The 72,089-nt window shown below is 38.1% G+C and overlaps 1 protein-coding gene across 2 annotated transcripts; it reads left to right on the forward strand.

Annotated features, from left to right (window-relative positions):
- Positions 1-236: 236 nt before the first annotated feature.
- On the forward strand, positions 237-40,067 carry HTR7 (5-hydroxytryptamine receptor 7). Of its 2 annotated transcripts, XM_075758279.1 has the most exons (3): positions 237-1,639; positions 26,515-27,261; positions 35,973-40,067. In XM_075758279.1, exons 1-3 carry the CDS (start codon positions 1,113-1,115, stop codon positions 36,007-36,009), a joined length of 1,311 nt encoding a protein of 436 aa, XP_075614394.1. In that variant the 5' UTR covers positions 237-1,112; the 3' UTR covers positions 36,010-40,067. The 2 variants fall into 2 exon arrangements, with proteins under 2 accessions (XP_075614394.1, XP_075614395.1); XM_075758280.1 differs by lacking the exon at positions 35,973-40,067 and having other exon boundaries at positions 240-1,639; positions 26,515-29,501.
- The last annotated feature ends 32,022 nt before the right edge of the window (positions 40,068-72,089 follow it).

Raw genomic sequence — 72,089 nt, forward strand, 5'->3', positions numbered from 1 at the left:
CAAGAGGTGTAATCTGCTGGCATCCCATGGGTAACTGACAACTCAAACCATTAGTTTTCACCCCACTTGAAGGCAAGAATATGACTTAAAGAATGGAGAAAGCTAGTGAATCCCAGAAATGGGCGAGTATCCAAGAGTTCAAGGAATCGGCAGGAAAAGCAGGTAATTCAAAGCAATGCGATTTTGTTGTTGTTTTTAACTTTACTGAAAGGATTACACGTGGAACAGTGAATAAAATGAAAATAATGCTATAAAATATTAATACAAGAGAAAATACAGATAATGGTATTCACATTAAGTTAGTAAGAAGGGGAATCTGTAAGCTTGAAGATATAAAGAAATAATTCAGAGATAACCATGTTGCTGGGGTTAGATCTTACAAAAGAGTGGCCACAATTAACTCTGCGAGCAGCAGCCGGGGTCCTGCCGGACCCAAACCTTTCACGTTTCGGCAGCGGAGGCAGAGGCCGATCCGGATGCAGGGCTGCAGCGGAGCAAGCCCGCCCACAGGCTGTCACCCCGGCTCCGGCCGGAGCAGCTCAGCTGGCGGTCGCTTCTGCTCGAGGCGCGTCGGCCCGCCTACAGCTTCTCCAGTGCGACATATATATATATTTTCATACGTACATATATATGTATAAAGAGAGAGGGGTTTCTGAAACGCCCCCCGCTTGGGGCGGCCGCGGAGGAGAAGCCGCCGCCCGAGGCTGCAGCGGAGACGGGCTCTGGCGAAGGGGCGCTCCCCCCACCTGCCGCTCAGAGGGAAGGAGGGAGCGGGGGCGGAGCGGCTCCCACCCCGTCCCCCCGCCGCCGTCGGAGCAAAGCAGCCGCGGGTGGGAGCGGGCGGTGGGCGAGGGTGGGCGGGCAGCGGCCGCCACCGCCGCCCCTCTCCCCGCGGGATGGGGGCGATGGCTCCGCGCCCACCCCCCGGCCGCCCGGGGAACGCCGTGGGCGAGCCCGGCTGCTCCGGGGGAAGTTGAAGGCTGGGCCCCGCGGCGGGCCGCTCTGCCGGCTGCGAGGGGGCGGGAGGCGCGGGGTGCCCGAGGAGGAGCCCGAGCACCAGCCGAGCACTCCGGGCAGCGGGCAGAGGGGCTTCATGGGCAGCTCACGCCAACATGGTCCTCGCCCTCAACGGCAGTCACCTCTACGGTAACCTCCGGCTCTTGGTCCTGGAGGACCCGCGGGCGCTGAGCGGCGGTAGGATGATCGCCGGTTCCTGGCCCCCGCGCAGCCTGGCGAAGCTCGGCCCGTCGCTCCCCCCGTCGGCGCTGCCCACGACGAGCCCCCTCCCCGCCAACGACTCCCAGTGCGGGGAGCAGATACTCAGCTACGGCAACGTGGAGAAAGTTGTCATCGGGGCCGTCCTCTCCCTCATCACCCTGCTGACCATCGCCGGCAACTGCCTGGTGGTCATCTCCGTCTGCTTCGTGAAGAAGCTGCGGCAGCCCTCCAACTATCTCATCGTCTCGCTGGCCCTGGCCGACCTCTCGGTGGCCCTGGCCGTCATGCCCTTCGTCAGCGTGACCGACCTCATCGGCGGCGAGTGGATCTTCGGGCGCCTCTTCTGTAACGTCTTCATCGCCATGGATGTCATGTGCTGCACGGCCTCCATCATGACTCTCTGTGTGATAAGTATCGACAGGTGAGACACCCGGCGATCCGCGGCCCGCCCTGCCCTCTCGCCGCTCCCCGCGCACCGGGGCGGGGGGGGGGGGGGACGGGACGGGACGGGCGACGACGGGACACCGGCACCGCGCCGCTGCCCGCCGCCCCGGGGACCGAGGATGTCCGCCGGCGCTGGGGACCTGCCGGGAGCGGTTCCACCACGGGTCTGCTCTACCTCCTCCGGGTCCCTCGGAAGTGAGCTGTAAGCGAGCCCAGAGCGCGGAGGGAGGCGAGAGCAAGCCTTGCAGCCTCTCCCGTTCGAAGGAGCCCGCCGGAGCGGTGCATGCTGCCTCCCGCTATCCCAGCCCAGGTGCCTAGTTATCCCTCTGGGTTACTTCCCTGCTATCATTACAGAGTCAAAGCGTCAGAACAAAACTGGAGCTAAACTGTATATGTTTACTGTGGCTCTTCACAAATAACGGCGCATTTACAGCCGCTTTAAAATTTGCATCGTATTTCTTTAAACTGCTTTATACCGCGGCTAGATTTGAGCTGATTCTTCCGAAGCTGGTGACAGTGTAACCTCCCTGAGTTCAGTCGAGTTTTACCAGATCAGAGAAGTCTCAGGAATTATAGCTGATTAGGGTTGGATCATTATTCTAGTACAATCCCAGATTGCAGCCCCATTTCAACTGACAGAACCATTTGTGACTAATAACCTTTTGTTTGAAGGAAAAATTGCTTTCATATATTTGCCTTTTTTGTCTTTAATCTGCCCTCTTAAAAAAACCCCAGCTATGCTCATTGACATATAGCTTCTTCCAAAAGATACAGGCACTGGGGCGATAAGGAGGTGTATACAGACTGCAAAAGACCATCTCAGGCATTAATTTCTGATGTTAAGATCTCACATTTGGCCATGTCTAAACTGTCCTCTGCAGAGGGATGCTAACAGATTGCTTTATTCCATGCAGGTCCCATTCTAAAATAAGTTGCAGCCTGTAACTTCCCTCTTCCACAGTGTAAATCCTAGGCTGAGGATTTTAGCATCTAGAGGGAGACTGTTTTCATTACAACTCAACACAATTAGCAGAAATTGATGATCAACTAAACTAGACTGTAGAATTAGAATTAGTCGGATATCCAACAGCAGCCTTCACTGTCTACTTCAGAAAGCTTTGGGAAAGAACTCTGCATTAGGTTTCTGCAAAGAAACCGTCTTTCTAAAGAGTTTTCCACAATAACCGCAGGTTGTTTCATGCCAAGGAGCATCACAGTTTATATTAATTTCAAAACTATAATTTCTGTATAAGCATTCCCTGCTCCAATGGTCTGTACTTTGTGACTTCTGTAATGTCTAGCAGATATCTGAATGCTGCAAAGCATCTTGTAGCAATGAAATCCACATACAGACTTTGACAGAGTATCACAGGGTGGGTTCTTTTTTTCTGTTGTTGCCTTGAAATTTGCTGTCTTTTAGCTTAATTCCAGTATTGTAAGAAAATACAAATAGGCCCACCTACCTTCCCACCATTATTCTCTCTTTTTCTATCCTACCTGTTTTTAAGATAGGTGATTTCATTTTTCCACTCTCTCCACATAAAGTACTTCCATTCTTTGATTGTTCTTGATGTCCATGTATGAGCTCTTCACCTCCATTTCTAATAAGCTTTTAAAGACAGGTTGACAAAATTAAGCTTTCTTAGCCAAGAAAGTACGTGTAACTGATTCACATAGTAGCACTGGAGTAATTTAATTTTTCTCTTTTCATTTCTTAGCTTAACATTTGAGGTCACTGCTGTATGCTGAACAGGGGCTTTGACTGAACTGGTCACAGTGATGATTTGGTCTCTTGCTCTCTTCTTCCCTCCACTCCTCTCTCTCCCCACAAAATACCAACAAGAGATATAGCTGTGTATTTAGAACAGTATATAACCTGTTATGAATGATTTTCATTAAGTGCTGGTTTAAGCCAGAAATATTCTCCTCTCATCTTTGCATTCCTACTTCTATCACTGAATGTTTATTGAACCTGACCTCTTCATAATTCATTATATTTTTGTCTACTCTCTACTTGAAATCAAAATTCTGTGAATCGTGGTGCTTTAACCTCTGTCACCCAAACCTATTATATGGTTAAGATAGGTGATATCATAAATGAAAGGGGACAAGCCAGCAATTCATTAGCAAAATGTCTCTACCACTTGGCAATAAAGAATTGAAAAATCTCCATAATTTATAATTCTATTTAAAAATAAATAATCTTATACTGTTGTAACACTGCTCAGTCAGGCCAAACATTAGCTTGGGTTGTTAACTAATCTTTGAACAGTGAATACGTACAAAATATGCAAACCAGGGAGAAACAGTGAAAATTAAATGTGAATGATGAAATGTTGCCAGGGTAGCATTGATTTTAATGGTGCTATCTTACTTACATAGTTAGGAAAGCCTTGAATTATCAGTGAGGGAGATGTATCTCTGAAAAAAAATCAGTACCTCCAGATAAAGCATTGTGTGTAGTACAGGAGCTTGCAAAGCATGATGTATATAGTGCATTAGAGGGTCAGACCATTTTTCACAAGGATCATTTTTCCATGGGTATGATGGAAACACTTGCATGTTCTCTATTATCTAGGAGGAGAAGATCTCTGGTGATACAGTCCGGATTCTCTCAGTGCAAAGAATACAAATAGAAGATTGACCAGGAAATCGAGAAGCCAGGGAGGAGTGAATGAAATCCACCATCCTCCAACTTGGCCACTATCCTCGGTGCCATTTAGATACACCTAGACCTTGTAGCGCAATTAAGTGATCCTGGGGTCACGCAGGAGAAGGGTTAAGATAAGGCAAAAAGGAACATTTCTGAAGAATAATTATGAATTGCACTGCCACCCGGCTCTTCAGGACAGTTTAGGAAGCCTTTGTTGTGATCCAGTGAAGTCTCTCCTGAAGGGAAAGATGAGGCTGCTGCAAGCAGTGCAGAGACAGCAAATAAGTTGGATATTCTAAAATTTTCATTGTTAAACCTCTAGGTTCTTCCTGAGCAGATATGAGACTCAGGTGAAGGTAAATAGGTGAAAGAATGTTACTATTGAATTAATCTTTAAAAAACAATAAAAGGAGTTTGTCACAAAGTGTTAGACAAAGTTTGTAAGGAGAGGTAATATCTTTTATTAGACAAACAAATATAGATGGTAAAAAAGAGGCTTTGAGGCCCTTCCAAACAGGATAAAATAAGTAAATTGAAGAGGCTTTTTGATTTGTTTCCCTTGCACAAATATGTGCTACTTGACTTATGTCACTGAGCACCCTGAAATGCCAGCAGCTGCCAGGCCTATTGCATACAGAGATATTTTGCTGCCCAGCTCTGTGGCGGATGAGTTTTTCAGCTGAATGTATCAGTTGGAAAGCTCTGAAAGATGCAGATTAGCATGGAGTCTACAAATGGGCTGGTTTCATTCTGTTGGGAAAAAAAAATAATTTTTTTTTCCTAGTCAGACACATCAAGCACTGCTCATACTTTTAAAGTTGCTTCTACTCTAAGTTGTATAAACGTTAAGACTGCAGAGTACATGTTGTTATGCTATCATGGGGATCTCTAACTTTGTACAGGGCGCATGAGAAAGAAGCCAGTCTGATAAGGTCATTTTATTATCCACAAAGAACTAAATTTGTGGAGATCATGAGATAATGTCCCTAACGATACCACGATTTGGACTATTATGCTTTTTGTCAGATCATATCTTTCCTTTTATTTCACAACATGAAAACCTCCACAGATCTTTATCGGGCTGACCTGAGATGAGCGTGTTATTTTTGAGGTATCTCTATGTTATTTAAACCCCCGCTTTGGACGAAAGCTATATGCTTACAAGCAGGTCCGACAGAACTAAACTAGATGTGACGGAGAGACAAGAGTATTTCTCACTTTTCAAATTTCATAAGGATTAAACAGGCAAGACAGCTTGACACCCGGACAATCAGTATTACCTTTGCTGTACTCACCATCCATGATACGAGGGGTGGCTCTGGAGAAAGGTAGGAGTTACAGAGATGTTGGCAGGAGAATTGTGCCTCAGTGAATAGTAGCCTCCTTTAAGGATTTCTTATTAGTGTGTTTGGTTTTTTATTTTCTCTTAAGGCTCCACTTTTCTGGTTCTGAATTAAATAAATTATACCCCATTTAGATTCCTTTACATTTAAGAATGAGCGAGCATTGGGAGTGAATTATGAGGGACGAATGCGAACCACGTCTCAGTGGGTGAATGAACATATAAAGGGAATTAATTGAATTTAAACTGGTGGTGTTTGCATGCTGATTCATCATGTTCTTCTGACCCAAGATAGCTACAGAAATCCTGTTTTGGAGAGTATCCACTGGATAACTGCATAAGTAGCAATTTTTAATTCAATTTAAAAATAGCTCTTTGGCTTAGAAAGTGATACAGTAACATGACTACTCAGATACAGTTGACGAATTATAACACTTTCCCCACACCCACACAAGTAATGAAACACTTTTTGGGGAACTTTTCCAGTCTGTATCTTAGCCAACAATTCATGAGTATTCCAGACTTCCATTAAATCAATGAGGATTTAGAATTTGTATGCAAATGATACCAAAGTGGGCCTTTTTGTTGTTCTGAGGATTTTATACACAAGGATTGGTTCTCTCTCCCTCCCTGTTTGTATCTTTTGCCATACTCCAAGTAGGTGTGAGTACTTATGCTTCACCTTAAAATATCTCAATCCCTAAAAGCTCACCCACTGCAAGTGTCCTCAGTGCATATCTGGGAACTGAGGAGCTCAGTGCCTCAAAGGAAGAACTTGGGACTAAATTTAAATAAATAAAGACTTAAGCTCTTTAAACAGAATCGAGGTGTCTAAATTCTACCTATATCCAAAACTGATAATGTGACCTGAAAATCTTGTCAGTGATTTCCTAAGCCTAACGGCACCTAAGAGCTCTGCCTGGCTTCCCGCTTGGTATGAGACTCTCCTTTTACCTTCAGGCCACGGGTGGAAAAGGCTGTGGTCTGTTCTGTCAGCCCTGCTCAGTTCCTTCAGAAAACACATGTAGAATATATCTGTAGAGATAGGTACCAAAAAATCCTGTATGTAATGTATTTTGGATTTAGAATAAATATAGGCACCCACATGCAGTGCCTCCCATGGGATTTTGTTCAGTTTATAGTATCAAAGGCTTGAGAAAAGCAGAAACCTTCTATTCACACAGAAATAAATGAGGGATCAAGAAAAACCTAGAAGGAACTATAGGAAAAGTATGTGATGGAATTACTACAATTGAAGTCTATATTGCAGAAAAAAGTTTTGAGATCGGTATGGCAGCTAATTCCTAACTACCACCATCATCACAAGAGCCATTCTTTCAATTGTTCAACCTGATAAACCTGTAAATGACCTGTCTAGCTGACAAAAAATACAGACAGCATTGATACACTTAAGTGGTTTGTTTTAATTCCTTTCCATGTAGTTTTTCTAATTTAACTTAAAGGTTTGTTTTAATTCCTTTCCGTGTAGTTTTTCTAATTTAACTTAAAGGTTTGTTTTAATTCCTTTCCATGTAGTTTTTCTAATTTAACTTAAAGACCATTCCTCAAGTCATTGTAGTTTCTTTTTGCAGAGAATTACTTACTGAACACTTCTTCAATCTCCATTTTATTATTTACATTGAAAAGAGGTACAATATTAATTTTTGCTCCCAAATCCCGAGATGAAGTTGGATGCATTAAGTGGTAGAGGGCAGTGCAATGTCTATTGCTCATTGAGAGCCAGCTCCAAAATAATAAATGAAGCTGGGGTGTTTTGCTGTACTAATGCAACCACACTTCTTTAGGTACCTTTCTGTGGCACATTCAGGTATCTTTTCCCATGTCATGTAGGCAGCCTGCAAGAGATACAGTTACTTACTCTGTAACCAGTTCTTGGCCAGAGGAGTTGTTAAGTTATGTCTTTGCAGAGACATTGTGCTTCATGACTAGCTTGCCAGATGCACAATAAGTAAGATGGGACGTAGTAAATAAAAGATATTTTATCAAACAATGGGCCACTTTGTAAAGACTTAACAACGCAGGAATAAAGGGGGTTCTTTTACCACCAAAATGAGTGGAAGTTTTGTTCTGCAGCAGGAATGGGCATAAGATCTGAAGTTTGGTAGCTGTATCTTGTGGCTGCACAGAAGAGGCTGGCAAACTTTGGGGAGCTAGAAGACGTTATCGAAAAATTCTGTAGATTATCTTATTGCTGTTATATACTGGGCACGTTTAAGTAGTGTTACTGAAAGGGAGTCATGAAGTGTGGAGGTGCAAGACAATCTAGAGGTAGCAGTGAGAAGATGACTCCAATTGATAATGGTCCAAGGTATGCATGAATGGGGAATTATAGTTCAATCACTACTAGGAGATTTGCAATTACGCCACATTTACATGAATGCCTTTTCTTGAAATTGGCTTGTTGCATTTTTCTCCCACATTTGAAACTATCTTCTGTTTGCTCCTACTAGGATTTAACACTGGATGAGTTTTCAGAAGCGATTTTGGGGTCACTAATTCTTGGGGGTTCACCCAGACATTTCAAAAGAGCCTGACAGAAGTAAGGGAACATTAATTCACATTTTTGCCAAGCAGAGTATTCTGGAGACATTTAAAAAGTGATTGTTTTCCCTGTCAAGGTCACAAAAATAGTTTCCATAAGTGATGTTGGATTTGCTTCCAGATTCACAGGAAAAATATAATTCTAGAAACACTCCTTTTGGTTTTTGAAGGGAGCTTTCAGAAATATCTCCTAATATAAATCACAAAAATGCAAATCCATATCATACTGGCATGATGGTGTAATATAACCTGTGTACACTGGTATCAAACTGTATTTTCCTAGAGTGTTTTTCTTGAACTGAATGAGTGTCATAGAACGAAACATCAAAACATTTGCAGTCATGATACAGTGTTTGAAGGTAGACTACTATATTGCTAGTAACATGCTCTCTCAACCTTATAAAGGAACAGAAAGTGATCAAGGAATGTTCTTTGACTTGCCTGGAATGATTTTCTCTGAAACTTATTTATAAAAATACCTGTAAGTCACATAAAGAGAACATCTTATTTATTTACAAGAAATCCAGTATTATTTTTACTATTGTTTTTGAGTTTGAAACATTTCATCAGAAATGTTTATGGCAACTTTTGAAACAGACATCCCATTTCATCTACAGTTGATATTGTACACATGGCATTGTTCTTCAGCTACAAACACCTCCTCTTTTTTTTTTTTTCTCTCAGTATATCACACAAAGATCTGGTCCTTCCACTGTGGACTAGGAAATCTGAAGAAAGAGCTGGCCATCGTAGGTCTTGCATCAACATAAAAGAGCTTGAGAAACAGTTGAGTCTGCCAAGGTGCAGTTGTCATACAACAAAGTTTGGGGAGCAAAATTACAGGTTCTGATATCTGATTTTACAAAGCACGAGCATCATAAAGCGATGCTCACTGCAGTTTTGTCCTAATGGTCACTGCTATTTCTAAGGTGAGGATAATTTCTTTTGGCTGGAAAGTTTTAGTTTTTCATATTGCACTAGACAGCCAACTATTTCTAAAGGACTGATTCATAGTATACCTATTCCTATGTATACTGAAGATAGAAAAAACAGATAAAATTTTTCAAGCAAACTCTTATTATAAAGATTAAGTTTTCCTTTCTAAAAGACTCCAGTAATTAAATATGTCATGGGGAAAACTTGTTTGAACTAATATATCAAAATTAAAGAGTAGAACAGCTTTGATTTTCTTCTTGTACCTTGCTGTTTACTCAGGAGGCTTTATAAAGAACATCTAGATTATCTGGTACATATAGGTGGTTCTGTACATATTAGCATGTATGCAAATAAGGTCGTGATTCACCTCTGACAGTAACCAATTTTTTTGGGTAATGTACAGACAAGAATGAAATTTCTAATATTGCCAGCTGTTCTAATAACATGTGGAACTGAGCTGTGTGGGGAAGTCAAGTCAGGACTGAGTATATTCTTTCTGGCCTCTGCTATCAAATTGCGAGCTAGCGTGAGAGACCTCCAAGGGCGGTTAATATCATCGGGTATGCTTATTTCACTGCAAAATGGTCATGGTTGTTTAAAAAAACCCACAAAACACAAAAGCAAGGAGGGACATTACAAAAATAACTTTTTTGTTAAAGTAAGGAGAAACCAGGGTGAAGTCTATTCTTAGAGGTACATTGTGTTTTGATGAAAAAGCTGGCAGCAAAGTTTTTTCCTGAGATATATCAAGGAAATGGGTGTTTTTTTGGTGCTGTCAAGATCTTGAAACCAAGTTTTTTAGCTTGTGGAAGTGTAAGTTAAAAATACTACCACAAGGGAAGTTGGTTATCCATTTTTTTTTTACAGGTTTTTATGTTCCTTTAAGGACACTGTGGCAAGTGGAGGTAGGGTCGTCTGAAATGAACACTTTTCTCACACTGGGAGCTATTTGTCCTGCAGGGTGTAGCAGGCTGAGGAGAAAGCAGCAGCTTGCCATGTATTAAGAGTGGTGGAAAAGTTGCTCAGGGATCAAGGGAGACTGAGCGGAGTTTGTTGTATCTCAGACATTCACCAAGTTGGGTAAAATCAGAACTGGAAGCAAAGGCTTGCCTGCAAGGGCACCATTTTTGTGGGAGAGTTGTGTACAAACCTTTTAACTTCTAACTCACCATGTGATGAGTTTTCTGTATTTAAACAGATTGAATTTCTAGTTTTCATTTAAGTAAACTTTGGCTATTTTGAGTTGAAAACTCTCCAGCCTTTTGGGGAGAGCTTGTTATTGGAGATGTAAGCAGACACATCATGAGGTCTCCTCCCAATAGCCTCTCATGCAGCTGTGCCACTTTCACTCCCACTGAAAAATACTCATCAGTAACCTTGCTGGCATTGGAATCATCATTTCTCATCAGCTATACAAGTACCTGCAGGCAGAGATGTGGCCTATTGCTGCTGCAAGTTAAATTGAGCCACAGATACAGAGCTTTCTTTAAGTACATTATCTATAAATTGTTTGCTTGTCATGAGAAATGTGCTAGAAACTAGGGACAATGTATTTCAACATCTGGTTTGCAGATCTCCAGAGAGGGACACAAAAGGTAATTCCAAAAAAACCAAGTCAGTTGTCAGTAGTGTCAGTTTACTAGTTGGAGGACCGTTGCCACACTAGAAAAGGTAGGGATTTGCGAATCGAAGGAAAGTACAGTGGCCCAGAAGACTCACACTAATAACGGGTATTTAGAAACTGGCAATAGGCGTAAAAATTAGAAGGTGGAAATGGAAGGCATGAGCACAGATAACAGAAGTATATGCTATTATCTAACCTTATTGTAGAATTTGCAACATAACTGTCATCATGAATACAAACCAGGAAAACATGTTGTGATTATCATGAAATATTTCAGATACACAGTACCATTTGCCAGAATAATTTTCTGTAAACTTTTCTCCATGTGGGTTGCTAGATTTTGTTTATTTGTTGTAGAAGTCAACATTTAACAAATAGTTGAAATGCTAAATCCCTGAACAAAGTCAGTGTGTGTTGTCTGGCCACAAATTACTTGGAAATGTTTATACCCATGACCCAAAACAGCTGCTGACAAGATGCAATACTTTTCTTTAATAGTCTAATAAGATGTTTTGATGCTAAAAATAATATAGCTTTGGCTCTAAAGACTTAATTTTTGCATTATTATGTACTGCAGTCTCCTTTTTACTTTAAGAGTCTGCATTCGGAGACCCACTTCTTAGCACAAGCAGTTTTAGCAACAACACTGATTGTAGTCTCTCAAGAGCCTATTGTCCCATATTAAAAAGCTATTTTTGCTAAATGAGTTTGGTCATTAGCAGAACACAAGCTTATTTTTTTTTAAAAATAACTGAAATGAAAATAGCATAGGGGACTGTTTGCCTATGAATTAAACAACACAAGGAGGAGCCGAACATTTCCAGAGCCTATTACTTAACATGAAGCTTCTGTACTGCTGCCTAAGTGTTGAAATGAAGGGAGCACCTTATCAAATGTCCCAAACACCTGCAGTTTGCAGTGAGCTCCCTGAGATGTCCATAGGCTAGCTGTGGTGATTCATCCCACACTGATGCCACAGTTCTGCTCCTAAATTCAAATGCGTGTTTGAATTTGTTAGCCTGGCAACGAGAACTGATATTATTGGAAGCTGTAGGCACAGCAATAAACCTTAGGTATTTTAGTCTTTATCCACACAAAGTTGATGCCACCACGTCTCAGAAGAACCTTAGAGTTGCCAACTTGCTGCTGAGAAAAGCAAAGCAAAGACATACCCACTGTGAGACGAGAAGGGCTTCCTTCTGTTAATCACACTTATTTCACTGCTTTTCGTGTGGTGTAGCATCTGTAAAACAAACAGAGAAGTCTGGGATCCTTGATAATCTCCAAATTCTGCTATCTTTAAAGACTTTGGAGGAGAAGATAGTTTATCATCAGCTGTATCTATTTCTGTTTTAGCATAAAGGTGTAACTCTAAATTCTGAGGAACATGAAAAGGTATTGTAAAACAATTGTGACACACACACAGAGCTGAACAAATGGTCATTTGTGGATGACCAGTAGTTGAATCTGGCCTCAAATTTTGTCATTCTGTACAGGAAGCACAGGGGAAGAGGGTCCTTTCTTGACAGGAGCAAAGCAGAAGGTTTGTTCTGTAGATTTAAATTTACTATGATTTCATGCCTGTGAAGTTGATGGTAGCAGTCTGCGTTGTGTTGAAATTTGTTCTATATTTTAAATATATTTAGTGTTGCAGATTTTGCAAGGTTTTAAAGGAGAAAAGTTATGAAAGATATTGCTGAAGAAAAAGGATACACTGTAGTGGAAGCCTGTTTGTGGGCAGATCCTTGTTCAACAAGACAAAGAGGACAAATTATCCTGGCTAATCTCCTTTTTTTCTGGTTTCCTGCCTAGAGATCTCTAAGCTTACTTGGAGCCACCTTTGCAAAAGTAGACCTGGTGACATCTGAAGTGGGGCGTATGAACTTCTGGATTTGGATTAGTTTTTACTGAAGCAGCAAGCTGGGAAAAGCCAGCTACGTGGAACCACAGCCTAGCAGGTCTGAGCAAGACCCAGGAGGTTTAAAGTTCATTACAGTGGAGGACTGGTTAGCTGGAAAGAAGTAGTGTCCATGTGGCCGTAACCTTCTTCATTCCCAAACCCGATGGTGAAAATGAATAAATATTATGATAAATGAAATACTGTGGTTGTGAAGGGCTGAACATGCAGTTTTGCCCAGCGCAATTTGGGTTTTGCTGCAGTTATTTTTCATCTCTAGATGTTTCTCCCCTTCAGCCTTCTCCTTCAGTTAAAGGGCACGTGGGGCTGTGTATTTAAGGATTCTGAGTGGTTGCAAGGGAAGAAATATTTGTGAAGTAATACTACATTCCTACAAATTTTCCATTTCCAGTTTATAGACGAGAGCTTGACCAATTTATTTATTGAAATTAAATTCCAAAATACCACTGAATGAGACATTTTCAGAGGAAAATGACAGCAGGCATGAGGATTACATGTGAAAGGAGAACTTGGGATCTGGTATATAAGCATACTGTAAATAAATATGTTAGTTAAAATCAGCGCTAAGGAAATAAATTACATACGGTTGAGAGATGTGGCAGCTACAGTAGACCTCACATTCATTGACATGAAACATGATGAGACACAATAACCTCATTCTGTACCACATACTGAGCAGACAATATACTGCTACAATATCAATTAATGACAAATAAATAGCTGTTTGTATAAGTTACAGGAAAGGAATCATCTTCTTATAGTCTGGTAAGTCCCCATTCCAGAAGTTTCTGTTGGAAAGGATTGTGAATAGCAGTTTTCTAAAAAGTTCTAGAATTGCAGATACACAATTTGATCTAACCTCCTGCCTTCCTTCCTTGATACCTTCCCCTCATGTGCTCTCTCCAACCCACTGTCTCCCTTTCCAGAGCAGGTTATGATTTCTTCCTATTCATAGTAGGAAGTGAAACATGCTTTTACTGCAGCAGAGGAGAAGCAACTCCAGAGTCTGCATCTTTAAAAAACAACTGGTATTATAAGGGATCAGAATGGAATGTTCTGTTAGCAAAATATTGTATAAAATTGAGATGATTTTGCTAGAGGATTTGGTTTTTTTTAAGTAACACTATTAGGGTTATTTTCCAGTGATATCCTCTTTTGATATTTCAGAACAAGCTGGTTCAGTTAATTTGCTTGCATGTGAAAAGCAGGGTTCAGTGCACCATTGTGTTTCTAACCAGTTAATTCAGGATTAAAAAAAAAAAACCTGGATTTTTTTGTTCATAAATTTCAGAATGAAGGCCAATTTTAAAGCTTTGCTGAAACACAGCATGGCTTTTTTCATTCTTCACACAGCACTGCTAGGTACCTGTCAGTATGTGACTCTGGGTAGAGGTAACTACTTCTTCTAGTGCTTTGACTAGAGTTGTACTTAGTTGCTTGTACTCTGGAAATTATCACAAACTCCCTACCTCATGTTTGCACCATTTGGTTGATTGTTGGTTTTTGTTTAATTGACTCAGCCTTACAAAAATTCTTTGCTTTGGTTGCTGCTATTCTCAAGTAAAATATCCCTGATCTAAGTCAGCCAGAATATATTGGTGTTTGAGGAGATAGTGTCCTTTTTCATCTTGGAATGAAACAGAATTACTTAGATGCTTTGGCTGCTTTGGTACCTTGGTTACAATCCTAAAGTTGCCATTTCTCACTTTTATTCTGTTAGTGGGTTTTCTTCTTACTTTCAGACCTGTTTGCATTGACAGTTCCTTTGTGAGAGGATGACATTAGTGAAAAGTGTATTTTACACTGAACTACAATGACAATATTTTAAATATATTTTTCAGGAAAGGAGTGAAATTAAAACCCTTGATGCCTATTTTCTAGGAACAGTAGGTACCTCTGGCTGAAATTTCCACAGGGAATATTATAGACCCAGACTCTATATAAGATGCTTTGCACATCCCAAAGTTTTAGAAATAAGACTTCTAATTAAACCTGCTTTAGACTTAGATTTTCCTGTGTATCTAACACAGTTTATTGATATACTGGATTTTTTTTTTCCCTATGGAGCTTGGGCAAAAAAGTTAAACTTGAGCTGAACATATACAATTTTTACATACCTGACCGAACAGAACATAGCAAAATCTTTATGTGATTTGTGATAAATTCAGATCTGCCTTCAGGCCCATACAGCCATGGACAAAGACAAAAATGTCCAAGTAGATTAGTTTTGTATTGAGATTCACCCATAATACCTAGATAGGTGTTTGTTAAGGCACAAAATTACTGTGATGGAGAAGCAAAGAGGAGAATTTGGACCAGGTCCTCCCAGTATTCTTCCTGTCTCTTCAGAGAGAGGAAGAGAAAGAAGGGGTAGGAGTGAAGAAGTTTTCTAAAGGGGGTTGTTCCTTAAGTGCTTTGTCTGGAGATATTATATTTAAATTGTTTGTATTCAAGGAAGGAAGAGAGGGGACATAAATATCAGCACATTTAAATAGCTATTCCCTGAAGATACTTTGTTTTAATATAGTGGTATTATCAGTTCAATGGGCTGTGATTTTTCATTTCATTCATCACTTATGCTGTGGAAGTTTCTGAAATGCTTCATTTAATTGTACTAAAGACATCAGTCATGATTTTCTAGTTAAAGTTGTAGGAGGCTTTCATTTTGAAACACTATTATAGCTTTCAAAATAATTCCTTTTAAGATGATGTTTAGTGTCAATCCAAGCGTGACTCATGTAGTGAAGTTGGAGAAAATCACCTTAGCCATTTCTACTTTATGGGAGTCTGACGAGGGTTTTCTTATTAAAAAAGACAGTTTTTCGTAGCTCTAAAGTGAAGCTCCCACACATTCTAGTTGAAGGTATCTGTTAGCTTACCTCAAGCAACACAAAAAAAACTGGTTATACAACTAAAAAACCAACTTTGGCTTGTGATGACTCAGTGATCAGAGTCTGTAGACTTATGTTGTGGTTCTAGGCAGGCCACTTAAGCTGCATCTAAAGTGACAGCCTAGTATGCTCAGCAGAAACCCTGATATTCAGGTTCCTTGATCACCTAGAGCAGAGTTCTCTGCAGCTCCATGTGTTTAGGCTTTCTCCTGCAAAAAGCAAGGGGCACAGGACACCTGGGTCTTCTGCTGGTAGAGTGCCAGGGAATGGCCAAAGCACTCAGCTGGGTGCAGGGACTTGGGAGTTCTGCATTTTTGTGTTCTTGGACTGGACATCCTTGTACTGTTTTGGCAATCTCCTCCTCCTGAGGACCATCTGAAGGCCTGGTGTCCCATATCCAATCTGAGTCTCCACCACTTGTCCTGAGAAACTCTCCAGGCTGCCTCATCTGCATCCACACAGGCACCCTCCCATCTGCCTCTGCAGACACTTCAGTACCTTCTCTGAAGGTCCTCCTAGAGTTGACTCTAGGTTCAACTTGTTTGTAACACATACATCTTGGGACGCACCTTGCTGCCAGATACAAAGGGGTCATCTGTTGAGTGTGTGTGCATGTGCCTGCACGCACATGGGAGGAGAAGATAGTAGATTGATACACTGGTCAAATTATAGACACCGATCCTGTGAGATATCACCCTGCCTCGTTGCTCACCTAAGGGATGTTTGTCCTGGTGTCTGGCAGAGTACAGAACTGAGAGAAAACACATTGCAATTTTTATTACAGCCTATTTGAATGCTTGCACAGAACAGGATGGTCCCAAGACTGAGGCATGTCTGGTGGTTGTCTCCTGGCACATCTCCTCTGGCCTGGCTGAAGCCAGCAGGCTGGCCTGGACTCATGAGTGTTTGGCTCTGCCACAGGACAACACCAGTCAGGATATGGGAGGGCAAGAGATCTGAGCTCTGTTAATAAGTTGTGACTTTGAGAATTAAAACTCTTTCTGAAGGCAATTGGGGGGGTGTGTGTGGGGGGGGATTAATATGTTAGAAGTACCACAGACTCTGGCAAAAACCTGAAATCTTCATTGGCTTTGACTACCTCTGGCTGTGAGGTATGAGAGGGGTAAGATGGGGGGAACCTGACAGAGAAAAATGAGAATTTTTGTTTGCAAAACATATTCTTTTGCATTCCTCTGTTTTCTTTTGCTCAGAAACTGCCTCTATTGAACAGGGTAGGGATTTCATCTCAGCTGGTGCTTCAGGAAACCACATCGTTGCTTGAAGTTACCCTCCCCCACAGGAAAGGCAAAGCAGCAGATAACCTTTTTCCTCTCAGCCAGTATGAACTGCATGGAGTGCTTCTGCCTATCAGCTGGCCAGCTTGGGTTATCCTGACGACATCCAACTGTCCTGTTTTTCTATACTGGTTAGCCCATAGGATTGAATTAAGTTCAGGGACTAGAAACTTATTTTCAGTTTTATAGGAGGCTCAGGTCAATAAGCAGATGAATCATCTAAGGCTTTAGATCCTCTAAACCCGTAGGCATTCAGCAAAAGATCACGGTTAATGCTTGTCTTCTGACAGAGTGTCACTGCCAGAAGGACAGCGAGGTTGATTGTGCAGGAGATAGAAATGCTTGGGAGTAAGGATCAGAACATGAGATTAACTCCTCAAGAACGAAGGCCATCATAAACATGGCTTCCAGTGCTAAAGCATTCCTCCCCAATTTCTTTATTATAAAGAAGAAAGAACAGAGCTATGTTATTTCTCCTCCAGTGCCTTACCAGCATCCAATGGTTCAGTCCTTCATCCAATTCATTCACTTGCTGCTTCAGATTCTCTAGAGTGATAAAAGGAGGACAAGCATAAGTAACTCCTAGTACATCTCTGTCTCCTTTTCTATCTTCAGTCCCATGTAACACCATTAAGCAATATTTCAAGTCAAGCCTCGTAGTTCTTCAGTGGCTTTTGAACTATATGCGTTCATGCTGAAGCTCTCCTCTGCTGCTCCTCTAGCTCTCTGCCAGTGCCACCTCCCTCCAGTCATGGCAAATCATTTACTTGTCATCCTCAGATTCATTTTCCCTTTTCAGATTCAACCAGTTCTCCTCTACCATGCAAAAGGCCATATGAGATGAAACCTCTTCCCTAGCTTTCTTCCAACCTTAGCTTTTTTACTGCACGCCCAATCTGAAATGAACATTGCAACGCAACCAGACAGAAATAAATGAGAATGGGATTTCTCTTTAATTCTTTTCTAGAATGAAACTTTTCCTATCTTAGTCTTCTCAGATAGTATCAGAAGGCTAAAATATCTTCTTTGCCCTCTCAAGAAGGGGCCAGGCATCTTGTAATAACTTAATAAAATGAGATATTGCATTATACACATAAAGATGAAAAAATAGTCACATAAGGCATCAGTCTACAGGCAATTAGATACTCAGATAGGTACAACAGCTGACAATGCAAATGCACTGCATTTGTTTCTATGAGTCTGAAGTATTTTTGAATAATAAAAAGGCACTCAATATGGAATCAACTGAAATGTGAATTTTAAACAAAATAGGTTTTTTCTGATATAAATCACCTTATTGAATATGGCAACAAATAGCCATTTTGGAAGATGTTTTGCTTTTCTTTTTTCTCCTTGATTGATAAAATGACTTGACAACTGACGTAAATTATACCATAGGGTATGAAGCTGTAAGAGTGTATGAGGGCCTGGCCTTCTGGACTTGTGAAGCACTTTGGGTGTATACTATGATGAAGTCCATGAAGTGAGACATTGTTTGAGAAGCCCTTCTCTAGGGAATATTCCTGGAATGTTAGTAATATATACTGTAAATTGTACTTTATCCTTTATATTAATACAATTTTTTACTTTTGAAAAGAAACAGAAATTTAGGAAGAGCCTTTTAACTCTCTTCTCCCACAAAAAAAAAAAAAAAAAAAATCAATGTTAAATAAAGGGAACTTGTAAATCTATGGGAGGGTGAAAGGGCAGAAGTGGGTAGTGTGTGCCCTGACACAGTTATACTTTTTCTTTTAGAAAAGCATGAAATTATTTTATATTTTATCCCTTGAACATTGTTGAACAGTGTAAAGAAAAATGGATTCTTCCTATGTGTGATTTGCCCAGATTTAGAGAGCTTTTGAAGTGTTACAGATTATCTATCAAGTAGTGGAGTGAGAAGCACTTTTGAGCTCTGTGTATAACTAATTCTATTGCACTCAATAAGCAAACCACACTTACATACAGGAAACCAGAGATGATGAAACCCGTAAAGTAGGAGTTCAGACATTTTGAAAAAGTTATAAAATAGGAAGTCTTCCATTAGAGCATGCAACTTAATTCTAAATGTTTCTTTGCCAAAACCTTTTCAGTTTTCAAATGCATCTAGATTCTAGGAGGCTGGTGAAGGATGAAGGGCTGAAATCCATTTCCCTTCTTATGTCTCCTACCTTTATGACATTGGTGAAGACACAAGACAGGAAAATACACGTCATGTTTTCTTGCAAGACAGTTAATAAGAGCACTTAGTCTATAATATAAAATATTTATTTGGGTAATTGCAAAATATTGGCTAGGAAATACATATTATTTTAACATTCAGGCAGTATTGCAAGATAAACATCAGCAACTACGTGTTGGGACCTTTTCTTCCAAACACTAAACTAAACAGTGTAAACACTAAACAGTGGAAAACCAAAAGCTACTGAACTTTTTTGTCAGGAAGCTAAGAACAAGGTGGTGACTGGTGAAAAATACTTTGAGAGTCTTGCAGGGGGAAAATGAGAGGCAAAGGGCAAGGACAGGTAAAAGAGATTCGCCAAGGTTTCAAAGGAGACAGGAATATGGTTTCAGAAATTATGGCTACGATAACAGAAGTTGAACAGAAAGACATTGCACATCTCTTTCTGGCAATATGGTTGTTATGTATTTCTTGGAACAAAAGCAGAATACATCCCCCCCCATCTATGGGATGGATGTCTTAGATCAGTAGGCAAAAATGAAGAGAAAAATATAGAGCTAAGAAAGAAATAGAAATAGGCAGGGCAAGAAACTGAAGTAAAAATAGAATGAGTGAAATAAAAGAATGAAAAATGAGCTAAGATAAACAAGAAAAATATGAAGCTGTAAAGTTATGAGAGGAAGAAAGTCCGTGAAACTACAGAGAAACTGAAAGAAATGTATGAGCGGAGAACATAATCTTCTACTATGCAAATTACATTCCTTTAGAATGAACAGATATTTAATTTTGATTGACTTTATCCTCCCCCACTGCCAGGAAAGCCTACACTTCTTGAGTTCCATCAAAAAGAAAACCCTACAGTGATTTTTGAGAAAAAGAAAAATCAAGTCAGAACATTTACTATGCACAATAAAAGTATAGTACTCTATTCAATATGTACCTGCTCTAACAGTAGGAATGAATGTTTTCCTCTTATAAAGAGAATTTGAGGAAATACTTTTAATTAAGAGTAAGAAAGGGAATAATGAGAAGTGTTAAGCTTGCTAAAAACAAAATAAATATTTCATTCTCATTCTTCCAAGTATCAAAATTAAAGTATCACTGTTTCAATAATAAGAATAATGTTGAAATTGTATGAAATGTGAAGCATAAGCACCTAAAATAATAGATACCAAAACATACATTTAAGATCTTTCACATTACTGCATTCAACATGGACTGAGAAGGACAAAGTAGAGCTTTAACCATTTCTAGCAAATACAATTAAGATGTGGAAACTGGCCACTGTGCTGAGAGTATTTATAACTATATACTAAATCACTACATAGAAAAGATGCAACATTTAACTAAATGGAGCACAGAACTACTCCAACAAATTCTTTTTTTTCTCCACTAACAGTTTGATTTTGTTCTCTAACATTGCACAATGTTTAATGTTTAGTGATCTAATTCATATTCTGAAAGCTGTCATGCATGCAATGAAATCAGTAACTTCGTTCACTTCTGGGAAGGAGAAAAGTATTTCACTGCCTCTGAAATATCTTCCTCTTCCTAGACAATAAACTGGCATTTATCATGACGTGATTATGAGGCCAGCCTGCATCGCAGAAAGGCAGGTATCAATACTGTCATACAATAATTAACAAGGTTACTTCTCACATTATAATACCATAGTTGTGCACTGTAATGCTCATATCTCAGCACTTAAGTCTTTTTTATGTTTCTGTCCCTTTACTTCCATCTCGGTTACTTAAATATGTGATGGGAATACTATTTCCCTGATCGGTTTGTATACCTTATTCTATTTAAAAGCAGGTCTGTGGGACATAGCCATACCAGAAATAATAGATTTAATCATTGTTTCAACTTGTTACATTTACATTTAATTTACTGTTTAATGTATCAAAGTATAAGAAAAAAATCTAGATAGATCGCTATACTAGGGAAAATATTTCTGAACGCTGGATAGCTTTTAGGAACGGCATCATGCTCCTATTCGTGTATCTGTTAATGTTGCACTGAATTTAACAGAAAAATTCTGAAAGATTGTGAGAAGATCACAGCCACCGAAGGAAGATCAATCAGTAGATCAGCATTGCTCTTCAGAATAAATTATTATTGCAGGTGAACCATTAGAGAGGCAAAGAAACTAACACAAGGAGATGATATTGAAGCTGTAAAGCTGCTGTACTAGAAAAGAGCACAAAAGCAAAGTAGTAAGCATTTTTGTGTCTTTAAAATAAAACAGTTTTACTACTCTTTTAAAATACAAAAATAGGAAAAACTGAAAGAAACTCAGGTTAAGGGCAACTCCTAGTGAAATAGTAGGTGATAACAGAACAATATGTTGAGACTCCTGGTAGAAATAGCTATAATACACATCTCTGTCATTTCCAGTACAGTGTTTCTAGTTCTATTCCATTGTAATCCAATCTGCTTCATAAAAGTGAAGTCAGACAGTGAAAGATGCTAATCAGATTCTGGAATAATTGTCTGTTAGAACAGGTCAGTGAATTCTGAGAAATGAATGTGGACTAATTAAAATGGAATTCTATCTGCCTATAAAATACGTGGAGATGAGAGGCAAAGAAATTACATGTGTGAGCTTCAAAAGTGCCAGAAGTAATCCTGATGTCATGGTGCATTCAATTTATTACTGGGTTGGGCAGGAGCCTTCAAAACAGTTTTAATGCTTTTAGCTGTTAGGTTTTCTATTACTCTGTGACTTTGCTCACAGTTAGAAGCAAGTCCTTTTATTTTTTTCCTCTATCTTTTAGCCATATAACAGACATAACAAAGATTTTGGACACAGGATCCCAAAATGGACCATCCTATTACTATTTCCTTTCTGTTGCTGAAGTTGACATAGCTGTTAAGTCTCCGTTTGCTTTCTGGATATTTCAAAAGATGTGAGGACTAGACCCATCTCAAAGTTTCCGATATAGCTATAAAAAAAAAATCACCATTTTAGCAGCTTAAATATTCCAGCTATGTTTAGCTTTCTCAGGAACAAACACAAAGAAAAGGAAATGAACTTTTCTACTGCTGAAAAACATCAGGTTCATGCCATAAAAAAAAATAATAAATTATACCTGGTTAAACCTGAAACGCTACCACGCTGGGCACTGTGGCTTTTTTCCTTCTTGGAGGAAGAATTGGCATCTTCAACATCTAGATAATTACTAATCAATTCAGCCACAAATAGAGAGTTATTCACATGAAGGTGATGAGAAAGATTTTCCTGAACATTTCTTCTAGTAGAAAGTAAGTAGATGGCTACGTGAACTCATTCCATGGCAGTACAGATGAAGCAAACTGCTTTTCACAATTTCTTAGATTAGAGAAAGAAATAAATATACATACAAGAAAAGAAACCATATCGAACTGTTCATATTTTTAAATATAGTAACATCTAGTAGGACACAGTGGCGGTCCAGTTTCCAATTTGGTAATGACCGTGCAAGGGGTAACGTATGACAGCCGTCACAACGAGCATATAGCGAAGACAAATGCAAATGGGAAAAGGGAATACAAAGTGTCGCAGAAGGATAAAACGACGTGCCAGAAAGAGACACCAGAATCTGTGGATGCCTGTTCCCTCTGCCATATACCATTCTACTTCCCATATATGTTACATCCTAACACTTGCTGTAACGTTTAATATATTGAGCACACTGCAATAAGAAACGCCTGTGGGATACACAGTTCAAGTGACAACGGAGACTTTAAGCCCTTTAGGATAAAAACACCTCTGTGTGGTTATTGTAATGCATCGGTATCATAAAAGCCAGAATGAAAAAAAAGCACAAACCGACTGCTCTCAGGAGCAGTCCTATACAGTTATAATGGTTTTACATTAAATTGTCTATAACAATTGCCTGTCATTAAATAGTAACAATTTAGAGGTACTGGGAAAGAATACTGGACCACAGGGAGCCAGATTTTTATTAAGGGGGGAAAAAAAAGGACTTATTCATATACCTTTTCCATTGTTGGTGTTTTGTGGGTGAACGTGGCAAAAAGCAATCATTCACAATAGCTGACGATAGCACCCCATGAAGGAGGTAGCTCTTTACCCCCACCTACTTTTGAACAGAGCTCCAGAAAGATGGCAAGGGATAATTTTTCCTCCTTAGAGCTGGGGACCCTGCACGTGCCTCACACCTGAATGGGACTGCGGCACAGGAGTTGGTTTCTGATCCTCCAGCGGGGAAGAGGAGACACTGAAGAGATCATAAGAAACCAACCCAGAATGGGGATGAGCTAGTGTGTTTACACACATTTGTTTAAAAAGAAATTTACTCTGTCCCTCCCCGCTTGCCTTCTGTTTGGTCTATGTTATCTGCTCTTATTCTGAGCTCTTCGAGCAAGGGACTGTTTTCCAGATTTCAGTGATGTAGTACAAAAAAAATTCCCACAACCAATTCATAAGAAATAAGGGCTGTGTGTCTACAATATCATGCTTTTGGGGAGTACCCTAGGTATAGTCCTCACTGTGCTGGGTGTAATATGGATAGATGCCCTGTCTGGCAGAACCATATATTCAAGAAACTCAGAGAAGGAAGAGTAGGAAATAGCATTACCCTTCCTTTACAAGTGAGAATTGAGGCATAGTTTCTTCCCCACCAAGATCAAAATGAACATCTGTGGCATGTAAAAGAAACAAATCTCAGAGTAACAAGTCTGAGACACTTTTTTCTTGTGAGGAGGTACATGAAATGGGCTTTTTAGGGAATTTGACTTCATTCTTTCCCAGCAGTAAAGTGTCAAGGTGTTACGTGTTTTTGAATGATAAGTTCAGCTGATTTACCTTTAGTCTTTTTTTTTTTTTTTTAAGGTAGCAATTAAAGATTAAGCATTACAAAGCGTATTTTTGCAATGAATTTCACACGATACTTTTGAAGTTCATGAATCTATTAAGTCGTGGACATTCTCTAGTGTATTAAACAACAGTAGTGATTTACATTATTTTGAAGCTGCAAGTAAGTTTTCAAGGGTAATGGATTTCATATGTAGAGATAAAAAGATAAAGTTCCTTCATTTATGCCTGCTGACTTCTTTTCCCTATCATACTACATTTAACAAAAAGTATAAGGCAGAAAGGATGCTGGTGTATTTTTATGTTAATTAATGTATTTTAATTTCAAATAGCATTTTTGAAGCTCAAATAGCTTCCAAAAAAGTGGTGCCAGGGCAAAACTAATGAATTTTAATTCTTTTCAGTATACTTCTGCTTTCATAAATTCTTTTTGTTATATTCTGATACATGAGAATGCATCAGTAGGCATTCAGAGCATGCAGCCCACAGATCTGATTTTTTACAGAAATCCAGTTTAACTTTTTAAGCTACATAATAAAGCTCACCTCGTGTGTTATTTTTAATGACCAATTAGGTAACAGCTATAAAAATACATACTTCGGGAAGGTGGACCAAGTTTGTAAAGATTTTTTTATTTACACCAAGTAACAAGTAAGCTTTCTGCACAGAGGATGTGTTTAGCTGTTCTGTAGCTGAATCATGCTATTCTCAGATAAATTTTAAGGCTGTGCCACTGTTGTCCCAGAAGGGCTGCAGCTAATAACTTACCCTTGTTGCAGTTACATTACTTAGAGCAGGATAATGTATCCCTTAAGGAGTTAAACTGCATTAACCCTGTTCTTCTACATCTTGGAGCGCCTGAGAAAACTCTCAGTTCTTCGGGAGCGCGATTAGTTTTGGCTGTGATGTGGTAAAACAGAAATCACTGTGGACTCTACAGTACGCCCGTGGCCGCTGGAGCTGGTGCGATGGCTGTATTCTAACGCTGATGGCAAGGTGCACAAGAAACAGCCTTTTTTAATAGCATGGTCCATGTATCACACTGATCTAATCCCAGCCAATTTTAATAACTGTTCTTGGCACAATAAACCAGTCCTGTTCTTTGTGTAGCACTTGCCATAGCAGTAATATAAAATCAATGATGTTGTTGAGAGAGATTGTTGCTACTCATCAGAGCAGATCATGAAATGATGCTTCTTTATCTTTCCAAAACTGTAGCATACCTGGGTTGTCGTATAAAGCAGCAGCACTGGCCATAATTTACTGCATTGCAGTAAAATCAACAATGCAGCATTCTGCAGAGTCAGACAAATAGTCATATTTGATTTGGTAGGTGAATAGAGAGAGAAGAAAATGCTCTGAAAAAAATATTTTTAATCACATTACTATACTTCTTGTTTGTAACCCTCCAAAACCTCCCCTGTTTAACTGGTACCTCTTGAAACCAAAATGTTGTTCTGAAGCCTGATTTGAAACCATTTCTTTTACGAGTAGCAAAGTGAATCACGGGTTTTTTTTCTCAAAATTCTTTCTTTTGGAGGGACCAAAAAAAGGAACAATTTGAGAGGTTAACAGGAACTTATAGGTAAGTAACAGGAACTTATAGGTAAGTTCCTGTTGAGCAGAAGCCAAATTTCAAGGTAAAAATGTGAGGTGAAAAAAAAAGCATCCAATTCCATCTAAGAGAAACTTCCCATAGTTAGAAAGGAAATTAAAAAATCTTCTGTAGTTGAGAGTAAACACAAACTTAGGATATTGCTGTCCAGCTATATAGGGCAGTAGTGATATTTTTTTAATCAGGAAAAAAACAACATAGTTTAAGCTGTCATAGCTTAGGAAATGTAGAAGTTGTCAACAGACTTTTTTCCTGTTCCCTATGAAAACCTAACATATTATAAATATTTTTCTTGTCTGTTTACCATTTGCCACCTTAAACTCAGCTTCTAGTAAAACTATGTTTTTTCCCCAGGTCGTCTTGAACTGACACTGTGGTAGATTATTATTTCATTCAGTAAATTTTGAATGTTGAATAAATGCCATTTCTTTCTAATTAAATGATGATAAAAAGAGTTATTGTAGCATTAAAATAATCTACTCTTAGTATAATTTGCAGTTTGTTGTTCCTGTCTAAAACATGAAGATAAAAAAGACAACTCATCATCTCAGTTTAGCAGCAGAGATCTTCATAACTGTTGAATACGTAAGAAGGATGAAGATGAATGCACGCTTGCTTTAACTTACCCATGCACTCAGTATAAAAGGCTTTGAGGAGTGAGCATTCATCTATACTCCAAGATTTCATAAGTTAGCCAAATAAAATTTAAGTTTCATAATTTCCTTAATAACAAAAATTCATTATCTGTACGAAGACTGCACAATTAAAATCCCAGTCCTTTGTGGCCAATGGGAGATTTCCTTCTAGAATAAAAAACCTTTTATACAGAATATTGGCACTATAAATTTTCAAGTGAAAGACATATAACTTTACAGGTTTGAAATACATGCTAAGAGAGGATTCAGAAATCTAAAATGGAAACCTTAGTCAAAGACGTTTTATTTTAGGGCACACTACGTGATATAACTTTTATGAGTTAACCACTGCACTGTATAGTAACTCTACGTTGTCATTCTAGGTACCTGGGAATAACGAGACCTCTTACGTATCCTGTAAGGCAGAATGGGAAGCGTATGGCCAAAATGATCCTGTGTGTATGGCTCTTATCTGCCTCTATCACTATACCCCCGCTCTTTGGTTGGGCCCAAAACGTAAATGATGAAAAGGTTTGTTTGATCAGTCAAGACTTCGGCTACACCATTTACTCCACAGCAGTTGCATTTTATATTCCAATGTCAGTGATGCTTTTCATGTACTATCAGATTTACAAAGCTGCTAAGAGGAGTGCTGCTAAACACAAGTTTGCTGGTTTTCCCCAGCCGGAAGAAACGGAAGGGATTTCTATGAATGGAGTTGTAAAACTGCACAAGGAATCTGAAGAATGTACTAATTTTTCACGACTCCTAAAACACGACAAGAAAAACATTTCCATCTTTAAAAGAGAACAGAAAGCTGCCACCACGCTTGGGATTATTGTTGGGGCTTTCACTGTCTGCTGGCTGCCCTTCTTCCTCCTCTCAACAGCCAGGCCCTTCATCTGCGGTACAGCATGCAGCTGTATCCCACTGTGGGTTGAGAGAACATTTCTATGGTTGGGTTATGCAAACTCTCTCATTAACCCTTTTATATATGCCTTCTTCAATCGGGACCTGAGGACAACTTACCGCAACCTACTGCAATGCAGATATAGGAACATCAACCGGAAACTGTCAGCTGCAGGGATGCATGAGGCTCTGAAGCTTGCAGAAAAGCCAGAATTTGTTCTGTAAGGTCGCTCATCCTTTACTGTAATAATTTATTGTTTTATCACATTAGCTTTTTCTCCACAGATCCAAAAGAGGAGGTATGGGAAGAAGCAGGCTTCTTGAGCAGTGTTAACATAGTCATCAAGAATCTGGAAGGTAGCAAGGTTAATTCCTGTACAGCCCACCAGTCCTAGCAAGCCTCGAGAAATAAGACCACCATCTAAAGAATTTGGGTGTAAGAGGAATAACACGGGGCGGGGGGCGGTAAAAGGTAGTGCAGGATGTTTGAGTTCCTAGTGAGGAAAGAGCATAGTTGGCCTAACCCATTTCTTTGGCCCTTGGCCCCAAGCAACTTTTAGTAGGTCTGAATGTTGGATGCATCTTGTATCCTGGAGATCGTTTGCTGTAATAAAGACCTGAGAATAGTGAAAAGTTGAGCATAATTCATTGCTTTCCACTTTGTTGTTATAAAAATAAACCATTTAAGAAGAAGCTGGATAAGACAACTTATAGTGCTTAGAAACACTCTTTATTATTAAAAAAACCCCATCTGTCCATTAAACATTAATTTACTGATTGCCTGGAAATAAACTACTTTGTGAAATTACTATTGCTTTTGCACAGCAACTATAGCACTGAAAGAATATGTTACGATTCCAATGCGAATATAGGAGTTTGTGTAAAGTCACATGGACCAACATCTACTGCTGCATACAGTCATGCAGCACAATTGGCTGCAGTGCTGCTATGCCAGTTACAGTAGGTAAAGGTCTTATCCTATATTGCTAATGTAACAAAGGTGTCTGATTACAGTTTATTTCAGGTCTGGTCTTTGTCCATCTTTTCTTTCTTTGACTCTCTCGTCTTTATCAGTTGAGCCCTTCTCTAATCTAGATGGAGACCCTGTCTATGCTCAAGCCTTAGTTTCTGTTGATGTTTGCCTAGTCCTTGTTCCACTTCAGGAGTTAAATGTCTATTTGAAAGTGTTTCTAGCTTCTTGGGATTTCTTTCCTTTCTGAACTCAGTAAGGAAAAAAAAAAAATCTAAGGACTCGATAACATTCAGAGACATCTGGACTTTATCCCTACAAACTGATTTTGGTCATCATTTCTGCTTAAAATGATGTAAAGCCTTGCCTTCTATAAGAATCAAGATCATTTACTGTTTCTAGTTCTAGTTGTTTCCCTCCGCCCCTACAGCTCATCCAACTATGTGATTGTGCTCTCCCTGGCTTTGGTAACAAAGCTCTTCCCTCAGTGGAGCAGAGTCAAATATTATAACAATATTTTCCTTTATCAACTATTAAATGCATTAATTATATTAATATATTAGTAGTAATGTATTAATATAAAATGCACAGATTGTGTAATATATTACTATAACAACATGAAGTAATAATAAACTTATAACAAATCATAAGAACAAGATGCTTTCTCTGGACCAAGTTTGCACTGCACACCATGTTCCAGATGAGGCACAGGGTATGTTAGTGAACTGAGACTGTTTCAGAGCTCGATCTACTTTTTAGATATCAGGCTTCCTATGTGAGGATATATCAGAGAATATACAGATAAATGTATCTGTGATGATTCCAAGTGGGATTGTAAAACTCTGAAGCTGATTTCAGAATTCTGGGCAGAAGTTTCAGCCATTTTTATTCTGCAGAAAAGTCTGAGAAGTTGTGTTTCCTCCAAATAAGAATTTATATATTTTTAAAAATTAAATATAGAAGTGTCTTATGAGTCAGAAATTGCCATTTGCCCAACTGTCACTAAAGGCAATTGCTTTCCTCAGGGAAAGCATCCTGCAGGACTCCACCTCTCCTCTACCATCTGTTTCAGGTAATGAAAGCCCAGGCAAGAACAAGAGTTGTTATGGGCTGTGTCAGTCCTTGAAGTTTCTAGAGATAAACAGCCGCCTTTCATCTCTGGATATGTTTGGAAAGAAAGGAAAAAGAAAATAAAAGAAAAAAACCAAGTTTCTTCATACAGCCAAAATAAAAGACATTTATATGGCAAAGTGGAAGCTGTTGTTGGATGGAGCTGTATTGGAGGGGAAAAGTAAAGAAGCTGAGAAGATTAGAAGAATGTTCCATTACCCAAGCACATGGATAACACAGTGTTGAGAAGAGGAGAAAGATTTCAGACAATTCTAACTGAAAGTGGCTTGGATAAGAAGCGTAAGGAAATAATTGTTTGAATTCAAGAACAGGACTTCTTACTTTTTAAAAAGATAAATAAATAAAACTGCATCAAAATACCTAGCTTCAGCAGCAGTATTTTTTTAAATTAGATGACTCACTACTCATCTGACAAAGGGGTAACATCTCAATGGGTGAACGAGAGAGGTCTTCATCATCACACATGCAGCCTGGTACATGCTAGTACCAACCCCTAGAAGAGATCGCACGTGGTCTGTGCATCCTTCCGCATGTTTCCAGGAGAAAGTGAGGAAGGTGAATCAGACAGAAGCAATTATAAGAAAAATGGTAATGAAAAACTCCCAGAGCAAGCCAGAGCATAGAGATGACAGCATAACACTAACTGAATGAAGATGGAGAAAGAGAAAGGCGAGACATGGGAAGCGAGGCATGGAAGCAGTTCTAAGTTTCAGACTTGTGATCGGATAGTTACTTTTGAGAAAACACGCAAAAATATAGAGGCAGCAAGGGTACGTATCCAAGATTTTGAAAGTAAAGACACAAACCTTTCTAAAATACACTTGTATAATCCCAGTGAAAAAAGACTGTTGCTACCCTCATTGCTTAAAGGGGACCTGGGCTCTGCAGGTCAGCACTGCTCTGGATTTAGCAAAACTCTATTTTATAAAAAATTTTTGTTAATAGCAGCATGAAGTGAATCTTGACTTTAGGTAAAACCTGTTGGGATGTAAAAGCGATGAAATCTAAGCCAATCTTTCTTTTCAGGTAACAGTGCATGTTGTCTAAATCCACAAACTGTAGCCACAGAGGGATGTGGATGACAGTGACAGCTAACTCCGTAACCCCACTCCCGTGAGGTTTGGAAGGTTTCAGCTATCTCATTCTTTAGTCACAGTTTGAGATGTGAGAAGTCCCACGTTAACTACAGAGCGTGAAAGACTCGAAATATCAGACAATCTCAGGTTTTCCCTGAAGGTAGTTGGCACTTTATGTAACATTTGAGTGTTTGACAGGAAAGGTTGGAGTGGGTCCTCAGGTGCACAGGGCAGCATAGTCATCAAAACAAGAAAGGCTGGGAAAAGCTATCCTAGAGAGTAGGTTTGCCCGTTAACTACGGTGCAGAACTGGCCTAACACCAGCCGGATTTTTTGTGTGAGGAAACTCAACGCAGCATTTGTTATTAGCCACAGTACCCACATGCGCTATTTCCAATTAGAAAGCTTAGTCATATTGCTGTACATCCTAGACCATCTTTCCACCAGCCACTAGTTCTGAAATTGGTTTCTAGCCACTATGAGATTTCTGGATGGTGATAATGGCAGGAAAATGGGATTATATTTTGCTTCTGTTTACTAGACTGACAAGTTTTTTGAACAGTTGTGCTGAGTTCATGAACACTTCATACTTGTGTTTGTTTTCCATGATCTCGTGAGGCTGTTTCGCCTTTTTGCTTCCTCTATAGCTCTTAAGTGGGAATTTACCACTCCTTATTCAGGGAGGGAGTCACTACAATGCATTTTTATGTTAGGGGTTTTTTTTTGCTTTTTTGGTGGGCGTTTCTGGGGAAATGTAGCTGGCTACACTGGCACAGGGCATGATCACTGAGCTATACCATGGCTAAACACTGGGAGAAACAAGGTGATACTGGGAAATGCTCAGGCAGTGATTTCAGAGTGATTGCCATTAGTCTGTGCTAGGAGCTGAGGAAATCAGGAAGCAGCGGTGCAGCTGCTGACAGCATCTAGACCTCATCATCCAGCTCAAGCAGCCAGTCTTCAGCTGCAGCCTGAGATCTTGAATTGCTGCCAGAAATCTAGACATCAACACAGGGAGATGCCCGTCAGACATCATTTACTTTATATGTCTCTTTGTTCACCTCTAAAGTGTATGTAAAGATCCTCGAGAGCAGCCATTGAGTGTGTCAGTTCCCTAAAAGGGGTTTTATTCACAGCTGAGCCAGAGATCCTTCCCTGAGCCCACTTTTCAGTATCACAAACACATTTTACCTAAGATAAACATCAACTGTGGCCAAAAAGGCCAAAGAGCAAAGCTCTGAAAGGGGCATAAAAAAATAACCCTTTCACAACTCATTATGTGCTGTTAGCAATAACCTATCTATAATTTGTCCATAACAGTAATACTAGCTCTCAATAGATCCCAGGTGAGGGAGTCCTGGATGAGCCTCCTTTACTTGAAACAGTCTTTCCATAGCATGCCTCATACCAGTAATATAGCAGGCAATGTATGGGTTGTACTTTACCAGCATCCTTCTAGTCTCATCCTGCTCAGATATACCATATTTATGTCGTTTTTCCCTCCATAAACAGGGCACAAAGCAGCTTAGAGTAAGGGCTCTAGATGAATAGACTTTGACTGAACAATTCTTCTCAGTCTAAGCAATGCCTTTCAAACAGAATTTGAGATAATGGTTTTGTGAGGAGTTTGTTTTGGCTAGTTTAGCAGCCTTCCCCGCCCACCCCCCACCCTCCCATCTCTGTTTCTTTCTGTTGAGTTAATTACCCAGAGTCAAATCAGTAACTGTTGCTCAGAGATTCTCAAGTGTCACGTATGACCATATTTCTTCACTACTATTCCTGCTGACAACTACCTTTGTAAATGTACTGCCAGCCTACTGTAAACTGCTCTCCCATGTAGCAGTTAATCTGCAGTAGATCCAGGCAGTGACAACATATAGCATTCCCCATGGTATTTTACCTCCTCGTTCAAATAAAACTCAAGGTTTTGTTGCAATACCAATACATTGTGAAAACTTTACTCCCCTTACTTGGAACTGCATTTTTGAGGGAGCCTGTCTGTGGTAGAAGCCTGATTCCTAACATCTTCTCCCAGCTCCTGCAGTCTACCAGCATGTAGGTTTAATGCTGAAGCACAATATTGGCACTTACCAAACTCCTCTGTTTAGCAAGAGCCTTACTGGGTAATAACAGCAATAATAGAATAGTAAAATGTGTGAATTTATGATAATATCTCATTATTGTATGCCTATTGCATCACACTTCAGTTTCATGAAAAGAAAAGCATGTTTTTCATGCTCTGTTCAGATGATTTACTAGCTAGCACCACCTGCAGAAAGATATTTCAAACAGTGGGAAATAAATCTACTACAATCAGACATAAAGAAGGTAATTATTTATCAAATTAATACTATAAATAATGCTGACAGAGTCCATTCACTCCCTCCCCCCTGCTTTATAGCAGGAAAATGGATTTCCAGACAGCCCCTGCTCCAGACACTGAGGTCAGCACAGCATCCCTAGAAGAACAGTATTGAGGTAAGTTTTGGGATCAGACAGCTGTGATTCTGTAGATACAGAACTGGAAGGTGTTTTGAAGCAATGCCACTTTGTTCTGTTGCTTTCCTCTAGATATCAACTTAGCTTTCCATATTATTTTTCTTATCTTTCACGAAAAACTATTCAAAGTATAATGTTTTCAGAAAATGTGCAAGATTAATATATCATCAAATCCTGCTCATGGTTTGCTTAAGAATCAGCTGTTGTCTTTTAAAACAATGTTTCTCAGGAAGACGCAGGGAGAGAGAAGAGAAAATTCAGAGTCACGGGTAACGGTCTTAGAGTGCAAGGTTATTAATGTTCTGGAACAGAAGACATTCACCCTTTATTTCAAAGGAGTGAAGTAGGGATGGTGAGGACTGCATTTATTTTTTATTATTATTATTTTAAGAGGAGGTTTCAAGCAAATAAAAATAGTAGTAAAAAAGAAATAACATAAGAAACACTACATTAGAAGAGCAATCTTTGCAACATGCAGGGAATACAACCTTATATCCATTTTTACAGATTTTTATCTCTTGGGTAATTATTGCCACTAAAGAGTGGGTTCAGAATGAATTTGAAGTGAATTATTACTGTTTTCTATACCCACTTTCTCAACATCTTGCCAAATAGGCCTGTCATTCCCTACAGTCCCTATTCTGGCACCTTTTTTTAGCTGCCCTGCTGTGTTGCCAAACCCCTTCTCATGTGGCAATATTTCCAATAGGGCAGAATTGCTTTTAGTCACTGAAAACTGAAAGATGCTTATAATTCCCAGATTAAGCTTTCTCTGCTGCAAGCAAAAACCTCCACTGAGATACTGTGTTTTCTTAAAGATATTCATATATGGTTAGTCTAAGGGGATAATATTTTGACGAGTTGTAACTTTGTGACTCTACTGATTAACATCACTATTTCTGTCATTTGTAATCTTTCACATAGAACTAGTCAAGTTACTTCAGAAAAAAATGCATACAGATGTATCAAAGTTTCCAGAAGAGCCCAATGCACTTTTATAAACCAACATACCAGACTGAATAAATATTTTGCTTTTAATTTTCTATCTACTCAGTCAAAACCAACAATATTTCATTAATTCAGTAGTTGTGTGGTCTTGCTAGTTCCAGAAAATTGTGTTTGCAATATACTTATTTTTACTTTCTGCGAGAGAAGAGAAGAGAAAGAAAGCCACTGTACTATACTTTTTTAGCCCTTCTAGAGAATCTGTTTTAAAGTATGGAAAAATATAGCAGAATGCATCTGGATAAACTCACTAATGTCTCAGAAAACTTTGCATCTTTGGATAATCTAATCAGGATTTCTGCAGGTCTGTGATAAAACAGCAGAGATTCATAAGTCAAATCTACCATCGTGAAGATGGTTGCAAAGAAGAGATAAAATTAGGTAAATTAAATAAACATTTACTTCCCAACAATAGTTGCAAAAGCAAAACAACCCCACCCAATAAGGAAAAACTATGACTATATTTTTGTAATCTGAACACTTAAACAGCACAATGACAAAATACTACAGCTGCTTTATAGAAATATGGAAATTAATACCCTAATGGTACATGTTTCCAAACAACATGTTTGGTATGTGTTTCCAAACCGAGTAAGAGCTACTTACCCAAAATTTTAGAGACTGTTTTCCTAGAGTATTTAATAATGGAGATTTTCACTAAGGAATGATGGAGCAAGTTTCTGTGGCTTTGCAGTCTAGTAAAATAATTTTACCTTAGCGCATCTTTACTGTAGGGAAGATGTACGCCTCCTATATACTATTGAGGACCCATTCAAGGTATCTCTTGCCTCTCCAAGCTAAGGCAGTGAAGAAGCCCAAATATTTATCTTAATAGAGAATAAATAACAGAACTAATTAAAAAGTAACATGGGAACCAAAACAAGCATAGAGAACTTGAAATCTTTTAGATATTTGATTGCAAACTTGCAGAGGTCCTATAGGTTCCTTACAGAATACTTGTAGTTTGTCTTAGCTTGTATATAGTAAGTATTTTTGGCAAATCCCTAAATCATTTCTCTCTTCAAACAAGGCAGTAAATACAGCAAGTACTGTGAAAAACACGTTAAGAACGTCTAACTTGCAATTCCAAAAGAAATAATCAAATGTTCAATTAGACAAAGTTAACACTGTAAAATAACCATTTTTTAAAAAATTAGTTTTTGCTTTCCAAAATAATCTCCTGTCATCCTAGAAAACAACAAATATCATCAGCACCAAAATGGTTTAGATTTACAAAGATTTATAAAAGCAGACTTTTAGCCACAATAATGAACTAACTCATCCCTCTTTTGTCCACATATTTTCTTTAAAGTTGTTCCTCCAATGGAATCAATACATGAATAGAAAATGATATTTCCTAAGGCAAATTATGTAAAGTCTAGAATTTTATTCTCTCTTTTAAAAACACCTATAATTAGCTAAAACATAGCATTTAAAAAAAAAAAATCCTTGTTTTCCTTTATATCTAGTTTTGAAGTTGGTTAAAATTACCTGGTCAGTTCTCAAAAGTTCCTACCTATGTACCTTCCTTTAATTTGGATCTATTTTTACCAAGGTGTGTTTTCACGTAATAAAATATTCAAAAGGAGCGAGAACACATATTTGTCTGTAAAAAAAGCCTGCTCCCGATACATGCACTGATGGGAATAATTCAACGATTTCAACAGGGAGGCTATAACGCAACAAAAGATTACCTTGCTGCGTGCCATAGCCAGGCAGAACTGGGGCTGGGATGCCCTGAAAACCTGTCTTGTAATCTCACAGATGTACATTCTGTGCAAAGCTTTTCAGCAATTATTTGTCTATAGGCAATTTTTATGAAATTGAGACAGAAATATTCTTTATTGCTCTGGCTCCTTTCTCCCTCTCTTGCACGCGTGAGGTCTCCACGAGCAGTGACACACGCGTGGGCTTGTGCTGCCACCAGAGGCTGGACCAGCTGTGGGATTCTCAGTAAAACCAGTTACATTTTCTGAAGTCATTTTGGGCTTCTGCCACTGAATTGTATAAAATGGACTGGGAACTTCCTTAGTTCTCACAGCAACCCAGAGTACAAAGAACTTGAAAACCACCACAATCCTCTGCTTTCCTTAGCTTCCTCCTTTGTATGGGTCCTCTGAGAATTATCTCATTAGCCATGATCTAATTGCCTCTTAAGAAATATTTCTATTTGTTTCAGTGGTATCTGCATCAGGACTTTTAGTTGCTCCAGGACATTCCTCGCCTAATTCATCCACTTTTTTAAAAACAGGAGAAGTTCCGATTTCTCCAGGGAAAAAGAGTCATGACCAAATGTGCATCAAAGCAGCCAGAAAAAGCCAAACCAGAACTGGAAGAAGAAAAATGAAGAATTGGCTTCTGAAGAACTGGATAGATTTATGAAATGTACTTCATCTCCTTTTGATGGGAATGTGCTAAAAATACTCAATGAGCTCAATACAGTACATTAAATACATTTCTATTGGAAGTAGTCACATCTTGTTTGTTATGGAGAAAAGTACTGCTATATACAAATGAAAATAGTTTTCTGCCTGAGCGCGCCAAATCATTTCAGCAATAAGAGTTTGGCACGTGGGGTGGGGAAAAAAAAAGCAACTGAAACTCAAAGATAAAGTGCTGTACAGATTTCCACATTAAACAATGTAGAAGAGCATTCATTTATGTTTACCATGCTTGTGGATTGTAACATCAGTATTAATATTCAGGGACCATCAGCGATATCGAATGTATTTTGTTGTACTACAAAATGAGTTTTCAAGCAAATGGTGGCTCTGTGGATGCTTTCAGGGCTTGTGTTGAAGAGATTCTATGCACCTGGAATGGGATTGAGAAAGGCAACCATAAAAGACCAATTTTGGTAAAAACATTCTGTTGTACTAAGTAAACGTCTGTTTACTTGTTAACATACACATGTTTTTTTTTCTCCCTAACCTTTTAAAAAAGCTGTCATCAGTTACAGTCTGACAAAAGTTAAGGGACAGAATTACAATGCACATACATTACACCACAGTTAATTTACAAATATGATTGTTTGGTTTAATGGAATTTTCATGATCTGCCAAATTATAAAAAAAAAACACATTTTCTCTCATTCTAACTCAAGTAACTATAGAAGGTTGGAGAATTTCCACAGTGCTTTGCTTTTTGACTTACTGGCTAGCTACTCTAAACTGACAATTACAACATTTGTTATTTTTTTATGTATGTCTTTCTGAATATTCATTCTAGAATCCATACAGGATCCCAGATAGATCATGTAAGTTACCATTTTTCTATTGTTACAAAATGAATAGTCAAAGCATTTGCCTCTATCCAAGTATAGAGCACAAAGAAATAGAACAAAAATAGTTTAAGAAGTGTTATTTCTGCCAATGTTCAGTTTATACTTAAAATAAAATCCTTTGACTTGACAAAAATTAAATAGGCAAGTGTTAATGACCATTTGTCCCAGGGAAAATCAATTCAAGGGATCATTCCTTAAATATACCTTTGAACAGTTTGCTGGCTTTTTTTTTTTTTCTTTTTGAGCTTCTCATATTCATTGCCCCTCAGAGTTTCTAAACCATGCATGGTTGTACAATCCACTGTGCAATGGGATATACCATTCCTGAAGGCTATCTTCTTTAACATTACATCTTTATGAACACTTGCCTTATTTCCATAGTCATATGATTTGTGACAAGTCTCCTACTTGCAATTTAACCAAAACACTGCTAGTAAATCATCCACTGACTACACCTGCCGTTATAGCTTTGATTTCCTTTGTTTAAATTAATATACAAGTTCACAATAGTTATCTAAATAAGGAGCTAGGCATACCAGCACAGGCCAATTCATTACTTATCAGCAAGAGGAAAATACGGAATGCAAATCAATCCATGTTAAGCCTATGAAAAACTTAGGACAGAGAGCCTAACCCATCTTCTGCTCACTATCACCCTGAGCTAACTCCTGTAGTTACTCAAGAGAGTAGCGGAGTAGCACGTTTTCATCGTACTAGGGCAGCAAGACTTTTCAGTACTTGATACACTGATAAAACTAATCACTGTGAACTCTGCATTTGAAACAAAATGAGTCTTATAATTTGCTTTATTTCCCAAAGGGAATGACACAGCAATGCTTTTTACTTGGTTAGCCTTAAGTATTTAACAGGAAATAGGACAGTTATTGTCAATGGCCAATGGACCAGTTCTGATTGAATTACATGAGAATACATTCAGAGAAACTCAGCTGAAGTCAAAATTACACTGGCAAATAATATTATAACTGGGCCTAATGAGAAAGGGAGACAATAGGTCCATAAATGTAATAATGATGATGATAAAAAAGGCTGTTTCTTCTTTTAAAAAACCCAAACCTTAAAATAAAGGGCAGTGGTAATACTCTAAAACTCCTTTTTTAAACTTTACGTTCTCACTTTCACGTCCATTTCACAAAGGCAAAGAAACAATTTTACTTAGATGACTTAGACTGTCACTTTGCTTTTTCATGATGTTGTGTCAAAATATTAATTTCAAGTGAAATGGAAAAATTACATATCATATGAATAATTAAATGATTAAAAAAATCCAAATAAACAAACCCTACGAGTGACACCTTTCTGTGAAAATTCATGGAGTTTTTTAGTGCTGTTATTTTACATTTAAGTGAAAATTTATTTTTTAGGACAAATATAATGGAGGGCAAAAGAATAAGAAAGCTTTTAGCTGTTAGGGATCTACAATTCTCGATAGATATACATATACATATCTATAAGTCCCTCATTTCAGAATGGTACTGCCTCATGAAAAAAGGCAACAAATATATTATTACACAATAAACATTTATTTCTTTTAATATCTATTAAATTCCCAGAATCTTGCAGAAATTATGAGAATATTTTAGAATAAGTTGAGGCATCATGGACCTATAAAGTTGCAGTTCTGCCTGATTTTCTCATGAAGAGTTTTTCATCCAGGAGTTTTCAGACACATAAACAAGCATAGAACATCGGGAACTACAGAATAACGATACGCTGTCATACGAGATGAAGCTCATTTTTTTTTCTAACTGTAACTGTCAGGTCTGTCACCTCTCAAACCAACGCACAATCCCACGCAGTAACTGGAAGAGTCACTCAAGGGTAAGTAGGTATTCAAGACTAGCAAGTAACGCATGCAATGTTTTAGAGGATTAGAAAAAAGTAGGTCTGATCAAAAGAAGTCAAGAGATTAGATGGCCTACTAGGGTAATGAGTTGAGCTTTCCATAGCTTCTGTAGCCAGTAGTACAAAAGCAGCACACGCACCTACCTTACACTGAGATAATCCAAGTCTTTGGGATGTAGGTAGAAGTCTAACAGAGTGAATCATACCAAAAACAAGGCTTAGACTCACAACTCTGGAGCTATCAGAAGATGCCTTTCTAGCTCAGTCACCAGACCTGTTCTGGGGCGTGACAGTGAGCAGTTTGCATTTTCACAGAGTTGCCTTGTGGTAGTTATCACAGCATTTATCAGTTCTAATAAATAAAATTAATTTCCCAATAGTTTTGCAAAACCCTTGATGTTTCGCAATCAGCCCCAGCCTCTCGTTCTCCATGTGTATTCTAGGGGTCAACAGACAGTTGAGATATATGGATGTCCAGCCTACTATACCCTTATTATAGATCTCTTGTCCTTCCATCATCATCTATTTTTTGTCAGGTTGATCTGTTCTTTACAAGATTAAAGACTTTTCCTAGCTGCTCCCTTGATTCCAGTTTAAAGTTTTTGCTTTATTAGCTAGTTTTATTCATATGAAAAAGTGATTGACTTGTTCAGACCTGAGCAAAAAATAAACACAATGATAAAAGAAGAAAGATTTTCTTCTTATCACAAGATGCACTGTTGAAAATGTTATGTGAAAGCAAGAAAAAAAACATATCTATGTATAATATGAAAAGTCAGATGTTCTTGATAATTTTAATAGATAAAAGTGAATTTTTTATAATATTTCAGTCAGCTGCAACTTTTAATATGCAAAAGTCACCAGAGGATTGAATTGGAACTCTGTATATTTTAACTCATATATTTTTCCCTGAGATCTAGTAAAACATAAAGACAGTTAACATAAGAAACTATTTCCCACAAATAGCTTACCAAAAAATACAAAAGCAAGGAAATTAAGCTCTTCAAATTGTAAGTGGCCTGAGCTGAAAATGTTTAATATCTTTGGTTGTAATATGAGTCTTATTTGGAAAAAAAAAAAATTGCTGCTACTTGCATTGCAAATGATCCAAATTTATACAGCAGACTAATTTAGTAAAAAAGGAAATAGGGTTCCTTCTGTATTAGGTACTGAGTTATATTACGCTTTTAAAATGTATAAACCCAGAGGGATATTAAAATGTTAATTTGGATAGTATTTAAAAAGTAATTACTTTTATACAATAAAATAAGAAGTCTACTGAATACTAATCCCTGTGTCATGTGCTTTCTTTGAATTAATGCTACAGAAAACAGAGACTCCATTTAAGTGATTTTAATTTAGATTCATGGAAGACATTCTCATCTACAAAAACATCTGATTTTTTTTTTCAGCTTGACTCATTTAAAATCCTTACTGTATCAAAATTAGCATCAAAGAAAGGTACCTACACACTTGTTGGATAGCATTGAACTGAAAGAATGAGAGAGAGAAAATTTTGACAAGTCTGCTGATGAAAGGGTGGTTTGGTTTGCTCAGCACAAGCACTGCTACAAAGAACACTGGCTCAGGCCCTACTGAGGCAGGTCAAGATTGATCTCTCATAAGCAAAAGCTGATTTTATCTATTCAAGCCTTTTAAGGGAAAGGCAAACACTCAAAAACATTAGTTGCATTTCAGTCCAGAGAAGATTACTCAGACCAGAAAGAATATTTTGTCCAATTTCTTGAATAACATAGTGAGATATGGATTTGCTTCTACTTCTATTTAAAGAAGTCATATAGCATGTTGTCTAGGAAGTGCCCTGCCATTAGTCTTGTTTATTAGAAATAGATGACCTAACATTTCTTTTAAAAAATTCAAAGACCTTGGCTAATGTAGTCATAATTTTTTTCATTTCTAAACAAATAATTTTAAATATTTGTATCTTCCTTTCATTCACAACCATTTTATTTGTTTCCTCACAGGAATGCATATATGAATACTAAATAATTTTGTTTTTTTCCTTCAAACATTTTTTCCAATAATTTGCAGACTGCTTTCAGAGTTTTTACTGACAGAGACAGTTCAGGTTAGGAAACACTGACCTGCAACCTCTCAACCCAAACATGCTTCGGATAAACCAGACCCTTAGAGTACATACTTGACATCTGTATTATACCTCTGATGACCTATTCAATGCACAGAGGGCATCTTTCTTGGGGCATCCACAGAAAACTATATTCAGACATTTTATAATATGTTTTGTTTATGACAATGTTTTCTTCCTTTTTCATTTGTTGTATCAATGCTTATTTCTTTAGGCAACATCATCTCCTATAGTTGACTACCTATCGGAATTCTTTTGTTAACAATACCATGTATCTAAAGTTGGGTATTTACTCAGATAAGCAGAGATGATTTCCAGCTGAATCAAAATAAATCAATAAATGAGACAGCCACATATGATCATTTGATTAGTTTTTTCAGCATATCATAAAAAAGATTTTTAGAAGACAGAGTATTTTGAAACCATTCACAAAAAAAAAATCAGTTTTACATATAACCATTTGAGCTGTTCTGAGTGAACTGCATCCCTTACGGTGTCAATTACCAGATTCAGAAAAGATGAAAGACACAAATGGCAATACAAACAATGATAGGACATCACATCACAGAAAAACCAGTGAAAGAAGTATTTGAGACAGTAAACATTATATACATGAGTTCTGCAGAACAAACGGAAACCCAACAAGCAGGTTATACCTGTGTTCTCAGTCTAGGGTTGCTTCCCAGTGCCTGAACCCAGATGTACATCCAGGGTGCGTACCACAAGACTTGAGAGCATGTTTCCTCCCCAACGGTGTCCCTCTGCTGTGTCCGTGGGGAGGGGAGCAGGGTGCGTGGGCACTGAGATGGGGCATATGCCAACACACCTCCTCCTGCTCCGGTCAGCTCTGGAGCGTACCACAGGGCACGGCTGCCCCCCAAGGCACAAACTGCCAAAGAACAAGAGCTCAGTGAGGCTTACGGACCCACACCCAAAGTCAGGTCACCAAACTTTTTCCCAGGACACACCAGGTCACAACTAACCCTCTCTTCCTGGAGAAGTGTCCCATGTGAAAGGTCTCATCCAGCTCCCTCTGAGGAGGTAGATGGTGGGAATGGAGCAGAGCCAAAGAGCCTCACCTTTCCAATTCACATCTTTCTGAGTCTAGCTGTTATTTCACTGAATGTAAAGGAATCTTTATGCTATCCCAGTTCTTAATTTATTCTTGCCAAGTGGGACATCTATTAACCATTACTTAATTTTTAACATGAATATGAAGCCCTTCTTAAACGATTTCTGATGAAGTTACAGCCAGGGCAGATGAACTGTGCAAGCTTCTTTCACATGGTGAAACTTAGGTTGATCTATGCTTAAAATGAGAAATGCCAAGAACCTCTCTGCTCTCCTAGGCCATTTGCATATGCCCACTCTATATTCATTAGTTTGACATTTACTGCTCTTATTCTGTCAGCAGAATGTTGATTTGATTTTTCACTCTTGCTATTACAATGTCACAGGTATAATAGCACTATGTATGGTGCAGTAGATTTACAGATTGAATAAAATAAGATTTCTGAGGAGTAATTACTGGTAGGAAACTAAATTTTAATAACAACTTACAACTGGATAGCAATTAGCTAAATAAAATTATTTTATTCATTATCATGATTTATAGATGAATCATTGGAGAAAAATGCCTAACTACAAGCTTATCTCTCATCTAACGTGTTATGAAGATTAAGATACGGAGAGTGATCGGTTTCTTGAAAAGGGCAGCAAGGGCAAGAAGAAAGCAAAGAGAAAAACAGTAGAAAAGCTGCTGCCTGTTTCAAGTCACAAAGACCTCCTACACTAGAGAAGCTTGCTTTCAAATTTGAGTGTGATAACAAAGGGAAACTGAGCTCATTTTGCCACAATGTGACCAACAAATAATAATTTTTGAAGAGGAAGACAGTACACCTAATAAAAACTTACCCTAAAGGAAAAGTTTTGTGGGATTGAATTAAATATTTCTAAAACTGTGATCAAAAAACCCCCCCACCTAGCTGCCACTGCAGCATGGATGTCTCTAAACAGCCACTTCTCTGTTTGACTGTAAGCTCAAGTCTGCTCCTGAGCCAAAGGACTGCAGAGCTGGAGCCAGCCCATACGAACAGGAGGTCCTCTGCCCAGGTTGCCAATCCAACAAGCACAGACTGAGAACATGGGCTGTGCACCCACCAAACCCAGAGCTCTACTACAGGTCACAGATCCGGTCGCTTCCTTTTAGAGATAGTTGTGACAGTGGTAGTGCCTATGTTTGTTATAAAATGATCAGAGCACTTCCTCAGCACATGGAAAATCTGGCATCCAGGCTCACATCAAGTCCACAACCTCCTTGCTCCCAGAGCGCTCCAGCCAGCAGGCCATTTGGAGTGACAGAAGCAGTGTCTGTCCCTTCTGGTGAAGACCCTTTCCCAGATGAGATTCATCATCCCACCCTACAGAATCAAGCCTCCAGATATTCTGTTTGGCCCACAGATCTCAAGTGTTTTTTTTATAAAAGTACATCACTTCAATAGCAGAAGGGGAAACGATTCCACCACCAAGTCAGAAGACCTTGGAATTAGGTGCTTTATTGAGAGACAGCTGAGGATTTCTCTTAGGGTAAGGATCACTGTCCATAGCAAGTATTATAAACACTTTTTTCTATAAAATGTCCACAATATAATTGCCCTTTCAACAAAAATAGAGCGCACCACTGAGAACTTTGTAAGAAAAGGGCATAGATGTACATCTCTAGGAATGAATGCAAAAAAATAGTAGGCATATCCTAGTTCCAGAAATTAGTTTCAAGTATAACACAGACTACTGTATTACCTAGCTGAAGGAGGCTTTTTTGCTCTCAGCACTCCTGGCCCCTCTTCAGGCACTACAGAAACATCCTATATATCTAACATAGGCATTGGGATTTCATTTTGGGCATCAGGCACCTAAGAAGTTAAGCCCTACATTGGATTTGATACAATTATTTTCAAAGTATGCTGGCACAAATGTGGATGAAGTAATGGATATTATATTACCAGCTTTAATTAACTAAAAGAAAACATATACTGTTCTCTCTGAGGATCAACTAAGATGTAGTGAAAAGTACTAAGTCTGTAGAGCCACTGTGCAGCTAGCACAGGGACAAAAATGTTATTTTACAGTGAATGATTATATTCATTAATATAGCGTACCAGAGAGCAACTTAAACCTTCATTTGCAACCTTTCATTTTTGTTTACTTGAAGACACGTTTCTATTAGCAACAGTAGTAATTCATTTGTTATGATGCATTTTGGCGTTACGGTAAATAAGAATAATTCCCAGTGTTACCAGTAATTTACATATAGATAGTCAACTTCTGTAAGATGAAAACCAAAATCAACCAATATGTATAATTCACTTATGTAAAACCTTTAATTTTATGTTCATCTTGCTGCTTGAATTACTATTTCATATTTTACTTTTCAAAGGCTTCAATGCTATATGTCCACTAGCTCTTCATATAAAGTACCCCCGGATACAAAAGTTTTGATCCATTATGGATTATTCACTTAAAAACTTAGAAAATTAATTTATTCAAAATGATACTGAGATAATCAGCAGCTATTTGTTGCTACACACATTACTCTTCATCTCAGAACATGCCAACAGATGATAAAAAATACCTTTCCTCATATAATTTCATCCTACGTGGATGCATATACTCCATTCAGAAAACTGACTGTCTTAACAGGTCATGTCTTCACAATGTTTCTCAATGTGTTTTTGCAAGGTTATTTTCTAACCCTATAAAATATTGATGTTTCTTATAAGTCTCCTATACGGCAACCGTTTAGATAAATTTATTGCTACGCTTTACTTCTAACTTCTCCTTGCACCCCCAAGGCCCTCTTTTCCAGACCAACCCAAATACACAGTCTGACCTTGCCACTATAAAGGCAGAGCCTATAAGCTGGGAGATTTTCTCTAACATGGCAATTCAATCACTGTGTCTTAGACCTTGATCAGCAGTTGACATTTGACATGAAAAAGTAACCACGCATTTATTTTAAAGATGATCGTTCTTAAGATTATTTATTAATTCAATTTATCCTCAGCAAAACTAGGGTCTCTCCATCCTATATGCTTCATGAAAATGCAGAACAGCTAATTTCCCACTAAAAAAAGGCAGAGTAGGAAGAGAAGTCACTGTAGCAAGGTCTGCAAGGAGGAAGGCAGGCCAGATAAACCCAAAGAGGCAGCCCAGAGAGGAAGCCCAGTTTAGAGAGGGCCGAGACATTATGAGTGTATTCTGTTTAGTACAACATAAATCTGTGCTCTGATTTACAAATATATCCTCAAAATATAAAAGTGAAGGTCCCTCACATCTAAGTGATGGCTGAAACTTCACACAACTTTAATAAGAAAGCACTGATATTTTGCCCATCAATGAAAAACTAAGCAGGTGCTATAAATATGCACTAAGCACAACCTGAAAAATACAACTTGCAGGGAGGGCTTCAGACCAGAGGCACTTATTCAGCCAAGACTTTAATACTGATGTGACATTACTTGCTTCAGGGAGGCCTTATGAAGACTGTTCTGCATCCTAACACTCAGCATTTGGAACTCACAACAGAAATTGGGCAAGCTCTGTTATTTGGATTCGTCCTAGTAAATTTATTCTCAATTCCTAGCTACCTACAGAGTTTAGATGGCAAAAATATTTTCACATAGCATAACTGAAGCTAAGAAAGTACCGGCTACATATCATATATAAATATTTTACATAGTGTGAGCTTGGATTTCACAGGATAAGCCTAGGTAACAGCTCAAAAAATATCAAAATACAATACTGACAACTTGAGAATTGACAGGAACTTTTACAATGTGTGGCCTCTTATTCTTCTGCTCCACTATGACTTTTATGAAGATCTTCAGACTGTTAAGCATAAAAGCTTTTATACCAAAACAAGTTTAAAAATGTTATTCAAAAAGTATTCTGTTGCCACAACAGAACACTATAGCCTTTAAAAAGCTCCCTTTAGAACTGTCCCAGATAATTGAGAGGATGAAAGAACATTGCTTACTTTGTTAAATTATCACATAGAAGAGGCTGTAAATAGATTGACTTTTCTCAATTTCCATGAATTGTCCTAACTAATTAGCTGGTTAAACAGCACAGCAGGTTGCCAAATGCATACCTGGAAGAAAAATAACCTCAATGAGCTCCCCAAACCCCATTTCTCTTCCTCTGCTGTCGTTCCATAAACTGCAAGTCACACAGACATACCTTTTTCCATTTAGACTTCAAACTCTTATCTGCAAGTTACAGTCTGTACAGCCTAAACTGTGGTTTAGTGAACGAAGTAGTAGAAAAGGCTGACTAGTTCTGATAAAACACAGAGAAAGAACAAGCCTTTATTTAAGAAAACGGTCCTGAGACTACTTGGGAAAAACTCCTAGGGGTATCTCTGTCCTCCAACCAACATTTGATAAATATTTCAATCTTTTTTGATTTGTTGTACAGAATTTTACTTCTTGGCTAGTAAAAGCTTTGAAAGAAACTGGAGCACATCAACTCCTTGTGGATAATAAAGGAAACAGCTGTGTCTTTTGCTGGTGCCATACAAATACATCTGCTGGCTGGCTAATTTGAAACCAAGAGGATCCACGAAGCAAACTTGTTCCTGTCAGTGCTTACTAGAAGATGTAGGATTCGTTGTCTCCCTCTCAACCAGAGCACACTTTTTTTTCATTATGGATTTTCTCAGCACATAAGTAGCTCGAGATGATGAGCCAATGATTGATAAAATATGCTATGACTTACATACTTGAGTCTGTGTGGAAACTCTCTGCATCCCTATATCCTGTACACCATGTTAGCAGTCATTAGTAAGCTCTAGTGTATGCTGGCTATAAAAGGTCATAAATAACCAAACTACAAAAAAAGTTTCTCCTCCTACACTTCCTTTGATCTGCCACAACGATGATTCAGCACAAAAAAGTTATACTTTCAGAAGTTCACCTTATTTTAAAGTTATTCTAAAAATTGGCAGTTAAACTTTTAGAGATTGTGCAATACTGTTAAACCAAAATTCTTAAATTGTTTAAGATTTAAACTAGCAAGCAAAAAAATAAAAATCTTTATTTAAAAGATTAATTTTAGTCTTTGCATTACTTTCTGCTATTTTTCTAAAGGAGTAATTAAGTCTCATGAATTAGAAATTATGGACATGTATTGATTTGCAGATGAATATATCCTTTACTTTGAACTTGATACTTGCCTTTACTGACCTAAAGGATATGATGTAGATGTTCAAGAAGTTATATAGTTTAATAAACATGTATTCAGAATCTTAAAATTTAAGTTTTGTAACAGGTGAATGACATTGCTAATTAAAGATTAACAGATCTTTAAAACAGATTAAAGCTGTTTTAACTGATGTTATACACCAAACTCTTTTAGAATGGAAACTGAAATGTAATGAATTTGAAGAAAACTACCATTTTATAATTGATTTGTTATGTAACACAAAGGAGAAAAGATAAGTATTTTGCACTTCAAAAACTGATTTATTAACCTATGGTTATAGGATCTTTATTTAATGAGCTCAATTAATGGTTTCCTGGTCCCTCTATCCTCCAGTGTCTCAGAAATCACTGGTAAAAATTAATTGCACACTTTGTCCATGGATTCAAAGAGGAAAATAAACTTTCCTGGTTTTACAGTGAATTAAACTGAGAAAACTCAGACCAGGACATTTTGTCAAGATCATATTTACCAAAAGCTAGCCTGGCAGTTAAAAAACACTGCGGTGTCAGATTTGTAGTTTGAGACTTCAGTTAACTTGATAATTTGACCCCCTGTAAGGCAAAGTGGCAGTAATCATATACCATGGGCTGTCACTGATAAAATTGTAATTTTGTGAATTTTAAAGGAATGTTCTTACCTAATATTACAGGTTTCAGTCAAAGGTTTTGCTCCATAATAATTCTTTTGTTTCAAGAATTGTTCTGACACTGTTACTGTGTCCTAAACAAGTTCTTCATAGTCTGTTGAAGGTGACAGATTACGTTACAGTTTTTTGCCATACAAGTACCATAAACGAACCCCTCATTATCTATTTAAATAATAGATGTTATCTAAATGCTATCTATTCAACAGATATTATATATCGCAAAAGAAGCAGTAGTTTGTAAGTGAGGGCTGTGTTTAAACTCAGTTGTCTGCATGAAACATCCCCGGGGCAAAACCCTCTACATTTATAACAGCAAGGAAAATACTGAATTTGTACATACATCAGTAGAAGTCAGAAAATTCAGAGATAAATCAAAACCTCCCTCAGTACTCTCCATCATTACTGAAAGTAAAATCTAGAGCTATATAGACTGATAAGACTATGTTCCAGAGGTTTCTACAATACTGGGACAAAAGAAGGGTCCTGTGGCCTTGCACTTAAGCTTTCTAACTTATGTCAGCAATAAAGCAGGATCTTCAGTGTAGGTACTTTGAAGGACAACACCAAATTGAATTTTCTACAAGCTAATTATTCCCTTTGGGAATGAATGGCATTCTGGAAAAACAACTTTTGAGAGGGTTGGTTTGTTAACACATGCATTTGCTGTTTTCTTAACTCCATTGTGTTTTGTATCACATTATGAACCGATTTTTCAATAAAGGGTAATTATTTGTGATTTTTTACTGAAGACGCAGGAAGTGATATTAATAACTGGTACTTAAATTTCCAGTCAACATAGATAATTTAACATCTACAGGTTAATTATCAACCCTCTTGTGTCTCCACGCATAATTAAGTCTTTTTTCTTACAGTCATAAAGAGCTCTCTTGCATCAAAACTGTGATTATATAAAACACTTTTCTAGCACAGCATCACACAACAAAATACTCGTTCACCTTCTCTTCTGTTGAGCCTCTCGTGTCTTTGGCTCTCAGCACTTCAGCTTAGCGCGTATTCTCGGGCTTTTTGTGCTGACAGTCCCAGACTCCAACTTCACCCTCAGCCCAAGCACAGTGCCTCCTGACAGGCTAGATGCGCAGAAGTAGTCAGAGCAGGAAAAGCAAGTAAAGATAGAGGTTGCAAACATATACCAAATAGTTTGTAGAAAAGCTTATCTTTATGAGAGTCAGGGTGAAATTAGATGAGTTCCTTGTGAAGAGGTTCACGATAGATAACACTGGGCAGTGAAAACCCAAACACGACGTTCTTGCACAGCAAGGCACGTACTAGTAGCATGGTAAAGCCGTGCCAGTGTGCTCACCCGCCACAGCAGCATGGGCTAGTGCTCCTCCCAGACAGCTTCAGCCTCCTCCTCAGCTAGGCTGAGCAGTGGGTGTTCTTCCTTTTACTGAGTTATTGCATGTAGCTGCTCAGGGGTTGTACATACACAGAGCTGTGAATCTGAGCAAAAAAATCCATTGGATCTCTTAACTCTGAATGACTATTGAAAAATAAGCAATATCTGGAGTAAAATGGAACAAGACAATGTGGCACAAACTGAGTATCAAATTCACCTCCTTCATTCAGTTAATAGCATAGACTGCAAGGTGTAATATATCCTCAAATATGAATCCTATAGGGACCTAAAGATGGCTATATGTACACTACAGCTTGTACCTTAAGTACCATGTATGATTGACCAATGGGATAAAGTAAGTGAAGCTTGAAATTAAGGAATGTGCACATAAGAGCGTAACTCATGATAGAAGCAAGGAAACAAATGTATGCTGAACTAAAAAGAGACCAGACACTAAAAGATGAACACGGCTGAAAAACAGGACCATACAGTGAAACTGGAATGGCAAAATTAATGATATAAAAGGTATGAAGATCAATGCAGATTATCAGGAACCTGGAGATTTAGAGGTGAGAGAAGAACTAAAATAACATTGCAGCCCTTCCCAAAGTGGAGACTGCAAGCTTGCCAGGGAACTCTCCTACATTTACTCAGGACTATTGAATACTTTTAGGTATTGGGCATCAAACAAACCTACCAGAAGCTGAGATGAGATCTCATCATCACATCAAACATGTTCAAGTTTGACACCATTATTATAGTCCCTTCCACCTGCCACAAAACCTAGGCAACAACAGAACTCGCTGTATATTGAAATTTTGTTTTATTCAATATTTCTGTTAGGCTTGACTGAGAGAGGAAGGCTTATGAAATTGTCCTCTCTAGACCATCTGGCGTGGAGTACTCCTACATAGTGCAAAGGTCCATGCTGTGAAGGTCTGGTGAGGCAGAACTCCAATATTGAGACAACTTGGGTCTGGAAAATTTTGTAATGGATTTATTGCTCTACTTACTGGCTAGTCATCCAAAGGGTATTGTGCATGTGTGTATTTATGTATGTGTGTATATCTATGTGCGTACAGAAGTTAATATATATACAACACACCCTCATACTTAAAAGGCAGGCAAAGAACATTGTTCTGCTTCAGTAAACTATTTAAACATACGCTTAATTCCCTCATTAGTAAGCAAAGTATATAAGCACATATTTAATCATGTGTCAGTCTCATTGAAATCAATAAGCCTAAGTGGAGCTCAAGTAGTCTGATGAAACAGAGCCCCAATTAGGCAACAACAAGGGAAGAGAGGAGAATTAATACGGCTGTATCTGAGACAACTTCTGTTTGTTTGATATTTTCTTTGAGGATCTTATTTCAAAGGCATAAATAAATGTAAAAACATTTGTATGAGACCATAACTATGAGGTTCTCTCTGCATTAACACAGCAAAAACCAACTCAGCAGCTGTTTCTGATCCAAGAAGCACTTCTGGTATCTAGACTGTCTGTAACAGAGGTATTGATGGGAGATGGGGAAAGAGGGTGACCTCCAGTTTAGTGACACACTCTGAGCTTTGATCCTAGATCAATGCATTTTTAGGAGGCAACTTTGCAAAAAGTTTTTTTCTGTTTTTGCCATTTTAGGGGTTTTATTTTTATAGTTTTTAATAATTCCTGCTTTCTCTGTTATCTTTTTTGCATGTCAGTTAAATCTAGAAAATCTTCCTTTTGTAGTTTAAACTGTTATTCACATTTTTCATTCAACCTGTGGTATAACATTCCTATACATAGTTTAACTGCCAGTTAGATTATTTTTAAAATTAACTCACATAAAATACTATATTAAAAATGTGAACTTAATCATGTATGTGAATCCTAACAACACGATTATAATAAAGATAGTCTTAAATATTTTTTGAACATTTGAGAATACTGGATATACAAATAGGAAGATGAAAAGGAAATTATAAAAGCAAAGAAGCCTATATGTCACTTTGCCACTCAGGCAGGAGTGACCATCAAATGACATAACTTTGCCCAGATAGTGCTAACTGTCAGGATGAGATAACCATGACTGGGAAAATGATTTTTGTATTTCTCCTAGGAAAGCTTTGATGTAGAGAAATAACCTCTAACCAAGGTAATAACACTACTATCGTCACATTCCTGAAAACATTTCACAATTAGATACATTTGAAGTCAGCTTGCATGTGCTGAAATGAAATAGCCTCAGATAAAGAATTTCAGATTAACTACTTTTTTATTTGGTTTTATAAACTACAGCCTGCTCTTCTCTCAGCAGTCTTAGTGATATTTCACTGGTAGGTGATTAGTTCACAGTCAAACAGCCTTTAGATTTTTGAAGTAAATTAATTTGTATATGTCACAAGTGCAGATTTAGACAAAATTCTTTTAATAATGAGACTACATTTCATCAACAATTAACTCTAGACATTATGTGACCCAACCACACCATTTCAGATAAGGAAAAACAAAAGCTCATTATTGCCACAAATATTTTATAATAATAGTCCTGAAATTTCTAAATTGCTCTCCACTTAATTCATAACTTCAACCATCCCTCTGGATCTGCACTTTCAGTTTTTTTCCAGATTTTGCTGGTTTTCTTTACTTTGGTATCTTGAAAAACTGCACCATCTTTTCTGTCACTCCACCCACATCTGCCAGATCTCAACATACTATGTTTAAACTTACCTTTTTTAAAACCTTGACTCTAAAAACCTTTTTCTCTCTATTCAAAACAATGCCATTGAAACAATTTTTGTAGATCCTCTACACTCCTTCATTTAATCCATGTGCTGGTTGTCCTTTTACCCCTGCAAGTCTTCTTGTTGCCCATTAAGTCCTTTCATCATTTAATCCATGCAAATAGTAATTGAGTATCCCATTGTGATGTTAATCTCTGACATCCCCATGTCAGCATCCTTCATCTTCATTGACCACCCATCAGCTTTGCCCTTTGGCTTCTCTCATAGGAGAAACTTTATGATTGTTCTCCTGATATTTTTCTCTGCCTGAGAAAAGGTCCCTTAAAAACATCCTTGACAGTTTCTTATACTTAGTTCACCTACACACACTGTAGAGATGAAACCCAGTCATTTACTACTTAACAAGAAGCTGGGGTTGTTATATTGATCTCCTGTGGGAATGCAAGGAACAGCTTGGAGCACAACCATGAAAAATGCTAGGTGAAAACTGTAACTCGTTTTCTTCCCCCAGGGATTCTGTGTCCACTTATGAAGACATAGCTCTGATGCACCTTTAAAGGTTAGAAATCTAGTGCTAACACACTCGTCATGCTGCCCCAAAGCTAAGGGTGAACTGGTGGCCTTTAAACTGGAGCACTTTGATCTTATGTTGTAAGCAACAACATCATAGAACAGCCCAGGTTGCATCTTAGGAAGGAGAGCAGAGCACCAGCAGGAAGGCGGGAGAGCAATTTTAGTGCAACAGAAGAAAATAATTGGAGGAAGAACAAAGCTGTTAATCTTCATTAGCTTACTTTTCATCAATTTGTACTTCTGATTTTCTACGTGAATGAGTCTAATTATATAAGATATCAGTTTGTATTTTTCATAAATCAGAGTCTTCAGCATACTAAGTAGACAGTCGACGGCATGCTCTCCTGCATAATCAACACTTTCTCAAACCGTACTTCTGGGCATAATATTTTCCCCACTCTAGATTCATCCTATTGATAAAATCTGACATATCTAGGAAACTGTGGGTGTTCCCTAAAATACACTAATATTCCTTACATGACCAACTGGTAGTCAGTGTTTGTAGGGAAATAAACTACAGTATATGGGATTGATGTTATGGAGAATGCAACTGATAAAATTATAGCATTTGCAATGTAATATAGCAAGGATATTCAGTATGATACTATAAATATACATTTAATCTTATAAACATGATTAATGAGGATTTCTAGCCAGACATTTGGCTGCTCCCAATATTTGTAGGAGTGGTACCACATTGTTCATACACTAAAAAAAATTGTCATCCTGCATAGCCTGAAATCTGTGGGGGTCTGAATTTGCAACAGCCTTACACAAGCAGCCCTCACGCTTAATAAACGGCCAGGGAGCACAAGAAGAAAACCTGCATTCTGTGTTGTATACAAGCAGTACTGGAGGATTCTATCATGAGGACACAGGCCTTTACAGTTTTCATAGAATAAAACTTAATTTTCTTTTTTACAAAAAGAATAGAAATACTATTCCACCTGCCATTTGAACAGAACTATCACTTTGATGTCTACTTTGCCCCAAAAAGGCATAAATACAACTGTAGATGCCACAGTGTCTGAAGAGACACATTAACATTCATTAGTGGGAAACACTGAAGAAAGACTACTTTAATGTCTATCTCCTCTCATTGTTATTCAGCTCAGTACATGGTTACCTTGCAAAGCAGGCTTTAAGTTCCTTTTTACAATGTTCAATTGGAATTTAGATTTGAAATAAAATTAGATACAGAAAAATTTGCACAGAATAAATATTTTATCTGGTATACTAAAACTTAATTCTTGCTTCTGATTCTTCTGTGCTATACTGAAGATTTATGCTGAAATACCAGTATTAACTGATGGCACCAGAATACTGAGAAGCATAAGTAGAAAAATAAAGTGTGCCTGCAATGGATCTGATCTGATGCTGAATAGACACAAAGATCCAGAAGAGGACCCAAAAAATATATATAGCTAATTCAAACAGGGAGAAATAAGAAAGATCTGTAGTCACAGGCTACCATCAATTAAGGAAAAGATATATAGATTATCTTATGAGCCTTTGGGTTTTTTTCCCTTGTTTTCCTACAAGACTCCCTTATTAGGGAAATTTGCACTGCTCAGTGCAAAAATGAAGCCAGTTAACAAATTCTCCCTCTTCATTTGGTCCCTCTATATGTGGATATCAGCAGTATCCATCAAATAAAGCACCCCTCAAACTCTGCACAGGAATTACTTGTTTAAAAGCAATTCTACCATTTCTCTATTTTAAGAGGCTCAATGAACCTTAGAAAGAAGTTACAAGAGATGGCTGAGCTTATCCAAGAGCTCGTTACTGCCTGAGTGGGAGGCTTCCCTCCTGCCTCTCTTGCCAGAGCCCCTCGTGCACCACGGCCACGCTCCTGCGCTCGCTGGGGCTCGCTGCAAGCGGCAGCAACCACCGGCCGGGAGCCAGCCTGGCCCGAAGGAAGAGCCTGCCTCCGTGTGTGGCTGTCTGGGGGAAGGCGACGGCTCGCAACTGGGTCAGTCATTCAACTGTTTCAGTGCAGGATAAGCATAGCCTAGAGCTCCCCTTCTCCCAACAGACTGAGTGGTTAGATCAGCTCACACCACCTCACGCAGCTCTAAAGCAGACATTTCTAAGTGGTATTCATTCTCAGGTTTTTTACTCCAAGGTGCTTGCTCTCTCAACTTTGCAAAGCGTTAACTATTGCTAATGAAATGCCTCAGATACCCTCCTCCCAAAGCGCTGTAGATGCACACCTCCATCACACGCAGCCTGTCCCAGCATTAACACACACCTATGTCCTTCTGCTACCAGGGAAAGTCAGTGATAACCTGATACCGTGGATCTGCTCTCCATTACAGTTGTTCTGCTGCAGTTTTGCTGTGGCACGCACAGAAAACATAATTTAATCTTTTAGAAAGTAGCACTGTAATAAGCCATCACTTCTTCCACCTTGGAGTGAAGAAAGGGGAAAAGAAACTAGACCCTAAACCCATTGCCTTTGAGTTCCACCAGTTGAAGCAAAGGATATTGTAATTTTTCAAGAACAAACTCCATTCTGTGTGTTTTATCTCTACTTTTGTGTTCAGAAACAGGGGAATAGCACAAAAACCACAGTGGTGCCTAAAAGAAGGACGCAGCACGTTGCGAGCATTAGGACAAGAATCTCACCCTGCAGCTTCAACTCAGAGAGATTTTTAACACTAATGTTAGTCCACTGATTGAACAACCACTTTAAATTGTTCATTCTTGTTACATTCAGTAAAGGCTCATATTAAAAATAAAAAGGGCTATGCATAAAAAGGTTTAATTAAGTGCCTTAATAAAAGTAGTATTTATTCTTCACGGGTATATATTTTACAAGAATGGTACAGTGCTAGAAAAGGTTCCAAGTTTAAAAAGGCTACATTGCTTTATTTGGCTTCATTTACACATCTTTCTGTGAACATTATCACCAAAGGGTGCTTTTCTTTCTAATGTAAGATTTCAACTTTTTCAATTAAAAGAAAACAAAAGTCCTATTTCCCTGTGTTAGCTGTATTTTCAGCGATAAAGGAATTACTAATGTGAATGGCAATAGACCCAGCATTATTATTTAAACAACCAACAGCTGTATCAAAGAGGAAATGTACCTAGAAAAACTAGGCACAGTTACTAGAGGATATATTTTTGTCATGTAACCATCAGTTTCTGTTTCTATTATCACTACAAAAGTCATTAGAAAATATTTGAGGGGTAAAGCATAACAAATTAAACTAGATTTGCTATTTGCATTTTAATTAAATTGGGTTCCAGAGTGTGATCATTTCCTGAGCTGCCCAACTGAAGGAAGGGATGTCCAGCACATCACTACCACCACCCAGCTCCCAAAGCACAGCAGCTGACTCTAGTCATGACTAACAGAGACTGGGCTGGCGGCTGCCTTTCCTGTTCCTAGCCACAGGTTGCTTCAGAACCACAAATGTCTTTTTTCAATGCATGTACAGTTACTTTTCAGGTTGCTGTACATGTCTTCCTTCCCTGTTCCCAGGGCTAACAGCCCTGTTAGAGCAGGCTTGCATGCTGAACTGTGAAATTCCCAGAAGAGTTACTTACTGTGGAGCTAATTGCAGCAACAACAAAATCAGGAAAACAATGTTTTATGCATAATCCATATGTAGCACATCTAAAATTAATCCAGTAACAAAAAGTACAGATGGAAAGAGTCCAACTGTTGCTATTCTGATGCTGACACAGCTTTCAGAGGAACATCAGGTTTTATTTAAAATAGTCCTGGCTCTTTTGATTGGAAAGCACTTTCAGGCACAAGTTGACCCTGCTGCAATGTGATTAAAGTGGTTAAACCATGGCATTTCAGTGCAGAAGACGTTGCTGGCTTCCATCTGATGAAGGTACTACTGAGACTGCTACAGCTTTGATTTTGAAAGTAGAGGAGCACTTCTGTTCCAGTTCATCAATTTTTCCAGTATGGATAAAACAGTAGGGAAATTTGAGCTATATCAAACACAAGTTCTGTCCTACTCTGTTCAGCCAGCCTTACTAACCTCTGCTTTGGGAGTTAAAAGCTGTGAGTAATTGGGAAAGCCAGTGACAGGGAATTACGTGGCTGTCCCTCTGTGTCAGATCCATTTAAGACGTAATATGTTGAGCATTTGTCAAGTACTCACATCAAGCTTTGACACAATGCTCAGAGCATACATTTGTTTTGTATATTAGAGCTATACTGCAAAGCTAGGATGGAAGATGCAAAGAAATACAACTGGAAAAACCTGAATAACTAATTATACTCCAGGAAAAGAAAAGCAAAAACAGAGAGAATGACTCGCGGGAGAAAGTTACAAAGGCAAGAGTAATTAACTTTGCACTTACTGCTTACTCCATATGAGGGAAAAGTAGAGAATATACATAAAAGAAAAACAATCACACACTTTACAACATTCAAACACAAAGATTCCCTTTAACACCTTTTTCCTAGCAGCTCCTTCTGAAACCAGGACCAAATATTCTGATGCCCCAAGTTCATCTCAGCACAGCAGAGGACAGAGAGCAAACCACGTACTTCTGTCTAACACGCTTCCAGACTAGGTTAGTGCCGACCAGCAGCCTCTCCATTACCTACCAACCACAGGACCACAAACAAGCTCTGCTCTGCACATCCCCCTGGCTACTTTTCATGAACTAAATGCAAGGAGAACACACAATATGCAATAAGCCTGAACAGGAGAAGAGCTGTCTTCTGCTCTTCTCCATGATTCCGTAAGATCATTTCAGCTTCTTCAAACAGTTGAATTCAGAAACATTGCTGTTGTATCTCCTGAGTAAGTAAGTAGCTGGGTACCTTATTCTTATCCTGGGATGCCAAGTCTTTACACAGGCTATGTTTCCACATGTGTGATGATGGAAGAAAGATGTGTCTGGGCATGTATCTAAGGATTTGTCAGCTACATGGGCCATAAAAAAAACCCTGAAATGGGAGGAAAGTAAAATACAACTCCTACGAGGCGTTACCTCAGCACACTTACAGAATCAGAGGAGCCTTTTGCTGGTACAATAAGAAGCACTTATGAAACAAAAATAGATGCAAAAATACACCACAAAGATATTTTTGAGCAGCATTACCCAGAAATAGCTCTCCACTTACCGGAGGTCCCTGCATGCTACATAACGAGCCACAGCAAAGGAGCTGCAGTTGATTGCTCTTTCACTTTCATAGCACAGGGGAGTACGAAACCCGGCCATGTAAGGAAGGCTGCCATCAGCTCTGGTATTGCTGTCTGTTTAACCAGGAAATGCTGAACCTGAGAGGAGCCAAGCCATTTGAACTCCACTTCATCTCCCCCATACTTGTGGAATTTAGATGCAACCTTATCACTCAAGCAAGCATAGTCCTTCTGAACAGTTGTAATTCTAAATCCCATCTCTATTTGCATACATATCACTAGACTGAATGAATAATTTGTTAACAATAGCAATCAAAGTTAATATGAAAAGGATGTGATTGAATAATTTGTTTTCCTTTTGTACTTCCTTATTATGATGAGTACTCATGTATAATATATGGTCTGCTATATGGCCCATAGGTATTGTACACGCCTACAGTGAGCCGCATAGAGGTTGAACATGCTTTTTACATGCAGCAGACTGCTTGTCTTAGAGAACTTGTGTCTTTGCAGAGAAACCAACTTCAAAATTACTCAAATTTACAAGATTCACAATGACCTACATTGTTATGTTAGAGATACTCCAGCAGTAAGCAGCTAAATTCTTTTTTTTTTGTGCTCAGCAAAAGAAAATTATAGTAAAATGATCTATTTTACTCTATTATCTGGGAATTATTCCAAGTGAATAAATGTTGAGGATCTTCATTAATTTATCATTCTGCAATTAGTATGATTTTGTAAAGATTTCTAAGCTATCCCTAAAGTGGTTTGCCCAGGTAATAGTACTTTGGTTTATCCTGAGGCTAAAGTGGAAATAACACACATTATCAAGATAAAATATTAATGGAACAAAATGGGAGCTAGAAACTTCAGAAACATCTGGACAAAAAGTAAAAGACTATTTAAGAAACTGTCTTCCTACTTCTGCACACATGCTCATCGTCTTTTTGCCTCCAAACACAGACTATGGAAGGCATCCTATTAAAAGATCCTGTTTTTAAATGGTTGCAAAAAAGTTTATCAAGGAAGCTTCTTTGGATAAAAACTTCTTCAATTTTAGCAAATAAAGCAGAAATCAGGTACTCTGTTCAAAATGTGTGACCACTTCTTAGGTCAACATTTAACAGCTGCGTGTCTTTAACAGAGAAAGTCTAGCAATGCTACAACTCTAACCTAAAATCACAACATCTCAAAATGCTTTTAAAGGCCTCTTACCTGTACAGCAAAATAAGAGCAATGCCTATGAATGAGTATCAGCCCTCAAAACACACAAATTCCCATGCAAAACAATTAAAGAAGCTTTTCATCTATATCCTGATCTGCGGTATCTTAGCAGCTGGCATTGAAAGTAACTTACTTTCAAGATAAATGCTTTCAGAAATAATCAACAAGGAATCTGCAATAAAATAACTGCCTTGTCCACGAAACTGCAAAATAAAGTCATGAGAAAAAAAAATACTGTGTTCAGATATCAGAAGCACCTTTCTTTACTGTTATTGTAATTTATCATAAGAGTATTTCCAGCTTAAGCCTGTCTCCATAGAAGACAAGCATCATAAATATTCTTGAGAACAATTTAAATTGCCTTAATACTAAACTACATGCAGTATGTAAATAGAGTTTTAACTTGTTCATCTTAATCCATTTAACTGTTTTCCAGTTATGGAAATGTAGATATGCTTTGTTGCCTACCAGAAAATGATGGCAAGCATGAGCACGGCTCTGAAGCTCACCAGATAGGGCACTTTTCTAGAAAAGAGCAGCACTAGTTTATGGTTTCTGTTCCAGGAATGTTTCATTTAATTTCTAAAAAAAGTACTCAAAGAAGCAGCTGTAACCATGGACTCTTCTCTCCAAGGTAAATGCCCTAACTGCTAGTCTATAATGTTCTGATCTGACTTAACTGCCCTTTCAGTCTATTGAGTCATTTTCTGCACAAGAGAACAGGTGAAAGTGGAGAAGGGAGGTGCTCCCACCCTTACTATGGTATGTGACCTGGTACCTTAGCACAGTCTTCTTGTAGTTTGGAAGAAGGGAGTTTAACTCTCTTGGACTTATTTAAAAATTGAACTTCTCTTTCCTGCATCTAAGCTGTCTAAATATCCCATTAATGGATTTTGCAATAAGGAGGCAAGAAGGGAGAAGCTGTTGCCACAATAATATCTTGAGAGAAGCCCAGTTCTGTCAGTGAACATTAAGACATTTTCTGTGAATGGCACATAGAGAGATTTGCAGTAGCTGAAAATCACACTGTCCACTTAAAACATTTCAAAAAAAATCAAGTAAAAATGTTAATGACTTCATGGCAATTTGATTTGGGAAGGGGGAGGAGGGAAGAGTTAGACGAGACGTGGCTGGAATTGCTGTCGATGAATCAAAACACTATGCTAGAAAAGTTTCACAGAGAAGCTCAAAAGCATTAAATTGGCACTCAGAGGCACTCACTGACATCTCTGGGTCAGCTTTCCATGAAATGCAATGTCCTTTGCAATATACTAAACTGTCAAATAAAAGGCAAACTATCAGTTTTCCCTAACATTTAGAACTCCTCTTTCTAAATTATAAAGTAAATAAATGTGATTAAGCTGCATTTGAGAGACAGCACAGAGACACAGGATGCTTTAATAATCCTTGCTAACATGAGCTCTGCTAAGTGGAAAGCCTTATTACTCAGAGCTCAAAGATGAGGTATTATTTTTCTCATTTCATCAGCCATACCGATTATTTCTGTCGATCCTGCAGTCCTCAGGAGGGACTGGTGGATCTGGCCCTGACATTTTCTCATTTCTTTTGTATGGCTTTATTGTTCAAGCTCATTTGCAATCAGGAGTCAGAGACAGTAATCAAGTGAATGAGCTCAGTCAGAGCACAATGCTACTTGCGATTTTATTCCCACAGAGATTGCAGCTAACACCGATAATCAGATGTTCTTGTGGGCAGAAGCAAAAGAGGAAACCATGAATTTATGTAAGAAATGGCAAAAATGTTATTTTAAGCTGAGCTTAAAGAACTATTTACAGGAATAGGCTCAAGCAATTATTTCACATGGGAGACAACTGCAGAAATGCTAATCTGTAACTATTACACTTCTTCAACATCCAAGTCTTTCAAAACAAGCCTAAATCACATAATTCCCTCTGTTTGTACCATTTTTGACTGCATTGGAAATTCACCCAAACTCTTAGAAGTTCTATCAGTTTTCTCACTCTCCCTTTGGCTACCAGAGAGCCTCCAGCTAACGCAGGTTAATAAGTGATCTTTGCTTTTGCACCTTGAGTTGGCAGCCTACACAGTTTAGCATCCATAAGATCAGAAAACAGGAATATCTTTATGCCCAAGTCAGTCAAGGAAATGAATGGATCTCTTCCAGAAGCAGACAGCTTAGCCTGTTCCAAATTCCAGGTTCACTGTTTTATAAGAGTAGCTCATGAGACCATGCCAATTCAGAATATGATTTGGAGTTTGTTTGCATCTCTTGACTGCCTATAATTTTGGAGGCCTGGAACAAGATTAGTGGCTTTCAGTCTCAGAATACACAATGTTTTATTGTCTTTATTCTGTGTTTGGGGGGAGGAAGGGGGAGAAGTTACAAACCCAAGCTTTGCTTCCTGTAAATTATAGAAATGTTGCATTGAAAGTATTTGTATTGCTTCCAAAAGTACAAGTTTTGTCAATCCCAAGTCCTGAGAGAAACTCATGTTGACAACCTGTAAGGAAAAGAGAAGAAAGGAAAGATACATGTTTCTTTTTCAGGCTGGTAACAGACTGGGCATTGAGACTTCATGACTCATGGCTGAAACCACAGTAAATCATCAGGCTGAAATCTTGCTCTCATGTGAAAGACTGGACCAGAGAAAACTCCTTTCGCCTAATGGAAAGATCAATATAGAGCAGCTTCAGATGAACGAGCAGAATAAAGTCTTGCTATGGCCCTGAGACATGTCACATGGTTGAGTTGGACATTATACCCACTTGTTAGGAAGGAACAGACACACATTCATAGACACAAAACCCCAACCAACCAAATCCAAACTGCCCCAAACCCAGAGAGCAGCTCTGGCTTTATCCAGATTGCAAACCCTTCAAAGGCCTGCGAATCGGCAAGAGCCTCAACATAGCTCTTGGGAATCAGCCAGAACACGTTGGGCAATCTGAACGCCTGACTGTGACAGCCCTACATCCACAGGGAGTCCAGCTCTTGGAAAAAAGATTACAAAAAAACCCCCAGGGGTTACTGAGTGTTATCTTGGGTATATAATTCTCTAGTCTTTTAATCTTACATAAAAACATACCTTGACTAATTAAATCGCACAATGAAGAATTGGATACAAGAGAACGTTTAAAAGTTATTATGAGATGATTTTTAAAAAACATTGAAGTGCTGAAAAAATCTTATCCTGATTTAGATTTATGAAAGAGTATAATAGTTGCATAATTCCTTTCAAGAATTTGAAGCTCTTAATTGAACAAATATATAGTGACTATTTTTCCTTCCTGTTATTTTGTTTATAGTGTACTATATCTATGCCCTAAGTTGTTATAAATAAATGGTGTCTTTTCAACTCCTATTTGTGAGACCTCTTTTATTCCCACATGAAGTTGCTACTGTTCTTTAGTATTTTTCCTTCCTGTTCTTATCATCTTAAGATAATAACATGGTTATAGCTTTTAAAAAGTTGTTTATGATTCATTTCTTTTAAATAGCTCAACTGATAATTACCTTTTTTTTTTTTAAAGCATTATGGCACAGGTTGTATTCTTCATTTTACTGTTAGCTATGTGGCTAGTCCTGGTGAAATAGTTGAGGCTGATAGCCAGAGATTTGCATTCTCCAGCAATGGCACACAGTAGCAGCAGGAGCAAGCTTCTGCTTGTTCACAAACTGATGACTGTGGGAAACCTTGGACAGGGTGAGAAGACAGCTCTGGTTTCACAGGCACGTCAATACTGGCTTTTTCAGGCAAAGAGTAACCTCATAAACCCAGAAAAATGGGATTCTTCTCACTCCTGAATTAAGATGAACACCTGTTGTATGTGATTATTTTAACATAGGATGCAATGTAAATATCCACAGCTTTAATTCAGTTCTCCAAATTAGAAATTGAACTTAGGGACCTAGTCTGCATGTTACCTGATGCCAAATGTTCTGGATTTTCTCATCAATATGCATAATTACCTCTGTTTTTGTCTTTGGGATTTCCTTCAGATCAATTTTGTGGGTTTTGCAGGTTTGTTGTTTGTTTGTTTGTTTAATTTATAAAATGTTTTGCTTTCACCCCAGCACCAGCTAAGCACCATATGACTGGTTGCTCACCCCTCCCCACCCCATTGGGATGGGGAAGAGAAGCAGAAGAAAAAGGCAAAACTCGTGGGCTGGGATAAGGACAGTTTACTGTGACAGAAAAGGAAGAGGAGAAGAACCACAGTACTCACAGAAGAATATACAAAGCTGGTGATACATGATGCAATTTGCTCACTGCCCAGAACCCAGTGCCCAGCCTGTCCCCAAGCAGCAACACCTCCTCCATGGCCAGCTTCCCCCTTATATGCTGAGCATGAGGCATGGTATGGACTATCCCCGCCTTGGCTGGTTCGAATTGGCTGTCCTGGCTGTGTCCCCTCCCAGCTTCTTGTGAAAATTAACTCTATTCCAGCTGAAAACCATGACAAAACACCCCCCAAACCACCACATCATTTGGGAAAAGAAACTCAAACCCCTAAGCACAGCAAGCAACCTGCAGTCCTCTAATGCTTTTATTTAACAATGGCAAATTAAATAGGGGTGGTATGATTTGTGCTGGTGCTACTTTAAATGTATACAACACAAGAGTTGCTTAGCAAGCCAGATTTCAGACTTTGAAAAAAAAAAAAAAAAAACAACAATACATTCACGTATAGAAAACATGACTATAGAGGTCTTAGATGGAGCCTTCCCTTCCATAGCCATGATACTAAATATTTAGTGTTTCCAACTGCACATATGTTTATGTGCATCTTGTTTATGCAGTGCAGAAGTCTTTTCTGCACTTCCCATGCACTGAGTCAATACCTTCTCTTTTTCCTTTTTTCAGTCCTGCAAGCTTTGGGGATGAGGATCAAACTCTAGTCTTTACTAATCAGCCATAGACTTGCATACTTTAAACTCTCCTCACTATTAGAGACAGCCATTGCTCATTTAGGCTGGGTATAAAAGAGAAGACACTTCCAAAATAAACAGTAAATGTGACATCTGACCCATGCATCTTACAAAGCAAGCAGGATAGGATTAACACAAAACAAGAAATAGGAAATTCAGACTAAGCATTCTTAGAGAAGGATTCAAAACATTCTCCTCAGATATTCCTGTAATAAAAAAGCCCATCTGTTCTGTACAAAGCTAATGAAGTCACTTAGCATAATGTATCTTTACTGTCCTCCTCATTGCCCAGGAAGTCCTTCTCAGCTGATAAAAAGACACCTATAATGTAATGTTGACTTCCATTCTTACTTGAGTTAATAAATTACCTTAGTGGATAAATGCTTTTAATTTAAGATCTTAAATATTTCATAAATTTTATTATTTTAAAGATTAACAAAGAAGGGAAGTTAAAATTGATTTATCATGAGATCCAGGTCATTTTAAAATCAGATACATTAACAAGGATAATAGTTTCTTTTTTAGTCTAGATGAAGGAATTTATGAGCACTAGGAAATTTTGCAGATTGCCTGTGGGTAGAGCTTGGCATCTGTGTAATTATGTGGGATCTCTGTAGGCATTTAAAGGCCAATTGGCTGCTTTTAATCATCTCTTTAAAACTGGTAACAACTAGGATATAAAGATTTTTTGTGGCCAAATTGAAGAACTGTATTTCAGTGTTGCCAATTCTGGCCCAGCAATTCATGAGCCTTGAAAGTTCATCCCTGGATATATTTTATAGATATATATTAAGAATTAATCACAAAATTGGTGTTGGAAAAGACTAATTAATTAATTTTAAAAGAAATTAAAACATTCTAGATCATTGGAGCAAAATTTGAATCGGTGAATGCTTTAATTCTAGGAAGTAACTGACAAAGCTTGCCTGGTTAAAGGGATCAGATCCAGGAAAAGCAGGTTTTCTTGGCCTGTTCTTCATGTATGCCCTCCAGTATTAGCACTCTGGCTACCTATCAGAAGGGAATTACGGTGCACACTGCTGTCAATCTGCTCATAATTAGACTTCTCCGCACTAACACATGCGCCAAATCATTCCCAGTATCCAATTTTACTGCCTATTGTATTTTAAAAGACATAAGAAGAAGTTTCCTGCCTTCGTCCATAGCATTCATATTATATATAATAGAGATATATTACCCTGTCACCTCTTTAGATTACAATAAGCCCTTGTAGATTGGTTCAGTTCTTCTCAGTTTCTATATTGCAATTGAGCTGTGTATTTTCACATGATTGCTAATGATAATTTTGGTTACATACATTAATTAAAAGATATTATAGCATGGCTCAAACAGATTTTCAGTAAAAGCTACGTTGAACACATGGTTCAGTGTGCTAATGAGTGGAGATGCTGACTTTCTCACATAAAGAAGTGTGCTGATGGAGACCGCTGCTGACTGCTTCTAGCTCACCTTCTCGCTTTTCCTTACCATGAACCGTACCACTTAGCATTGCATAGCACAAAGGCACCAAAAAGGGCAGAGCTTAGCTGCGAACAAGCATGTTACACTCAGATCTTCTGCATGCACTCATAAAGTTCTCTTGCTTTTGACCACTACCACCAGGCAACTGGATGCAGCGGAGCAGCTGCCAATACACAGAGCCTCCTGAGCGAGCCAGTCTGTTTAAAGCACAAACCCAGCACACCTATGCATATTGCATAATGCTGAAGGGAAGGAGGAAACAAAAAAATAAATTGAGGACATTAAGGGTATCGTAGATTGATCTTTCCTACAGTTTTCTGTGTTGTCTATTACGAGCTGTATCAACTCATGTCTTTCATGCATTATAAATCTGATGAATCCAGAACAACTTCCACCAAAATGTCAGCAGCACGAACTATTATGGAAGAGATTTTTCTTCACAGAAAATCGCAAATGCCTGTATTACTTTTGATTAGAGCATAAAATTTAGAGCTCAGCATTTGAGGAATTAAGGGACTATACTACTCTTCACTGTAAGAAGAAAAAATAAACAAACTAGTTACTAATACTGCTAGGAAAGTATAATTTATTTCATGGTAATTTATAGAAGGAACGAAGATATACTTGTCTTTATGCAAAAACTGCTTTACTTTTATTGAACAACTGGGGGTTTAGCTACTCCTAGAGAGCTATTTCTATTAGTCATTGAATCACAGAATTACAGAACAGCAGGCACCACTAGGAAATCATTGTGTGAATCTACTTGCCTTGTTCCTGACAGATTTTTGTATATCTTGTTCTTCAAATCCTCTGATTATGCACATTCTCTAACTTTTCTAGGCAAGCTATCCCTGTGCTTAACTGTCCCCAGAGCCACAGAAGCAGCAGGTTACATTAAGGTTGTCATTTCTGCCTGGTTCCTTTGATCAGTTGTATGACAAGGTGATGATCACTACAAAGAATCTAATCTCACCTATTCAGTTAATCAGTTCCCTTCACTCCTAAGGAACCAAACAACACCCATCTCAAATACTGTTACAGATGGTAATTTGGAAAAACAAACGAACTGCAAACAAGCTGGGTTTTATAAGCATGTTCAAGTTGCTAACTAATAGCGTAGTTATCTGTCAGGTATTTACAGAACTCAATAACATAAATCAAGGAAATGTATAATTAAATGGAACTCCAAAGTGAAAGCATTCACTCGAGCTCAGAAGCAAGCATGCATCGATTATAGACAATCTCAGCAGCTCGTTCAGGTTTATTCCTTCAGCAGTGATATTAAAATTGCAGATCTTTTCAAGGAACAGAATTGGTGATTACATTTGCACACTGTTCAGTTACAGATACAATTGCATCTTCTATTTCACCATATTTTTTCCTATCAACCTCTCTATATCATGTTCTCAATTCCTATTAGGAGTACTTGGTCAAAATATTGTTCAATAGAAAAACAATATTTAAAGCATTGTTTAAAAAATAATGAAAGATGTCTAGAGATTAAAATCCTAGATTGTACTTTGCTTTATGATCTTGTTCTTAATATAACCTACTTTCCTGCACAGAAACCTTCGATCTGGACAAAAATTGTATGAGAACCTTAATTACGAGCTTTGAGAATACAGCTGAAATAATTACATGGAAATAGGTTTGAATAAAAAAAATCAAAATATCCAAAAATTTAAACCTGAATTCTTGTTTCTGTGGTATTCAAAAATATGATTGTTTATGAATACAAGGTTGATAACATTAATTTTATTATAATTAAGCACAAAAGCAGCACAATATTTCTTTATGGAGTTTCTGTGTGTCTTTACAGAGTTTGTGGCATTAAATGAGGGTAATTATATTTACTTCCTTTGTGAAGTGATTTGTCATATACTGATGAAGCTGTTGTATGGAAGAGGTAAGTATATTATTACTAAATCATACAGCTCAGTACATTAGTAATGCAATTATCTCTTCATAAGCAAGAGTTAATGACTTCTTTGCTTAGGAACTGAATTCACAACATGATTTCTACTGCTGCATCTCACGATTTAACAAAACTAACTGTCCAAATCTCTCATCTATGGTCTAGTTAAGAATTTGGATTTTTTGAAGTGTTACAGTATTTTGAAAATATTGTAAGACTAATAAAAACAAAATTAAAATTTAATCTGTATTGTCACTCTAAATATAGAGAATAATTTTGGTAGCACTTGTGCGACTTAAGAGCTTATTTTCAAAACGCGTTTGTGGAAAAGTCTCATTCCAGGTAAGTTGAAGATTTAACACACAAGAGGTGTACTTAACTTTCAGAGTCCCAGTTCCTAGACTGGAAGCAGGAGCCTCCACCAAGGCTGCTTGAAGATTCCCTGGCTCAGCTGACCTGATAACAGCTTTGTGTCAAATCCTTAAGCGCACACCAGCTCTTTACAGTGACCTGGGTCTCACGGGTACAAACTTCTGTGGTCACCATAGTCCCAACATCAGGGTTAGAGAAAGCTTTCAGTGTTTTCCTTGTTTTTCTCAGGGTAGGAATTAATTTAGCTTGGACAGCCTGTTCTCATCACCTATTACCTTAAACACAAGCAAGAGCAACAATGCCTTTTCTTCTGCGCCGCCTGCGTTTTGCACTCCAAGGATCTGAAACAATCGTTGTTAGGGTCAGCAAGCTGACCTGCACAGCAGCCGTCTCTCAGTCATCTCCGCTCGGATATGAGCTGGTCTAGGACTGCCCGGCACCGCTGGAAGCGGTGTTAGTGTTTCAGTCATTGCCCACTTTTAGGCCAACTTGGCCACCCGTACTGAGCGCAAAAGGGCAACGGTCCTGCACTGGGAAACTCACCCTCAAATCTTCAGAGGAGCTGCCATCATTCCTGAGCTGAGCCAAAGTCAGGACCCTGCTCAAAGAGCAAATTCTGCTTTAACATATTCCTAGTGTTGCCTTTTTTTAATCACACCACAAAGTTGTCTCAGCTAACTCAGCCTTGCAAGACCATTAACTTCCCTAAAACTTGTTTCCCTTAAGGGTTTGTTTACTGCTACTTGGCAGGTTTAACCTATGCAATACCTGCACATCCATCCATGATGATTCTCACTTGTTTTGCACATTTAGGGGATTTGGAGACTAAACCACAAATCAAGTAAATCAAGAATAAAAAGCATATTTATTGGTACAGCCTAATTTCATGCTCTAACATTCACTGTTCCATGATAGATCTCCTGAACAGTGAAAAGACACGTAATCTATCCAATCGATAGCAGAAAATTAATTCATGCAGCTATGATTTAAATAAGTCAGTAGGCAATGATTTTGTTTATGGCAGCAATGGACACAACTAGCAGTAGCCATGGGTGTTTCAGCTTAAGGTCAACTTCAACATTAACAGCACAAGACTAACAGAACAATTTAGTTTAGATTACAGCTTCAAATGATTTATTTAAGGTTCTGATGCCTTTCAAAAGGTTTTTTGTTATTAAAACATTATTTACATTCTGCCCCATAACAGCCAAAAGGGATACTAATAATACACCAGATTTAATATTATATTTATCAGTTTTCTACAGCAGAGTAAAATAGAAAAGAAATATGGCTAATCGTGACTTACATCCAAGTTCTTAGTGTTCAGATATAAAATTTAAAAATGTACAATAGATTAACCATCTCTTCACATACCTCATGACAATTTCCTGACACGAGTTGACCACAAATCATTTTGAGGCACAGACATTTCTTCAATGGAAAACTGACAAGGGCAAGTTAATATCTCTAAAGGAACAGGGAGTTTGAAAATTGAATTTTAACTCTACTGTGGGCAATAAAATAACCTTTAGATTACATGTATTGCACACTACAAGCCATGGGACAAATTAAATAGGAGTGCTTCTTTGATCCTGCATTAGTCAAAATTATGCTTTCTTTAAAAAAGAGGGCGGAGATTTAAAATTTAGATTTTTTTCTCTCTTCAATAGTTAGAAATTATACCTGAGCTTTTTTATTGTATTTAGCAGGTGAAGGATAAATAGAATTATGCAATGACATTTCCTGATTTTGGTGAATATCTTCTGAGAAATTGCATGAAATACTAATACTGTCACTAACATTTCTAAAATACTTATTACTTACTTTCTTAGCAACATTGAGCTTGTTCATATTCATATCTAGTACTTTTGCTTAGTTTTCTTTGTGGCTTTCACACTACTTCACCCTCTAATTACCCAAGCTAAATACTACATGAATTTAGTTCCGTGTGACTATTCCTGGCCCTAAGACACTTGTAAATTTACTGTACTAATTATTTCTCATATTTTATCACCATGAAGTGTTTCAGTGAAATGAGGATGTAGATCACATGCTACATTATTCTGAAATACTGTTTAAACATGAACAGAAATATGTCATTTTCTCCTGGTATTACCTGGCAGAGAACAGCTCCCTTTTTGCTGTGCATCAGTACAAAAAACCCCATTCACAGTGACAAGCCTAAGGGCATGAACCATGTCAATGAAAGAACCATTACTATGCTCACTGTTATATATACTGCAACATTAGTAAATAAGCTCACACGGTGACTTTCTGCATGGCATCCATAGCAGAGATAAATTGCAGTCTTAAGCATTATTTAAGTTGTAAACAAGCATTTAAATACATTCTATAGGTCTAAAGACTTTAAAGCTGGAAGAGTGATCATATAGGTCTTGTTCAATCTCCCATATCACATAGACCACAGCTTTCCCTGTTCAAAATCTACTGCTGAATTGACTCTCTTCTCTAAAGAGCTTGGAGCTAAATCCAATAAAACAGTGACATGCCTGAAGTGGGACCTTACTGTTTCTGTAGGAAGTGTTCTTGGAAAATAGAATAGTCTCAGAGGGACTAGCACAGCCTTCTTGTAAGGTCAGAATTCATCTAAAAACTAAAGAACATCCTAAGAAAACTTTCATTTTTGTTAATAGATTATTTTTGAGGATAGCTGAGAAACAGTTGTTATCATTAACTTTAATGGGACTATTTCCACCAAGTCCAGCGTGGGACAGTTTAGCCATAGATCTTTTGATGACTCTTATTCCCATAAGAGCAGAATAAGTGCTCTTTGGAAAGGCCTTATTAAATAAGGAAAGAGAACATCAACCATCATAGCAAGAAACTTCCTCTCAGTGTAACAGTCTGACATGTGTTGTGTAATGCAGCAGTGGTATTTTTTAGATACGAAACAAACCAGCTGTTCTTCTGCTATTAACATACATAATAATGACATCAGAGATGTCATCAGCAACCACACTAAGAAAAAACTTGGGCATGGCGGTGTATTTTTTTTTCTTTTTAGTTTTACTAGGTGGTCTTTTATCTGTGAACGGAAAAGAAAGGATAGATGATGAACACAACTAGCTTTCCAATAAAAAAATACTGTTTCTTCTCACTATTACTGTATATCACCACTAAAAAAAAAAATAAATATAGAAGAATAAGACTATATTTATTGATGCAGATATAGTTATATGAAGCATATTGCATGAATTAGGGATGAGTCAAAAATATCTGAAACATACCACTGGGGTGGGAATTAAATTTGCCTCAGGAAGGTTTCAGTTGAACATCAACAAGAAAATATATTATGCAATGGAACAGGCCTAGTATCAGAGGGACACGTAAAACTTCAGGAAACAATCCAGTACTTGCAGACATCTGACCTGAATCACCAAGTTCACTTAACTAAAATCTTTTCTCAACAGCTCCTATCATGCTAATCCTTATAGAGCATACTTGGGAACTGAGCCTTTAGTCACCCAACTAAGATAACAACTGGAAATCAAATCCATGAACTTTTAAACATTCCTGAAAAGAATGTAATTTGCTTGCCTATCTAGGAAGAAGGAAATACCTGAAGTTACAAATCTACCAGAATTCACATTTATAGAGCAGACGATAGGAAACATTTCTACAATCTAAAATGCCAATTGTCAAAGCAGCTAATATCAAGGATGCGATTTCACCCCTGGAGGCTAAAAGTTGAGTCAGCTTTTTGTACCCTTAAATTCAAAGAGAGGCACTATTGTGATTTTTAAAAGCAATTGTCTCCCAGCTCCCCATAGAAAAAAACCCCTTGAAATCCCTCAGTAACACTTAAAGGTTTAAGTGAATAAATAAATCAAGGGACCAACTAGCTCATTTGGAGATTAAAAAGCCAGCACAGGAGAGTGCAAGTTGCAGTCAAAGAATTAACATCCTGTTGTGTGTAGAAAGGGAAATAGCCACAGGTTTACAAAGCAAAGAGGAATTCTGAAAATAAAATCATTTAACCAAGAGTATCAGCTACTTTGTACATTGGAATTCACCTAAAATGACAGAAAAGCACGAGAACATGTATGCTGATTAAATGCTTAGGTTCCACCTTTTCAAGCAGAAGTGAGGATATCAAGTCACAAGAAGCTTTACTATCCAGAAGATGGATTCAAGACACACCACTTCAACATTGCGTACCTGAAAATGCCAATTTTATTTCCATCAAAACCAGTAGAGGCTTTTAAACTTTCAGCATTCTAATTTTGACTTAACTAAAGCTTTATTCCTGGGCATGTCTAGAAGTACTTCAGCCTTGACAGGACTGGCAGCTAGACTCAATCAAAACTAACTCCTATTCACTGGTTTTATGAATAAAGTTTTATTTCACACGAAGCAATGAGTGCAAAACATGCCTATGTGTCAGAACATGAACAAAGGCGTTGATTTGATGAAATAAGCAACAAACAAAGGGGTTTTTTTGGTGGCGGGTGTGTGTTTTGTATGTTTTGTTTTTACAAGGGGAACATTTTAGAAGGGACAAAATTAAC

This window comes from Balearica regulorum, chromosome 7 (assembly GCF_011004875.1).
Source record: "Balearica regulorum gibbericeps isolate bBalReg1 chromosome 7, bBalReg1.pri, whole genome shotgun sequence".
In the NCBI taxonomy this organism is placed as follows: Eukaryota; Metazoa; Chordata; class Aves; order Gruiformes; family Gruidae; genus Balearica; species Balearica regulorum.

What these genes read in the sequence shown, in the direction of transcription:
- HTR7 (XM_075758279.1), top strand. Translation starts at nt 1,113, where the DNA reads ATGGTCCTCGCCCTCAACGGCAGTCACCTCTACGGTAACCTCCGGCTC. An exon ending in TGTGTGATAAGTATCGACAG is followed by an intron (nt 1,640 to 26,514) that starts GTGAGACACCCG and finishes TTGTCATTCTAG; the next exon opens with GTACCTGGGAATAACGAGAC. An exon ending in GAAAAGCCAGAATTTGTTCT is followed by an intron (nt 27,262 to 35,972) that starts GTAAGGTCGCTC and finishes TTTTAAAAACAG; the next exon opens with GAGAAGTTCCGATTTCTCCA.